Raw genomic sequence first — 72,089 nt, forward strand, 5'->3', positions numbered from 1 at the left:
AGACTCTTTTCTATTCCAAACGACCTACAGAATGTGGTATGTTGTTGTTGTGGTCTTCAGTCCTGAGACTGGTTTCATGTAGCTCTCCATGCTACCCTATCCTGTGCAAGCTTCTTCATCTCCCAGTACCTATTGCAACCTACATCCTTCTGAATCTGTTTAGTGTATTCATCTCTTTGGCTCCCTCTACGATTTTTACCCTCCACGCTGCCCTCCAATACTAAATTGGTAATCCCTTGATGCCTCAGAACATGTCCTACCAACCGATCCCTTCTTCTAGACAAGTTGTGCCACAAACTTCTCTTCTCCCCAATCCTATTCAATACCTCCTCATTAGTTATATGATCTACCCATCTAATCTTCAGCATTCTTCTGTAGCACCACATTTCGAAAGCTTCTAATCTCTTCTTGTCCAAACTAGTTATCGTCCATGTTTCACTTCCATACATGGCTACACTCCATACAAATACTTTCAGAAACGACTTCCTGACACTTAAATCTATACTCGATGTTAACAAATTTCTCTTCTTCAGAAACGCTTTCCTTGCCATTTGCCAGTCTACATTTGATATCCTCTCTACTTCGACCATCATTAGTTATTTTGCTCCCCAAATAGCAAAACTCCTTTACTACTTTAAGTGTCTCATTTCCTAATCTAATTCCCTCAGCATCACCTGATTTAATTCGACGACATGCCATTATCCTCGTTTTGCTTTTGTTGATGTTCATCTTATACCCTCCTTTTATGACACTGTCCATTCCGTTCAACTGCTCTTCCGGGCCTTTGCTGTCTCTGACAGAATTACAATGTCATCGGCAAACCTCAAAGTTTTTATTTCTTCTCCATCGATTTCAATTCCTACTCCGAATTTTTCTTTTGTTTCCTTCACTGCTTGCTCAATATACAGATTGAATAACATCGGGGAGAGGCTACAACCCTGTCTCACTCCCTTCCCAATCACTGCTTCCCTTTCATGCCCCTCGACTCTTATAACTGCCATCTGGTTTCTGTACAAATTGTAAATAGCCTTTCGCTCCCTGTATTTTACCCCTGCCACCTTCAGAATTTGAAAGAGAGTATTCCAGTCAACATTGTCAAAAGCTTTCTCTAAGTCTACAAATGCTAGAAACGTAGGTTTGCCTTTCCCTAATCTAGCTTCTAAGATAAGTCGTAGGGTCAGTATTGCCTCATTTCTACGGAATCCAAACTGATCTTCCCCGAGGTCGGATTCTGCCAGTTTTTCCATTCGTCTGTAAAGAATTCGCGTTAGTATTTTGCATCCGTGACTTCTGTCAGGTCTGGCTCTCCCAAGGCCATCAGTAGTTCTAATGGAATATTGTCTACTCCCGGGGCCTTGTTTTGACTCAGGTCTTTCAGTGCTCTGTCAAACTCTTCACGCAGTATCATATCTCCCATTTCATCTTCATCTACCTCCTGTTCCATTTCCATAATATTGTCCTCAAGTACATCGCCCTTGTATAGACCCTCTACATACTCCTTCCACCTTTCTGCTTTCCCTTCTTTGCTTAGAACTGGGTTTCCATCTGAGCTCTTGAAATTCATACAAGTGGATCTCTTTTCTCCAAAGGTCTCTTTAATTTTCCTGTAGGCAGTATCTATCTTACCCCTAGTGACATAAGCTTCTACATCCTTACATTTGTCCTCTAGCCATCCCTGCTTAGCCATTTTGCACTTCCGGTCGATCTCATTTTTGAGACGTTTGTATTCCTTTTTGCCTGCTTCATTTACTGCATTTTTATATTTTCTCCTTTCATCAATTAAATTCGATATTTCTTCTGTTACCCAAGGACTTCTACTAGCCCTCGTCTTTTTACCTACTAGATCCTCTGCTGCCTTCACTACTTCATCTCTCAAAGCTACCCATTCTTCTTCTACTGTATTTCTTTCCCCCATTCCTGTCAATTGTTCCCTTATGCTCTCCCTGAAACTCTGTACAACCTCTGGTTTAGTCAGTTTATTCAGGTCCCATCTCCTTAACTTCCCAACTTTTTGCAGTTTCTTCAGTTTTAATTTACAGTTCATAACCAATAGATTGTGGTTAGAATCCACATCTGCTCCTGGAAATGTCTTACAATTTAAAACCTGGTTCCTCAATCTCTGTCTATCTGAAACCTGTCAGTATCTCCAGGCTTCTTCCATGTATACAACCTTCTTTTATGATTCTTGAACCAAGTGTTAGCTATGATTAAGTTGTGCTCTGTGCAAAATTCTATCAGGCGGCTTCCTCTTTCATTTCTTAGCCCCAATCCATATTCACCTACTACGTTTTCTTCTCTCCCTTTTCCTACTACCGAATTCCAGTCACCCATGACTATTAAATTTTCGTCTCCCTTCACTATCTGAATAATTTCCTTTATTTCATCATACATTTCATCAATTTCTTCGTCATCTGCAGAGCTAGTTGGCATATAAACTTGTACTACTGTAGTAGGCATGGGCTTCGTGTCTATCTTGGCCACAATAATGCGTTCACTATGCTGTTTGTAGTAGCTTACCCGCACTCCTATTTTTTTATTCATTATTAAACCTAGTCCTGCATTACCCCTATTTGATTTTGTGTTTATAAAACTGTATTCACCTGACCAAAAGTCTTGTTACTTCTGCCACCGAACTTCACTAATTCCCACTATATCTAACTTCAACCTATCCATTTCCCTTTTTAAATTTTCTAACCTACCTGCCCGATTAAGGGATCTGACATTCCACGCTCCGATCCGTAGAACGCCAGTTTTCTTTCTCCTGATAACGACGTCCTCCTGAGTAGTCCCCGCCCGGAGATGCGAATGGGGGACTATTTTACCCAAGAGGACGCCATCATCATTTAACCATACAGTAAAGCCGCATGCCCTCGGGAAAAATTACGGCTGTAGGTTCCCCTTGCTTTCAGCCGTTCGCAGTACCAGCACAGCAAGGCCGTTTTGGTTAGTGTTACAAGGCCAGATCAGTCAATCATCCAGACTGTTGCCCCTGCAACTACTGAAAAGGCTGCTGCCCCTCTTCAGGAACCACACGTTTGTCTGGCCTCTCAACAGATACCCCTCCGTTGTGGTTGCACCTACGGTACGGCCATCTGTATCGCTGAGGCACGCAAGCCTCCCCACCAACGGCAAGGTCCATGGTTCTTGGGGGGGGGGGGGGGGTGCTCACAGAATGTGGTAAGCAAACGAATAAATAAATAAACGAATAGTTGTGCATAGGGTACACGGCGTTCTGGACGATTTTCAGCATACAGAACGGTTGCTTGCATTTGCCACATAATGTCTGCCATTTCCTGTGTGCAAGAATAGGCTTCAATTACACTGGTAAGTGCAAAGATTGTAAAAGCATTTCAGAAACTTGTTAAAATACAAACTGGCTTCGTTAGAACTAATGTATCTCTAAACTTACCCAGAACTGTGAATACTTTTATATTATTAAAGCTAGCGTTTACTGTGTGCTGTATCCACGGGCAATACAGAGGAATGTGTCGTCTTTGGTTGACTGCATTCTGTAGGTCGTTCGTAATAGCAACGAGTTTGCAGTAGGATTTCACAGTAGCGAAGATGAACAAGTGCTCATTAGCTGTTTTTTTCTTTTTAGTACGTCATATTCGCCATTGGCTGTAGAGATTTTCTTTTTCACAATTGCAGTTTCGGCCTTTAGGCCACTATCAATGTGTACCCTAAAAGATTTTGCTTCAAGAACACATGTAAAACTTTGAAATCCTCCGACATGTATACATGTCATCATCAGAACTGAACTTATTCACCGTAAGAATGCAACAGTGTTGAACGAGCTCGAAGTTCTGCACATCGTAAATTATGTGAACTGCATGAGCTACTGCCAATTTCAACATCCTTGACGCAAATAGCAACAAACCGATTTTCTTACACACTGTTTACATGCGAACTGAGAGAGACGGAGTTGATGGAGTGCTTATAGCTCTTAAGGTATGCATTTTAGAGCCGACGTCTACTGGATATTTTTTCTTCCTACAGCCTTTCAAAATGTGGAATTCCTTTTCCGCACGTTCTGTATATCTTGCTACATTACCGTATCTTTATATCGAGAGCTCTGGCTTCTGGTACAAGAACTTGTAAGGAAGATAGAGAGACGGAGAAAGGGAAACAAAGCAAGCACCGGTGGGGGTGGGGGCGGGCTCCCGCGGCGACTTCATTCTCCTTAAGTGTGGCGGCGGCGCCGTCCACTTATTCAAGGAGCGAACTGCCCGCCGGACGCCGGACGCGGCCAGCAGGCGTCCTGGGGGATCCGCGAGCCCCGCTATCTGCCGCCATCGCGTGGCGGCCTTTAGATACGGTCATTTTCCGACTCTCCAAATAAGAAAAGGTCCATCTTAGTTGATGACCTCTCAGCCTTGCCGGACTCTTTTAAGCTGATTGAAATCGGGACACTTGGCCGGCAGAGTTCTCTCTCTCTCTCTCTCCCCTCCCACCACCACTCCACCTCTCCTCCTCTCTCCCTCACCCCTGCTCTGCTGCTGCCATCCTTACCTCCGCCTGCCACCCCACGCAGGTCCCCACATCCCGGACCGCGCCGGACTCTCTCCGCCGCTGCCTGATGCTGACCTCTCTTGCCTCTTTTTAACACCGTCCATTTTTCTGTTCCTTCACTGCGCGCTCCTATTGTCTGTCTTATCCCTCTCTCTCTTTCTTGAGCGTACGCAATCTCGTGAGCGGGCAGGGCGAGAGGCGCCCTTACACTCGATTTACCGTCCAATAAACCGAGCAGGGCCGGGCTATTAAAAGTTCTGGCTACGGCGCGCGTGTAGCTGGCACGCGCCCATTATCATCGGCGGCATCACTCAGCCGTGGTGGCCGCCGGCCGCCCCCGGGGAAATACCCGCCCGATGCCGGCCGGACAGCCGCCCACTCACCCACCCACGACGACCAGCTGCCCGCGGAAAGCGGCGTCCGGCATCCGTACAGCGGGCAGCGGAACACTCAGGCGGAGAGGAATCGCCGACGCCAGAGACATACAGCATGCGTCGAGAGGCTGTGGTACCCTTGGAGATACAATACAGGGTCTTTCAAAATGAATATCGGTGTTTGAAGGCTATGTGACGTTTATTACAACGTAAAGTACAATCGTAAACAATAAATCAAATGTAGTAGCAACACCAACAGTTCTTCTCACACTTGTGCCGGTTGGCACGTCTTTGCCCATCGATAGGTATGTGACGGTCGATGGGCTGCGTGTCGTGCATAGCTGGGAGGAGGGCGGCGGCAGCCAGGAAAATTGTTACGTGGGGGGCCGCGCAGCGATGACAAGCAAGTGCGGGCTGTATGTGGGTCAGGACGTAATGGAACGTCTGTGTTAACAAGTAGAGCTACGGTAGTTGGTGTTCTATAAATGACGTGGAAGTCTGCAGTGGTTACTGTGTTTAAGTGAGTGAAGATTTTGAGTCACTACCTTCGGAGAGGAACGAGGCCCGTATAGCACTGACATAATGGTATGTTGCTTTTGATGGAACTTGGTAGATGGGAGTAGCTTCCTGTTCTGTAGTACACATGGGCCGAGTCAAGGCACTGTTATGTGGTACGCCTTCTGAGTAATTCCGTGGTGGTGATGACTGGGTGTTGTGTGATGTCCTTAGGTTAGTTAGGTTTAAGTAGTTCTAAGTTCTAGGGGACTGATGACCATAGATGTTAAGTCCCATAGTGCTCAGAGCCATAATTCCGTGCTGCAAGAAATTTCCTGCTCTGAACTATCATTTATTGATTGTTGTTATTGTATTTTGCAGCAAATTCGCAGGCTAGTTGGTCTTTGCCTAGAGGCCCCTCCTAAGCATTATAGAACTTACATAACGGAACTGACTTTATCGGTGATTGTTTGCCTCTCGGTTGTTTGGTTGGTTGATTTGGGGGAGGGGACAGAACAGCGAGGTCATCGGTCCCGTCGGATTAGGGAAGGATGGGGAAGGAAAACGGCCGTGCCCTTTCAAAGGAACCATCCCGCCATTTGCCTGAAACGATTTACTGAAATCACGGAAAACCAAAGTCAGGATGTCCGGACGCGTGTTTGAATCGTCGTCCTCCCGAATGCGAGTCCAGTGTGCTAAATACTGTGCCGCCTCACTCGGTTTGCCTCTCGGGTTAGCGCGTATACTGTGGTGTGAGTATAAAGTCCACAGTACGGTGTTGTGGGACCTGGGTTATAGCACATTTTTGGTATCAAACATATTCACCTAACTGTGGGGTGCTAACCGTGTTATCGGACCTCACTTGGATTTTTCTGTATCTTACTGGGCAGAATACGGTGTATCGTGTAGTATCTCTGTTTCAGATGAACCTTAGATATTGTAATTACCAGTCATCTGTGTGAACAGTAAAAAGAAAGCCCCAAACAAGTCACGGCGCTAAGATGAGTGGAAGCGTACCATGCTGATGACAAAAAACGCAAGCGCACGAGCCACTTTGCCGATATTCGCAAGTTGTGTAAAAGTTTGTTTTGTATCTTTATGTTCCAGACTAACGTGCTTTTAAATTTATTGATGAGTGAATGAGATTGTAGTTTTAGATTTTAGTAATACTGTTGTTGGATATAGACTTGAGTGAAAATTTTCAAATGAGAGTGCAAGGGTATCTCTGTACAAATTATAACATAGAGATATGTGGACATAGGACAACTGGGAATACAAGTAAGATTCACACTAAAATCTGTGTTGGAATAACTATGACCTGGGCTCGTTTTGGAGCCTTATGTGTCCTATTAGTATTACCAAGTTTTTATTATCGCTATGAAATGTGGAATAATTTCGAATTTAAATGGAGTTGAAGTGTCATGGAGTTTAATGACTTTTTCTGCGGCATCTTTTGTCCATAGACTGTTCCTAATCCAGAACCCAATTGTATTATGTTTTCTATGGAAGTTTGTTATGAGCGTTTTGGTAACATACCAGATAAATCTCCATACATCCATATTTAAATTGGATGATGGTGGGACATCAGCTGGTATAATTTTTTATTGAAGATGAAACTCCTCCAGCTGTATTTAAGATCTCATATTTATTTGGCTACTAGTTTCGACATTGCGTCAACGTCATCTTCAGGCCCGTACACTTTGATGATATCAGTTGTGTGTAGGCTGAGTACTAGAAGTCCGCATGTGGAGCACAAATTGGTCTCACCACGGACTTCCAGTACTTAGCCTACACACAACTGATATCACCAAATTGTATGGGCCTGAAACAGACGTTGATGCAACGTCGAAACTCTTCACTGGAATTGCTAATTCACGACTAGCCTTCCGAACTGATTCCGTGGGGCTACGCGTGAAAGATTCTCTCACTCATTTATCACATTTTTCTGTGACTCTTGGTCGCCACGTACTCTTTCCTTTGCAAAGACAGTCAGGGCCTCGAACTGACGATACCATCTGCGGGTGTTGGGTTGGGGTTGGGTTGTTTGGAGGAGGAGACCAGACAGCGAGGTCATCGGTCTCATCGGATTAGGGAAGGACGGGGAAGGAAGTCGGCCGTGACCTTTCTAAGGAACCATCCCGGCATTTGCCTGGAGCGATTTAGGGAAATCACGGAAAACCTAAATCAGGATGGCCGGACGCGGGATTGAACCGTCTGCGGGTATTGTTATCACTTGAAGGATTACAGTGGAACTTATGTGGAACACGTGTTGCATTGTAATAATAGATTCAGTTCTTGCAAACAGCAAAACACAAACAGCCTTTTTGTTCACTAGTTGCCATCTAGCACTTTCAAATGAAAGACGCAGGAAACAGTTCAAATGGTTCAAACGGCTCTGAGCACTATGGGACTTAACATCTTAGGTCATCAGTCCCCTAGAACCTAGAACTACTTAAACCTAACTAACCTAAGGACATCACACACATCCATGCCCGAGGCAGGATTCGAACCTGCGACCGTAGCAGTCCCGCGGTTCCGGACTGCAGCGCCTAGAACCGCAAGACCACCGCGGCCAGCAGCAGGAAACAGTGCATGCGCATTTGTAGAGGTATAGAAATAAAATGTTTGAGCTGCGCTCTCATTTTATGTATTATTTATATTTGTAAATTTAATGTAGTAAATGCTTCAAAGTCTTAAAACCCCGATGTTCGTTTTTAAACATCTGGAAAGGGGAGATGGCACTACAGAGTTACGCTATAAGTTTCTTTGAAGCTGGCGCCGCCATGTTATGCCCTAAAACATTAGCAGATTACTGTTTACGATGTAATTTCTGTCGTGCGCACGGAACAGTTGTTTTAGATAGTAAATGTTAGGGTGTGAGGAATGCATTTTCAACCGTTTTTCTTGTACTAAATGTGTATTTGATCCAGTAATACGACGGATTGGTCTCGTTAATGCAACTTTATTTTTGTTATAAGTTTCTATGTGACAAAGAAGAGAAGCGAAAAGGCTGCTTTCGTAGGTCAGTATTTTGCTTAATAAGGACTGACGAAACTGATCTTCGGTCTATATCCTCTTCCCGAAAATGAGCATACATAATGAACATTAATAAAACCGACAAACTGCAGGGACGGATATCCACTCTTAAATGGAGGAGAAAAGGTCCTATGAACAAATGTTCGGAGATACATCGTTGCCACGGTAGATGGCGCTGACGAATGACAGTTTCTCTGATCACGTGCCATGTGTTCCTTGTGTGTTGCAGGCTGTGTGTTTCACACAGAGTACTGCAAGCAGCAGAATGGTCCGGTTCTCATGTCGGGGACAATCCGAGATTATGTTTGTGTGCGGCCAAGCATATAGAAACGGTCGAGAGGCAGCATGGTGGTACCAAAATAAGTACCCTCACAAACACCAACCACATCACACAACATTTCAAGCCATTTTTGATTGTTTGTGTGATCATGGGTCCTTTCACACAGATGAACGTTTAGGGAGGCGGCAGACAGTGCGTACACCAAATCTGGGCCTTACGCTAAGTTCGTCTCACTATCCTATAGAACTCGGTCCTCAAAATCTGGTATGCGCACAATCCGCCGCATCCCTGTACGTTCCTCTGTCTGAAAAGAACATATGATCACAAAACGCCTAAAAAGGGCTTGAAATGTTGTGTGATGTGTTTATTACCTGTGAAAGTACCTGTTTTGGTATAACTGTGCTGCCTCTCGGCCTTTTCCAGCTGCTTGGCCGTACACAGACACCATCTCGGCTTGTTCCCGACGACATAAATACAGGAGCATTCTGCTGCTCACAGTACGTTGCGTCAATCACACAGTGCCGGCCGGAGTGGCCGAGCGGTTCTAGGCGCTACAGTTTGGAACCGCGCGACCGCTACGGTCGCAGGTTCGAATCCTGCCTCGGGCATGGATGTGCGTGATGTCCTTAGGTTAGTTAGGTTTAAGTGGTTCTAAGTTATAGGGAACTGATGACCTCAGAAGTTAAGTCCCATAGTGCTCAGAGCCATTTGAACCAATCACACAGCCTGCAACACACAAGGAACACATAGCACGTGGTCATAGGAACTGTCATTCGTCAGCACCATTTACCGTAGCTACAATGCGATTCCGGACACATGTCCATAGGATATTTTTTTCGTTTATTTCCAATTAGGAATCCGTCCCTGCAGTTTGTCGGCTTTATTAATGTTCACCCCGTATTCTGTTATGTTCAATCGTGATATTAGCCGCCATATTTTGTGTAGATACTATGCAGTGGTCCTGTTGGTGAGGGAGTAGGGGGTTGTCTAAGATTTTGGAAGGTACACAACTGCTGAATTTATTTTCGGAATTTCAGAATCATACCTGCCATGCGCACAGGGTATAAATGTACGCAGCTATCTCGAAAAAAGATTAAACATTGGCATATATATTTTACATATGTTCTGTAACCATGTTGTATACAGAGCGAGTCACCTAACGTCACCGCTGGATATATTTCGTAAACCACATCAAATACTGACGAACCGATTCCACAGACCGAACGTGAGGAGAGGGGCTAGTGTAATTGTTTAATACAAACCATACAAAAATGCACGGAAGTATGTTTTTTAACACAAACCTACGTTTTTTTAAATGGAACCACGTTAGTTTTGTTAGCACATCTGAACATATAAACAAATACGTAATCAGTGCCGTTTGTTGCATTGTAAAATGTTAATTACATCCGGAGATATTGTAACCTAAAGTTGACGCTTGAAACCTCCGACGTTCAGTTGCGTGTTGTAACAAACACCGGCCACGGTCGGCGAGCAGCATCTGCAGGGACATGTTTACGATGACGACCGTGTTTACGAGTGTGGCTGTAGTGCACTGTTGTGGTTTGGTCTAGCTGTCGCCGTGTCCGCATGTAGCGCTTGCTGCTATTGTTATTCTGCATTCGTCTCCGCACGCAGACCAACTGTAGTACACCGTGTTACCAGACGTCTGTGAGAGTGTAGTGTTGTAGGAACTGTGACCATGGTGTATTCGAACTCTGAAAAGGCGGAGATGATACTCATCTATGGTGAGTGTCGACGAAGTGCAGCTGAAGCCTGCAGGGTGTATGCAGAACGGTACCCGGACAGAGAGCATCCAACGTGCCGCACATTGCAAAACATCTACCGCCAACTGTATGCAACAGGTATGGTCGTAGCATGCAAACGGGTCCGTAACAGGCCCGTCACAGGAGAAGCGGGTGCATTGGGTGTGTTAGCTGCTGTTGCCATGAACCCACACATGAGTACACGGGACATTGCGAGAGCCGGTGGACTGAGTCAAAGTAGTGTCATGCGCATACTGCATCGTCACCGCTTTCACCCGTTTCATGTGTCGCTACATCAGCAATTACATGGTGATGACTTTAATCATCGAGTGCAATTCTGTCAATGGGCATTAACAGAGAATGCGTTGCAGTTCTACCCGTTTACCGATGAAGCGGCTTTCACAAACCACGGGGCAGTGAATCTACGGAACATGCATTACTGGTCCGTGGACAGACAGGTAGAGCGACAGCGACCGTGGACTGTAAATGTATGGTGCGGAATCATTGGTGACCACGTCATTGGCCCTCACTTCATTGCAGGGGCCCAAACAGCTGCAACATACATCACGTTTCTACAGAATGGTCTGCCAACGTTGCTCGAAAATGTCCCACTGGAAACGCGTCGACGTATGTGGTATCAGCATGATGGTGCACCTGCACATTCCGCAATCAACACTAGGCTGACCCTTGACAGGATGTTCGACGGGCGTTTCATAGGACGTGGAGGACGCATAAATTGGCCAGCCCGTTCTCCTGATCTTACACCTCTGGACTTCTTTCTGTGGAGTACGTTAAAGGAGAATGTGTACCGTGATGTGCCTACAGCCCCAGAGGATATGAAACAACGTATTGTGGCAGCCTGCGGCGTGTACGACATTCATTACGTCAGAGATTGCAATTGTGTGCAGCAAATGATGGCCACCACATTGAACATCTATTGGCCTGACATGTCGGGACACACTCTATTCCACTCCGTAATTGAAAACGGAAACCACGTGTGTACGTGTACCTCACCCTCATGGTAATGTACATGTACGTCAGCGAAAAAGACCAATAAAAAGGTGTTAGCATGTGGACGTAATGTGCTGTTCCAGTCTCTTCTGTACCTAAGGTCCATCACCGTTCCCTTTGGATCCCTACGTAATTCGGTGCTCTAAGATACACACGATCGAACAGCGGAGGAGTGGTACTCAAGCGTCAACTTTAGGTTACAATATCTCCGGATGTAATTAACATTTTACAATGCAACAAACAGCACTGATTACGTATTTGTTTATATGTTCAGATGTGCTAACAAAACTAACGGGGATCCATTTAAAAAAAACGTAGGTTTGTGTTCAAAAACATACTTCCGTGCATTTTTTTATGGTTTGTATTAACCAATTACACTAGTCCCTCTCCTCACGTTCGGTCTGTGGAATCGATTCGTCAGTATTTGATGTGGTTTACGAAATATATCCAGCGATAATGTTAGGTGACTCACCCTGTATAGTATGTCATTGATGTATTTTTTTCTAGTGTAGTATAGTTTGTTTTATTCAAGTTCTCCTTTACATATATCTCAAGTCACACGACAGTCCGAGAATTTCGTGATGATGGATAATCTTGACGAAACGTCAGGAACACAAGTCAGTAATTTTCGTTTTGTTTGAAAAATTAGTTTCTGCATGCGAGATACGGTGAATTACATCCTTTTTGTAGAAGTATTATACGGTAAGTTTTTCAGTTTTTGACAGTTGCTGTGGGCATTACTCCAATAATTATTTTCGTGTCTTTCTGGAAATTTTAAATGAAGTATGCCTTCACATTAGGAAACATGGATTACAGACAGAAAGACCTGTAATTTTCTGTAAGCAAATGGTTACTTGTATCAAATTGTAATAATAACCTTTTGCATACAAAGTAAAATGACGAAGTTACTCTTGGCATCCTTTTGCACATGGGTAGTCAGTTTGCAAAGTTTGGATCTGTAAAATGAGCAGATGATATACTAACACAGGAGAAAGATTGTTTAGCTAGGTAATGTTTTGAGCGTTAATTTCATAAACTTATGATCATCTATCAACTTAGTTGTGTATTCCACTGACTGTGTCGTTTGGGTTGCGATGTACCTGATCCGCGAGTCGGAGTTCCATATTTGATCCACTTAATACACAATTTATCTAACTTATCTCAAATTCAAATTTAACCATATGCTACGTACAGCTTACATACAAGCAAATTTTTACTATAATTTTTCTCTTTTAACTTCTCCGAAAGTTGTGGGTTACGCGTATCTCCAACTGATTTCTGGACAGTGACGAGTGTATTAAGGCACATGAAGACTGATCCTAAACTAAACTTCCCGGATCATGTCTGCTTGTTCTGAACGTGACGCAACAAATCGTCTGGGATTGGAGTATTTGCATGTGTTGTGTTACAGTCTTTGCTCGATGACTATGTATATCAAATGTTCGTACGTCATTATCAGGGGTAATTTCGCTTCTGCCTATAACTGTCCAGCACTAAAAGTTGGATGTTATTTCGTAGTTACTTGACATATTAACTGCCACTATCCTAAACTACACGCATTTCGTTTGATGGTATAAAACATGGTGGAGAGCTGTTCAATATGCTTCACTGGGTCGCGTATTGTCTCTCTTGGTATTCTATTTCTTTGGAAGACGCTTGAGAAAGCTCGCCTTACATTCTCAGCATTCACCGGAGTCACGAAGTGTGGATCCAAGGTAGGGGCGGGCATGAGTCATGAACACCCGTCTTCCCTCGCCCCCCCCCCTCCCCCAGCCCCGAAAAATTGGCTTAAGGCACTTATAATTTTACATACATGGTGACAATTATTGAACTACATGAAAAAAAACGTAAATTAGCTACAAACTATGGCGTGAACACACTTGCACGGTGTACCTAGCACACCACGCGGTACCTCGCTTATCACGTCACGTCGGTGTGTGCCACGCCAAAGACGCTCAAAAATGCACAAAGACTTCCATAAATTACAAGACATTTTAACACGGTATACATTAAGGTGCTTGCATGATGGCCTGCCCATGTGGATGGACTTGCCGTCTGACTGCCTGCAACAGAGACGTAACGTACGCGACAAGGGTCCACCTGCGTAGATAAAGAGCCTGGCCCCCTACAATAAAATGTATAACCTCTCAGTAACTAATATAACTTTCATTACAGCAGGTAGGAGTACAGATTTATTCAAGTGTGTTGTATAATCCCATGAAATATAAACAAAGAGATTTTTCATTCACTATTTTACAGTATTGAACAAAATTATTAGTACCGGTAAATGTTATTGAAAATTAAATACATTGTAGTAATTGACGCTCAGTATCAATAAGTATGGGCCTATACTTCTGTCTTTTGTTTGATACGCTTGTACTTATAAACCCTCACCTTACTCTCCTCGATCTCTAGTGGAACTGGAACATGCAGCGTGCTTTCTGTGATGACATCAATGGATGCAGCTCTTTCACTTTCGCTGTTTGGGGGAATATGTTCACTAAGTTTGCCTTGGGTCACACAATTCGGCAGATACGTACCAGATTTGTTGTCGGCAGGAGCTACGGTCAGCCCGTAAACAGATTCCTTTTCCAGGGTGGAACTTTCTCTGCAGTCCAGGAGCGTAAAGTTAGGTCTTGCAATGCCGTACTAAAAGGGGCCCGCAGAAAAGCACATAAAGTATTACTGTTATTGTTATTAAGATTAAAAATGCACATAAAAATTTAAATACAAGGTGAGCGCAATGTCTTGCACTGATTATAAAAATTTATTTGACTCTCCACGTTCAGAAAAAGCTTTGGGGTCTGATGAAGATCGTTTAAACTCATTAATCCACGACGATACACGTCAGTGTACTCCAGAACTGGCAAAGATGGTGAACTTTGATCATTCCACCCCCGTGTGACTTTTGAATGTAGTGGGAAAGGTTCAAAAATCGCGTGCCTAGGTACCGTATCCTCAAAGACAAAATCACATAAGTCAGAAGGTGACAGTCATATGTACATCTCTGTTTGCTCGTTATCTATTGGATCGTGAACAGCATCGACCATTCCCATCCTGTATCGTTACTGGTGACGAAAAATAGTGTCTTTATGCTAACGTAAGGAAAAGAAAGCAATGGTTGCGCCCAAACAAAGCAGCAGTTCCCCGTACAAAGACCTGCAGGCATCCACAAAAGATAATGTTATGCACCTGGTCACACAGCGACGGTTTGGTGAACTAAAAATTGTTTCCCCGAGGTGTAACCATCACTGCTGACATTTGTCAACAAAAAAGACGTCATGCAGCCGCAATCTAAGAGCAACGACGAGGATGACTGCGTGAAGTGATGTTACTCCACGATAAAGCCCGCACGCTTTCTGCTACACTTGCGGTCGGCAAACCGCGGCTCGCGAGCCACATGCAGCTCTTTGGCACCTTGAGCGTGGCTCTTCAACAAAATAGCACGTGCGGGCGCGCACGCACTGTGTGAATAAAGCTTCGTGACCTGCGCACAGAAGTGTTGTTAGGCAGTGGTGCACCTGACAGACCACTTCCACTCGCTGCCACCCGCATCGCTTTTTCTGATTCTGACAATGTCTTTGAAAGTTGGGGATAAAAAGGCTTCTATGTCCGGAGCGTGAGATAATTTTTAAAGTACTGAATTTCATGCAATGCAAAGTAGTGGAAGGAATAAGTATTCCAGTCAAGATTGTGGAGCTGTTTCTCGTGAAGTGTGAAAAAATAGGTGCGATCGGGCGAAAGAAGATAATTATATTATTAATGAATCATTTGGAAGCGATTTAATCATAACCACGAATCGTAAATAAGTTCAACAGACGATTATTGGCTCAAATAAATATGAGCTTGTGTGATAATAAAAAAATTTGTTTACATGCTTAGTTGGTGTTTGTGTCTTTATCTTTAGGAGAGTGCTGAGAAACGGTCTTATTCCAGAGAACCTGGAATCTTACCTTACATTAGCCAAACTTTCCAAGGAGATGCTAGGTCATTGCTCACATTAGTATTTGTCAGTCACTGTCGGGCTTTAAATTGTATCGTGATTAAGTATGAGAGCAAGTTTCATTCAGTGCACCTGGCGTTTAAGTAAGACTTAAAACTTTAAATAAAGTTTCTAAGTTATTTTTTGGCTGCGTTGTAGAGTGAAAGAAGATATATTGTCGAGTACTGATAAAGGTATGGGGAGACTGTTTGGACATACAGACAGGATGAACGAAAGGAGGTGGACGAACAAGTATACAAAACGAGAGTGAAGTGTGGATGGAAATGTTGGAAAGACTCGACTTTAACGAATGTACTTCACTCAGACTGAAGAGATTTTTACAAAAGCCAGTTTAGGAATATCCTAATTAAGTATATGTCTATATAGTTTTAAGTTTAAAAATTTTGGGTCTCAACAAAAATTTCCATCGTTGCACTGTTAATAAATGACTCTTTTGACTAATGAGTTTGCCGACCACTGTGCTACACTAACAAAACACAGTAGAGGAACTGGGTTGGGAAGTCATTCCGCACCCAGCTTGTTTGCCTGATCTTGCACCGTATTTGCACGCGTACTTAAAGAAATAAACATTTGCATCTGAATGCTGACCTTTTTTTGTATAGTGGTGAAACAAACCAGGTGCAGGATAAGCGCTGAAACCAATCCCCTGCCAACATTCTAAAGATGTTCCGCAGTTCCAATAACTTACGCAGCTCTTGTTTCTTACCCAATACTTGTGATTGAAATGACGCACGTAAGTATCAAAATTTCATAAAAGGGCCTTACAGAGACGTTCATGCATATCTGTGGTAGTATGTTAGTCTCATTACGCGAGGTACATAAGAACGCAACAGCTGCTTTTTATGGACCACTTTATTTTTTACAGCACCGCTTTTGAGTCCCTTTGCGCGTCTTACGCACTCCATTAACGTAAAGCTCGTGATGAAACAGAAAGCACTTGGCACATTAAAGGTATGTCCACACGATGCGTCTTTCCTCGTGCGCAATCGATGCCGTACGGGAACTAAAGGGCATGCACAAAATTTAGAAGAAAGACCCGCACGTAGACATGCGCGTTCTCATGTACAGAACAGACATTACGTCATTGTGCAAGCGGTTTGCTATGCATCTATTACTTTGCTCAGCAATTTGTGCTGCGATACCTTTGGAGGTAGAAGGTCATCGGCACGAGGGGCGCTAAGCAACAAACTCGTCAGTATTTCCCCTGTCACGTACCCTCTCCAGGCAGTGACTAAAATACTTTCCCTCTGCACCTCGTTTCGTCTCGGCCCTGCGATAGGCTCTCATAGCCAACTTCCCGTACGTTATGGAGACACACGTATACAGTTTGGCAACTATTTCTTTTTTAATTTATTTTGTTATTTTTCTTTATCCGACAAAAAGCCCCTACGTTTTGAAGAGAGTTCGGAAATGCGTCCCTACATTTTGGAAAAAAGAGCCGAAAGTCTTTACGCGTAGGGACATGTTCCTACGATTGGGTACTATGGTGTTACTCTGTCACTTTGCTCCCTAGTTCTACTCGAAACCTAACGCTACAAGTTGGTGGTCTTCGTGAGAATGACGTTAAGTTTTCAACTGCTGCCAATCCCAACATTCAAAAAGTTGCATCGTAGCTGCTTGGTGAACATGTGTCCAGTACACAGGTGTCCGCATGGACGGATGGAAGGGGGAGAAGAGGGTAGGGGGAGACATTTGCCACTTTCTAGCAATGGTTATCAGCGACTCTACCGAACAGTACGTTTACTGCTATCCCGGCGGGAAATACTGTTACTTCAGCGATCACTGTATATGTTGCATTTTTTTGTCGCGGTTGAGAACAATCGAGTAATTAGAGCTAATACAGAGGCTTATCTTCAATCAATCTTCCCAGGCGCCATTCGCCAGTGGAACAGAGAAGGGGGTCAAGTACCAAAGTTTACCCTCTGCCAGTCACTTACGAAGTATTACTGTAGATGTTCGCGGGAAATTACGACGACCATTGGCGTCCGTAGCTGTGTGTGCGATGCTCTGTACTCCAGATTCGAGGGGAAGGGGGAAGGGCAAGTGGACCCCCCCCCCCCCCCCTCACAGAATCTGAAGCAGAAAGTTTTCATTCATTGCAGAATTCTCATACACTTCTAGAAGTAATTTCTGTTATTCTGCAAAAGCTTTCGTTTAGCAAGTTGTGGCGCTATGTGGCTGATCGCAATGAGAGAACGCTATAGCAATTAAATACTGTGGCCGGTAGATGCGCAGACGGCAGGGCACGTGTGGTGAGAGCGGTAGTGGTGGGGGCCGCGGCAGGCGCTCTGGGAAATGCGAGCGCTAGAGAGGAAATGCCGTTCTAAAGCCGGCCGGGGTGGGCGAGCGGTTCTAGGCACTACAGTCTGGAACCGCGCGACCGCTACGGTCGCAGGTTCGAATCCTGCCTCAAGCATGGATGTGTGTGATGTCCTTAGGTTAGTTAGGTTTAAGTAGTTCTAAGTTCTAGGGGACTGATGACCTTAGAAGTTAAGTCCCATAGTGCTCAGAGCCATTTGAACCATTTTGAGCCGTTCTAAACTGAAGCCTACACTCACATTATATGAAATATTAAGTGGGGCCCCTCCACGACAACAACTGCATAGTGACCATTCAAAAAGATCTGTTACCTCTGCTTTGGTTAGTATCTAAAAAGTATTCCGCGGAAAATGCAGCGATTTATTTTCGCCTGGCTTGTTAACCATTTGTAAATTTCAGAAAAGTGCCATGGAGTGGCGAATTTTGAGAAAAAACTACACATTTCTCTTGTTGTCATATCAAAATTTGCTTCTTTTACCAAAACACACCGAAGTTTACAGTCTCATCTCACTAGCATGTTGTGCAGATGCAGTGCGAGAGAATTCTGAAAGAGTGGTTTACTAAGTGAGGAACTGAGGAAATGTAAGTATCTTACGAATAAGCACACCCTCAGTACAAAATAAACATGTAATGTCTTCACTTATGGTGTTCCAAAACCCATAGCAGTTCTCGCTTCACCATGGATGGCTCTTAAAACTACACTTTTTCGCCGAAAAAGGCTGTAGTTAGTCGAATGACACGGAAGATAATTAAGTTTTGCATAATAACCTTACGGCAAAATACTCTCCTCTTTGCGTGCTATCATTTGCCAACATCCCATTTCGATATCTTAAACCGTTTATGAAGTATGAGGAATATCGTGGATATTTCACTGTGGCTTTATTGCTGGCGTGGCGCGATCGCAAATGAGTGTGCTACATTAGATCAATTTTCTCGAGATCGGTGACAGACAGAGATCTCCACCCAAGTCTAAACAAAAATTCAATATGTTAGCCAAATTTCATATGCAGGAACATATTATGTAATACGCACCAAAGGCAAAATCATAGCGACCTCTCTTTTTCTTTGGAAACATTTTCGAATGCCTCACAGTGTCTTACTTCCATGTAAATATCACAATAACTATGGCCATTAACGAAATGATGGGCACGTCATAATAAACCTGACGTATAATGCTACAAGTAAAGCAAAAATGAATTTTTTTTTTTTACCAAATAGTTTCTGTTAAATCGTTTGAGAATGATTTCAGAGCGTGCCCACATCGGCCACCATATCTTGTACGGACGCTACTATATTCTCATTAGAAAACGTAACAGTAGAATTTGACTTTGGAGCACTGCTTTTATTCGTTTGTAAGTCGCTCTGCTTTACCTAACAATGAGCACACTGCAGCTCCGCAGATTAAACGAAGGCTGGAAAAAGTCGCTCTTGTGTGACATACCGAATATCTTTATTTCTTTCTTTGAAGTATTGTTGTCAAGGTGGCTATAAGACATTTCCGAACTGCTGTGGAATCAAATTCATAACATTATCAACAATAGCTAAACGCAACGATTTGTGGAGCGTTGTTTGGTTTCACAGAACAGCAAGTGCGGTACCATGTACTTTTGTTCTCTGCATTATCACTTTCGAGGAAGATCAGTCAAAGGATCTTTATGACTGGCCAATTTTGTTTATAACCAACAGTATTTTCACTTTTGATTATTTCCTACTTCAGACTTCTGACATTCAGTATCAATAAATGTAGAGAATAACAACTGTGACTTCCCTCTGCCCAAAAACTGAACCCTGGATCGAAGCCTGATAGCCACAGAAGTGTTTTGAGGAATATATACGTTTATGCTTGTTAATACTTGCAACAGGTACTCCTGTAGCTATTTCAAGAAAAATATGTATACACACTTTGAAGCGTCATAGAAAATTTATTTCCCATTCTACAATATTAAATTTCTAGAAATGGAAACCTTAAAGCCCAATTGGAAAAATAAATGTACTTTGCAAATGTGATTAATGTTCAAACTGGTAGCCTTCAGCATCAATACATTTCTGAGTACGAGTCACCACTGATTCCGTACATTGTACCAAAGTGTCCAATGAGATTTGTGTGCACATCGCCTGAATCTCATTCCAAAGTGTGTACAGGTTACGTGGTTTACGTTTGTACACCTCATCTTTTACTGTGCCCCATAAGAAGAAATCCAGTGGCGTGAAGTCTGGAGAGCGTGCAGGAAACTCGATTGGTCCCCCTGTTCGCCTGGCACATTGTGATCCAGGTATGCTCGTACGTCCCTATGATAGTGTGGCAGGGCGCCATCTTGTTGGAAATAAAACTCATCATTACCGTATAATGCACGAATGGCAGGGAATATGGAGTCAGCAAGCATTGCTAGGTACGTTTCTCCAGTAACAGTACCTTCAAAGTGGGAAGACTCAAAGACAAACCACACCACACATTTACACCAGGCAAATCCACAGCCTTTTCAACTGTAATGTGAGGATTATCTTCAGCCCAGTACACACAATTGTGCCTATTGACAGTTCCATTGAATTTGAATTGTGCTTCATCCGACCAAGTACCACTTAATTATCTGCTTCCGCACTTCAAAGCTCAAACGCACGTCCGCCAAGTTGCAGTTACTTCCTTGTCACTGCTGCCACCTGTTGAAGAAACATAACATTACTTTCTCACAGATATTTAACCTTGTAGAACGGGAAATAAATTGTCTATGACAGTTCAAAGTGTGTATACATTTTTTTGACGCACCCTGTATAATATTCAAGACTAAAGTCCATCTGCTTAGCTGAATGGTAATGCGCTCGCCCCCCACGCAAGTGGGCTCGGGTTTGGTTACCAGTCAGGATGGAGATTTTCTCTGCTCAGGGACTGGGTGTCAGGTTGTCCTCATCATCATTTCATCCTCATCACTGGCATGCAAGTAACCCAATGTAGTGTCAACTGAAACAAGACTTCCACTTGGTGGCCAAACTTCCCAGCCAACAATGCCATACACTCATTTCATTTCAAGATTAAAAACATTTCCAGTTTTGCAAATGTAATAGTAAACCCACAGCTACATTAAATATCATTTCAAAATGTCCAAGAAATCATCGTACCTCTAGTTCAAAACAATATATTGTACACTACTGACCAAAAGTGTCCAAACACTTATTAGTGGACAATAACATGGGTTGTGTCCACCCTTTGCCTTTACATAGGTTGGGGACACTTTCAATGAGGTATCTGAATGTTGAGGAGAAATCACAGCCCATTCTTCCTCAAGAGTTGAAATCAGAGAAGGTAGAGATGCATGACACTGTAATCTGGAGTAAAGTCGACTCACTACCTCATCCCAAAGCTATTTCATTGGATTCAGGCCACGCATCTCAGCAACCTATTCCAGTTCTGGTACGTTATTGTTTACCAATCATTGCCTCACAGGTGCTGATTTATGACAGACAGCATTGCTGTCCTGATTCAATCAATCATCGTCCCAAACTGTTCCTCCATTGTCCACAGCACACAAAGCATTTAGCATTTTCTGAAGCGCATTAAGGATACCACACCCCAACCAAGAAAAACATCCTTAAACTATAACACCGCCTCCTCTGTACTTCAACATTGGCACTACACATAGTGGCAGGTACCATCTCTTGGTATTCACCAAATGCAAACCTTTCCATCAGGCTGCCATGGGGTGTAGCATGATTCATCACTTCAAATCTTTGTTTCCAGTCATCTACTGTCCAGTGACATTGCTCTTTATGGCACCTCAAGTGTCACTTAGCATTGACTAAAGACACGTGTGTCTCATGAGGAGCTGATCAGCTGTTTTTGAGCAAATGAAGTAGATTGGTTGTTGAAGGTGGGGAAAAAACTACGGTATATGAAAGTAAAGTATGGTTTATTTGGCTTCATTATTTTATTTAAAAATATATTTTATTGCTTTCGACAATATGTAACAAATAATTGACATTACAAAATTTTCACAGCTTCAGTGCAGTCTTCATTTAAACTATAATAAATAAGTAATTCACTTTTATCAGATTCAGAGACAACTTTCGTCCACCAATTAAAGTTCATCACAGAAAAAACTCTCTGTGAATGCCGAAGTGGCAAGATGACAAAAGAAATGAAAATAATTTGTAAAACCATCATTTGTCTTTTTAAATATTTGTTGCCATTTTTGTGCAGTGGAAAACCTTCAGAAGTATATACTTCATCATATAATTTGTTTACTAATCCAATTGCCCCGTAAACATTATCCATATTTAAACTGAGTTCTTGCAACATTAAATATTCAACTATGTTAACAAAATGGCTAAATTCAACATTGCTTTTTAAATTTATATTGCATAGGTAAAATATCCAGTTCGTGTCACTAAAATCAAAGCATTTATTTAGGTACTCTATGGCTTCGCCAATAAATAATAAAAAAATTAAAAATCGGGGAATTTTACTAGTTAGTTCAGATGAAGGCAGCAGTTTAATTTTTTTGCTTGTAACATATATGAAGAAAAGATGTTTCCTCTCTGTTGGTCCATTTTTATGATTATCTGTGGCATTATACACACCCAAAATTATTATGGAGTTGCCTTCCAGGCATCATATAGTTTTGTTAAACAAACTCAGAATATGGGTACAAAAATGTAAATAAATTTTGATGAAGTTACAGTTAAGTGACAGTGAAAGTTAAAAAAGTGCAGTTTTTGCAGCAAAGATAAGGGGATAACCAGAAAAAATGACAGACTGGTAACAAGAAAATAAGTCAAAAACTGCTGTTGGGCTGTAACTTCTGTGGAACATGTCTGGGTAAAAGAAGAGAAAAAACTGTTTTTCTCTCCAGGTGAATCCCATCCAAAAACAAATTTAAAAGTAAAGGCTCATTACTGTTAGAGTATACTACTAGCCATAAATTACTGGCATACATAATAATCATAAATTATCTATACCTCTCCATCCAGGTATCTAAAGATTAGATTAGATTAGATTTACTTTCATTCCAATTGATTCATAGTAAGGAGGTCCTCCAGGATGTAGAACATGTCAGAAAAACAACAATGCATGACAAATATTTACAACTAAAACAAATAAGCTAATGTACCATCTTTAACAATGTCCACCTAACAAGTAATAGGAAAATCAGATATGATATCAGATTAATATATCTGAGAAGAATCCCAAGGAAATGTAATTCGTCCCTAAAATAAATGACTTTCAAAACAAACTTTCAGCTCAGTTTTGTAATTTGTTTCAGAGTTAACCCGCTTGTTGAAATAATATTCCATTTTTACAAGAACAGGACAAAGAAGAACGTGAGTAACACTATAAAGTATACGTATCTGAAAACACAACTTGGAGAACCAACTGTTTGTAAGTACAAAAAATTATTAGAATTTTCACTTTTTGAAATTTTTTTCTTCTGCATTGTCATTATGGAGGACAATAGGGAGGGGTAACAACAATAGGGAAGTTGATGATAATGGGGAAGTTAATGGAAACTTGCAAAACAGCGTAGATATTATTGATAATAATGTAGTTAATCGGGACAATGAAATCGGAGAGGATAGTGAACTCAGTAGTGTATGCTCATCCTATCGTGGATTTGAATCAAATGTATCTGCCTTAGATAGGTTAGTACAGTTAATGGAAGAACAAAAATGATCAATTGATGAACAGAAAATTTTTCTTGATTCAATCGATAAAAAATTAGACAGCCATGGAACCCAAATTTGCGAGACAAAAGAGAGTTTAGAGAGGTGTTAGGAAAAAGTAGATGAGAATACCAAAATGTGTCGACTATAGAAGGGAAAGTTGTTACCTTAAAACAGGAAAACCAAAAATTCGAAGAGAGACCAGATTCCATAGAAAACTTCGAAAAAGTTGCGACTGTAGAAGTGTTACAATTGAAAAAACTCAACAAAGATTTCGTAAATAAATTCAAAGAAACGGACCAAAATATACAAAATTTAACTAAAATTGCAAATGATAATTTCGCAGAGTTAAAAGAAGATCTAGGCATTTGTTTAGGCGAAATTTCGAATTTCAAATCTAAATTTTAAGAAATGGAAGATTCCGTTGCTGTGAAATCTTTCTGTAGTTACAGTCCATTGTGGAGTAATGTAAACATAAAAACATTTTAAGGGGAGGACAATATACATCCAATTGATTTCATGTACCAGATTAAGGATAACTTCGAAAATAAAATGAGCGATAAATTGAAAATTAAATGTTTTAAAAAGTTTTTGATTGGGGGGTGGAGGGGGGGGGGAGGCTTTGTCATGAGCGAATCAAGCAATTAAACCCGAAATGTCATTTAATGAGGTAGAATGAGCTTCATGAACAAATTCTGGGCAGAAACTAAACAAACTAGAATTAAGACAGAATTTTTGAATGGGCCAAATTTCATACCAGGTAGTGGACGCAGGAAAATCTTTTGTGAACAACAGTTAAGAACTTTAGTACATCTTTATAAACCACTTGATGAAATGATCCAAATAGATGCTTTAAAATGTAGGTTGCCGAATAGGGTAAGATGGAGTCTTGTCTACAGACCTGATGACACAATTGAACAATTTCTTAGATATATGGATAAAATGGATTTAGCATGGGAGAGAAATGACAGATGTAATGACAGACCGGATGATAGGAGGCATAACAATAACAGAGCTTTCAATGATTATTTTAATAGCAGATTCAGAAATGATGACAGAAGAAATGGGAAGAGGAATGACAGGCAGACACCTGAGAACAGGAATTTTTAACCAAGAAATAGGCAGTGGGGGAATAATCAGGGAAACAATAGTAGGACTAACAAGTTTGAAAACAGAAGAAATGGTATGGTAAACTAAGACCTGCCTCTTTCGGGCCTGGTGAAATGGGGCAAATATACATGGGAATTACAATCAGGCACACTGTAGTAATTTCAGAAGGGGAAGGGGCAGAACAAATAGAACATACCAAAATTTTTTACCCAGAATACAACCTGAAGTGAGTAGAATGAAGTTTGATAGGGAATTTTGGGAATTTTTTTTATTTAAAAACAAAGATGAACAAAAAAGTAAGAAATTTGAATTGGAAGAAAACACTTTGACAAATTTCTTTAACAGTACTAATGCAGTACTAGCTGTTAATAGTGATGAGTCCAGATCTGATGAGTATGGTTTAGTAAGAATGTTGAGTGATGGTGAAATGAGTGAAAATGCTGATACTGGTGCTGTATGTGTGGAAGCTGATGTTCATGTGCTTGGCAATGGAAAGAGAATGACAGAGTAATTCCAGATGAAATTGCAGTAGATAGTAGACAGGAAAATGAGGATGTGGTAGAACAGAGTAGTCACAGTGCTGAGGTTGTTGAAGAAGTATGTGAAGAGAAAAATGAGTTTGGTGTTGAAAATAATATTAAGTGTGATTGTGGTGTTTCTAATGAGAATGATTCAGATGATGATGATGATGATGATGATAATGATGAGTGTAGTCAATGACTATAGTAGCAAATGTCAGTATGGTGATCAAAAGTGTAAGATCTTAAGTGAAATTTGTCAAAGTGTGCACTCAGATGATAAAATTGCCATGAAAAATGTGGAACAGTCTCCTGGTGGTAATATGATTAGTAAATGTGTAGAATCTGTAATAAAAGGTAGTGATTGTGATAAAGGGGTGAATTTTCAGGACACAGAAGAGGATTTGTTATTTGAAAATGAGGTCAATGAAATGGGTAAAGAATTTGGAAGTCCATATCTTGCAGTACAGATTAATGATTGGATAGGAAACTGTCTTCTGGATACAGGCAACTTAATTACAGGAATATTGAGAAAGCTAAGAGACAGGATCAAAAATAATAAAAATTGCACAGAATTTACAGTAACAGGGGTAAGGATAAAAGGGGCAACAGGAAAAAGCAGTAACTTGATTACCAGACAAGTCTTACTTGAATTTAAGATTAATGATGTACAATTTATACAAGAATGCTTAGTAATTGATGATTTAAATGAAAACTTGATACTAGGTATGAACTGGATTGTTAAGGTTAATGTAAATTTTATCTGGGGTGATATGAAAATAGCATTTGTTGAACCAAAAAGTGGAATTTATGGAGAAACGAGTATTGTAATGGAAGATCATGGTCTAAGTAGTATGATTAGAGAGATGCAAGAGACTAACAGTGATGGTTATTGTGAGGAAGAGGAAGAATTTGGTATTGATGAGGGTAGTGTTAATTATTACAGTAAACTGGTAGCTAAAAAGGTATCTGAAAGTGAAAGACTTAATGCAGAAAACAGAAGAGAGCTTGAAATTTTTTTGTGGGATTATAATGACATATTTGATATAAAACCAGGGAGAGTAATAGGGTATCAATTTAGACTAAAATTGAAAGCTCATGACCCATTTTTCATAAAACCATATGCTATCCCTATCTGTAAGAGAAAGGAGGTAGAAAGAGAACTTCAGAAAATGGAAAGGCGGAAAATAATAGAAATAAGTTGTAGTTCTTACAACAACCCATTAGTTGTAGTTTCGAAACGAGATGGGGGTATTCATTTAGTGCTTGACTCTAGACACCGTATAGATGAATTACTAAATAAGTTTGAAAATGTAAAATATATGATTAGCCTTGACTTGACTTCGGGATTTCATCAGATTGAATTAGAAAGAGATTCTAGAAAATATGCTGCATTTTTGTTTAATGGGAAATGTTTTCAATATTGTGTTGTACCATTTGGTTTAAATGTATCTGTGGCAGAATTTATTAGGGGTTAGACTTTGTTCTGGGTAAAGAACTCTTTGAAAAGTTAATTATTTATGTGGCTTACATTTTGGTATCAAGTAAGACCTGGGAGGAACACATTCAAATTTTAAAGGAAATTGGAGAGAATATGAGACAGGGGGGTATGACTTTGATAGGAAAATGTAAGTATGCATTGAAAGAATTAAAATTTCTTGGCCATTGCATAAATGGAAAAGGGATTTTTCCTGATGGAGAAAGGATTGAGGCCATCACAAAATTTCCTAAATCTAGAAATAAAAAAGATTTAAAATCTTATTTTGGATTAGTAAACTTCTATCAAAAATATGGAAAACACAGGCACTTAATGCACCATGCTTGATCAACCTGTTAAGAAAAAATGCAGTGTGGGATTGGTCTGATGAATGCCGGATAGCTTTTGACAGAATTAAGAAATAATTGGCAGAAAGTGAAATCCTCCGTAGACCTGATTTATCTTTACCATTTTGTTTGATGACAGACAGTTGTGATTATGGACTGGGGGTACATTTATTCCAAGAGAAAGAAATTAACAGGAAAATTGAACATCATTCTATAGCATTTGCAAGCAGAACCTTAAAAAAAAAAAAAAAAAAAAAAAAAAAAAAAAAAAAAAAAACATGAGAGAAATTATATGATAACTAAAAAGGAACTTTTGGCAATTGTATGGGGATTCAAAAAATTTAAAAATAATTTGTTTGGGCATGAAGTCAAAGTTTATACAGATCACAAAGCATTAACATACTTACAAGAGTGTAAATTGTATCACGGGAGAATTACCAGGTGGTCAATGTTCTTACAGCAGTTTAAATACACAGTTAATTTTATAAAGGGCAAGGAAAATGTCATTGCTCATGCCCTGTCAAGAATGCCAGTGGGGGATGGAAATGATAATGGAAATAATAGTCAGGAGGGAAAGTTTAAAATAATGTAATTTAAAGATGTCAAAGAGGAAAGTGAAATTAGAAACATCTGTAATCAATTGAGAAGATATCAAAATGGTGATGATCATTGGAAGCTTGTTAAAAGTTATTTGGGGATGAAAGGTCATGAGAAAGTACAAATGTCTTATCAGGTCTTCAAAGGTATTCTATTTTATAGACACACCACAGATAGTGACGCTTGGAAAGTTTTCTGGCCACCAGATTCTCACATAAATACTTTGATAAAGTACACACATGAAAGCTTTGGACACTGTGGTGCATTGGAATGTATTAAAATAATACAAGATTGCATATATTTTCATAATATGTCCAGGAGAGTTAGGACCTTACTCGCCTGCTGTGATACATGTCAAAGGACAAAAGTTGTTAACAATACCAACAAGGGAGTTTTACAAAATGTGGTACCACATAAATAGTTGGATTTGGTAAGGATAGATTTGTATGGTCAACTTCCATGAGCTAAAGGGGGATTTCAGTATATTTTCATCACTGTAGATTTGTTTTCTAAATATGTGAAATTTTATCCATTAAAGAAAGCAACTAGTAAGAAGATAGCTTCTACATTTGTAAAGGACTACTTTATTAAGGTGGGTACACCTAAGGCCATTTTATCTGACAATGGGAGCCAATTTACTTCTAAATTTTGGAAAGAATTTTTAGAAGAACATAACATCAGACATATTTTAATATCATCCTATTCACCTAAAAGCAACCCAACTGAACGATACATGAGGGAAATTGGTAGATTGTGTAGAACTTACTCTCAGAAAGATCACACAAATTGGTTATGTTATGTTAAAGAATATGAAGATATTATGAATAGCCTACAGTATACTACCACAGGATACTCTCCTTATGAGATCATAGTTTCCAGCTCGTAAAAGTGTAACAGCAGCTGAAAGAGATGAGGTAGTTAGAAGAACTATGAAAGATTATTATGGAAAAAGAAAGAAATGGCATGGCAAATAGATAAAAAAAACTGGAATTCAAAGTTGGGGATCTAGTACTGACAAAAAGTTACACCAAATCTAAAGCACTAAATAGAGAAATAAAGAAATTTTTTGATATTTATATAGGACCAGTTGAAATTGTTGAAAACCCACACCCAAATGCTTATAGACTAGTATATCCTAAGTCCAAAAGATTATTTGGACTCGGGAATGTTACACAGCTGAAATTATACAAACAGTCTTCATCACTCATAAAACATCACAAGAATTGTCTTTCCTCAGGAGGTTGCAAGCTCTTTCTGCAATTTGGGGTGGCGAACCCAAGGCTCCAAGCTGGTGTGACTCTTTCCTTTTCAAGTCACATCCTCTCTTACTTATCTGTACAAACTCACCCTCTTCCACTTTCTGGTTTGGACAAATTGTTAGAGACTGGATGCCAAAAGGAACTAGTGCACGTATTTTATGCTAAACACGTTGCCTTTTTCTGGTTATCTGGATACGAGTACAAACTTTGGGCAGGTTTAATAATGTGTGGTTTAATAATACAACCAGAGTATGAATTTTGAGGAGAGTTGGTTTGATAATTACTTTTGATGTTTGTGAAGTTATAATGTAGTTTTGTCAATTTACATTTTGGATATGATACTTTCATTGTGATTATAATGTTGTACTCTCATTGTGCTGATGATTTTGTGTAAAGTTGAGAAAATGTTTAGAGTTGGTGTGAAGTTTACTTAAGATATCTGTGCTGCTATAGCAATATACTACTACCTTACAACTGAAATGTGATTACAATTAGGTCAGACTGTTTGTAGCCTTATATTTGTGTTCTCATTTGGTTGGACCTTTTACTGTACCTATTATGTGAAAGTCACTGGATAGACGTTGATTTACTATCAAGTATGAAAATACTTTGTCATGATCTTGTCCTTATCATGTGTCAGATCTAATATGTAATTGGAAAAGGAACATTTATCAGAAAGAAATTTATTATGTTTGTGCTACTTTTGTAATTCATCTGTGGAGCATAAAGAAAATGGAATTTTGTGTTGGAGAGATATAGTTATTGGGACAAAAGTGTTCTGATTCCCAGGATTTAAGATTCACACAGTTTTATTTTCATGTAGTTTTCTATAACTTCAATGGCCAAACCATTGGTAGCCATATTTAATTATTCCTTTGCCATCCCAGTACAATAAAATAGGGATAATGTTTGCTAAGTACAATAAGATAGGGATGTTTGCTACATGTCTGGTATCTGTACAAGTCATGCTTTCTCCTCAGTATAGATATGAGGTGTTCTTTGTCACAATGTATTCACAAATCTGAGCTGTTCAATACTGCTGCATGTTACAGCAAGTCAATGCTGTACAATATATACAAATGTTAGCTTACTATCTGATTATTAATGAAAACTGATTAAATTTCTCCAACATCTTATTGAAAATACTCTGATAACCACTAATGATTCATGTGTAATGAGTAGCAAAAAAAATATGATTGAGTATTTGTATTCATGGTATAGTTGTAGTTCTTGCAGATATCTACTTTCAATTGAAATCTAGTTGATTCATTAATACGTATCTGATGAGGGAATATATATTTATCGTACCTTTAGAGTGGCTGAACTAACCATTTTACTCCTAGTATTAACCCATTCATATTTAACCACTAGTGCTTTACCCTATGCCTTAACCTATGTTGGAATTTATATTGTCAGTGCCCAATTTTATTCACTGTCTGATCTGACGTTGCTACATCAAGTCTAATGTGGTGATGACCAACAAGAAATCTGTCAACTAGTTGTTGAGCAGTATGTATTTTGTAAGTAACCTGCTGGTATTTAATTTGCCAATGTAAATCTGATTCTACAGTGGCATGTGGTCATGGTGGCTCTCAGTCTCTACGAGAAGATGCCAAAAAATTTGGGATGACGACTTTCAAGCTACAAGAACAAGGTGCCTTTGACAGTTATTGTGGGTAAATCCCTTTAACCATCCTCGTAGTTTCCTGACCTGAAATGTTCATGTCAGTTCAGTTGTTATAAAGTCCGAGTTTGACTTGTAAAGAAATGAGGACGTTTGGTCCTACAAGTGGTACAGTCATTATGTCTATGTGCATTTCAACACTTGAAAACTGACATAATTTTTCCATGAAAATAGATGTCTGAAAGGCTAACAATTACTGTTTCTTATAAATTGCTTGAGAACTATCTTTCCATAATACAATGTATACAATAATCATCTGTTTAATCTGGTCTGTCTAGACTCAACACAATGATGTACTGTTACATGCAACATGGTTCTCAGTAGTCACTTATTATCAATGCTCTATTCCTTTCAAAAGAAATGCACTTACTATAATTAATCTATAACTTACAGGCACAAAATTAGAACTACTGATGTATTGACATATACTATGATGTGCTGTCACATGCAACCTAATTCTCTGTAATAATTGATTTTATTTGTAGGAAACCGCATTCTTGTGGCATGCAGCCTACCCCAGCTATTATTAACAGCAATATCATAACTATAATTGATCCTATCACTCTGCACCACATGGGAAAAATATATCTAAAAACAAAGATGATGTGACTTACCAAACGAAAGCACTGGCAGGTCGAAACACACAAAGAAACACAAACATACACACAAAATTCAAGCTTTCGCAACCAACGGTTGCTTCATCAGGAAAGAGGGAAGGAGAGGGAAAGACGAAAGGATGTGGGTTTTAAGGGAGAGGGTAAGGAGTCATTCCAATCCCGGGAGCGGAAAGACTTACCTTAGGGGGAAAAAAGGACAGGTATACACTCGCACACACACCCATATCCAACCGCACATACACAGACACAAACACAAGCAGACATTTGGCAGGACATGTTCTGAGACATCAACTGTCTGCTTGTGTCTCCCAGTACTTACTGCAGCCTACATCCTTCTGAATCTGCTTAGTGTATTCATCTCTTGGTCTCCCTCTACGATTTTTACCCTCCACCCTGCCCTCCAATACTAAACTGGTGATCCCTTGATGCCTCAGAACATGTCCTACCAACCGATCCCTTCTTCTAGTCAAGTTGTGCCACAAGCTCCTCTTCTCCCCAATTCTATTCAGTACCTCCTCATTAGTTATGTCGTCTACCCATCTAATATTCAGCATTCTTCTGTAGCACCACATTTCGAAAGCCTCTATTCTCTTCCTGTCCAAACTATTTATCGTCCATGTTTCACTTCCATACATGGCTACACTCCATACAAATACTTTCAGAAACGACTTCCTAACACTTAAATCTATACTTGAAGTTAACAAATTTCTCTTCTTGAGAAACGCTTTCCTTGCCATTGCCAGTCTACATTTTATATCCTCTCTACTTTTGACCATCATCAGTTATTTTGCTCCCCAAACAGCAAAACTCCTTCACTACTTTAAGTGTCTCATTTCCCAATCTAATTCCCTCAGCATCACCCGACATAATTTGACTACATTCCATTATCCACGTTTTGCTTTTGTTGATGTTCACCTTATATCCTCCTTTCAAGACACTGTCCATTCCGTTCAACTGCTCTTCCAAGTCCTTTGCTGTCTCTGACAGAATTACGTCATCGGCGAACCTCAAAGTTTTTATTTCTTCTCCATGGATTTTAATACCTACGCCAATTTTTTTTTTTTTTTCTTTTACTGCTTGCTCAATATACAGATTGAACAACATCGGGGAGAGGCTACAACCCTGTCTCACTCCCTTCCCGACCACTGCTTACCTTTCATGCTCCTCTACTCTTATAACTGCCATCTGGTTTCTGTACAAATTGTAAACGGCCTTTCGCTCCCTGTATTTTACACTTGCCACCTTCAGAATTTGAAAAAGAGAGTATTCCAGTCAACATTGTCAAAAGCTTTCTCTAAGTCTACAAATGCTAGAAATGTAGGTTTGCCTTTTCTTAATCTAGCCTCTAAAATAAGTCGTCGGGTCAGTATTGCCTCACGTGTTCCCATATTTCTACAGAATCCAAACTGATCTTCCCCGAGGTAGGCTTCTACCAGTTTTTCCATTCATCTGTAAAGAATTCGCATTAGTCTTTTGCAGCCGTGACTTATTAAACTGATAGTACGGTAATTTTCACATCTGTCAACGCCTGTTTTCTTTGGGATTGGAATTATAATATTCTACTTGAAGTCTGAGGGTATTTCACCTGTCTCACACATCTTGCTCACCAGATGGTATAGTTTTGTCAGGAGTGGCTCTCCTAAGGCTGTCAGTAGTTCTAATGGAATGTTGTCTACTCCCCGGGCCTTGTTTAGACTTAGGTTTTTCAGTGCTCTATCAAACTCTTCACCCATTATGATATCTCCCACTTCATCTTCATCTACATCCTCTTCCTTTTCTATAACATTGCCCTCAAGTACATCACCCTTGTATAGACCCTCTATATACTCCTTCCACCTTTCTGCTTTCCCTTCTTTGCTTAGAACTGGGTTCCCATCTGAGCTCTTGAAATTCATACAAGTGGTTCTCTTTTCTCCAAAGGTCTCTTTAATTTTCCTGTAGGCAGTATCTATCTTACCCCTAGTGAGATAAGCCTCTACATCCTTACATTTGTCCTCTAGCCATGCCTGCTTAGCCATTTTGCACTTCTGGTCGATCTCATTTTTGAGACGTTTGTATTCCTTTTTTCCTGCTTCATTTACTGCATTTTTATATTTTCTCCTTTTGTCAATTAAATTCTATATTTCTTCTGTCACCCAAGGATTTCTACTAGCCCTCGTCTTTTTACCTACTTTATCCTCTGCTGCCTTCACTACTTCATCCCTCAAAGCTACCCATTCTTCTTCTACTGTATTTCCTCCCCCCATTCTTGTCAACTGTTCCCTTATGCTCTCCCTGAAACTCTGTACAACCTCTGGTTTAGTCAGTTTATTCAGGTCCCATCTCCTTAGGTTCCCACCTTTTTGCAGATTCTTCAGTTTTAATCTGCAGTATATAACCAATAGATTGTGGTCAGAGTCCACATCTGCCCCTGGAAATGTCTTACAATTTAAAACCTGGTTCCTAAATCTCTGTCTTACCATTATATAATCTATCTGAAACCTGTCAGTATCTCCAGGCTTCTTCCATGTATACAGCCTTCTTTTATGATTAAGTTATGCTCTGTGCAAAATTCCACCAGGCGGCTTCCTCTTTCATTTCTTACCCCCAATCCATATTCACCTACTACGTTTCCTTCTCTCCCTTTTCCTACTACCGAATTCCAGTCACCCATGACTATTAAATTTTCGTCTCCCTTCACTATCTGAATAATTTCTTTTATTTCATCATACATTTCTTCAATTTCTTCGTCATCTGCAGAGCTAGTTGGCATATAGACTTGTACTACTGTCGTAGGCGTGGGCTTCGTGTCTATCTTGACCACAACAATGCGTTCGCTGTGCTGTTTGTAGTAGCTTACCCGCATTCCTATTGCTTTATTCATTATTAAACCTACTCCTGCATTACCCCTATTTGATTTTGTATTTATAACCCTGTATTCACCTGACCAAAAGTCTTGTTCCTCCTGCCACCGAACTTCACTAATTCCCACTATATCCAACTTTAACCTATCCACTTCCCTTTTTAAATTTTCTAACCTACCTGCCCGATTAAGGGATCTGACATTCCACGCTCCAATCCGTACAATGCCAGTTTTCTTTCTCCTGATAACGACGGCCTCTTGAGTAGTCCCCGCCCAGAGATCCGAATGGGGGACTATTTTACCTCCAGAATATTTTACCCCAGAGGACGCCATCATCATTTATCCATACAGTAAAGCTGCATGCCCTCAGGAAAAAATTATGGCCGTAGTTTCCCCTTGCTTTCAGCCGTTCGCAGTACCAGCACAGCAAGGCTATTTTGGTTAGTGTTACAAGGCCAGATCAGTCAATCATCCAGACCGTTGCCCCTGCAACTACTGAAAAGGCTGCTGCCCCTCTTCAGGAGCCATACATTTGTCTGGCCTCTCAACAGATACCCGTCTGCTGTGGTTACACCTACGGTACGGCTATCTGTATCGCTGAGGCACGCAAGCCTCCCCACCAACGGCAAGGTCTGTGGTTCACGGGGGGAGGGAATTTAATTATATATGCCGTAACATCTGGAATGGGAACTTCTATATCACTTGGCTGAGATTCCAGTAACTTGAATTTTGTATCTCAGACGTGCCTCTTGCTTAGTTTTGAAAATGTAACAAATATTTCTTTTGTCATTATCACACTTGACTGTGTGGTGTTTCACTAATATATTGATGCATATGAAAGTACTTCACATAATGTGAACATTGTAACACTTTGATGATCTGCCCTATGAGGCAGTTGACTTTGTTTATTTTTTTGTTACGAGAAATGCTGTAATTCGATACATTTGGCTACCTTATTTCTATATTGTTATATTTATATAATAATTTATGTTTGAGCAGCAACAGATATCAGAGAAACACAGTAATTCTGTACCTCGTTTTAGTAATTTTCATGTATATGTCTCAGATAAGTCACAGGTTTCAATTTTTTATGTTTATGTAATTGACTATGTTTGATCAAACCCAGATACTAGAGGGACTGCACAAAAGTCAGCTGGTAGGATCTAGCATTTGTTACTTGAATAACCAATACAGTATTGTATTTGTCATTTACTCTGTCCAGCAGAATGCTATTTGTTCGCCCTTCATTGATCAATCGATAGGGAGTGTTGGGGTTAATTGTCAGGGACTGGGAAGGTGAATCTGTGGCAAATCCATTCTGCAGGGGATGCCAGACACTCTTCTCCCTCCGGCGCCACAGTGAAGTACTGGAACAGTGGAGGGGTCCAGGGTAGGGAGGTTACCTGTCTTTGGGGTCTGTCGCCTTTTCTTCTTCAACTCCAGACCTTCTATTTCATTTCTTACTTCTCATTAGAGTACCAAGCTATCTTTCCCTCTGTCCACATGCAAATGCCTCTATTACTGAGACCCTTCTAATTTACCGTGTCAGCTTTATTAAGCGACTAAAACCTATTCCATAGGGGAACCTGGGGAAACTATATTATTTATATATGTCCAATTTTGTTGTATGTTGTCACCTAATTGATAAACATTTTACTTATGTATTTATTTTGCTACATACCAGCAAGCAAAGTTGTGAACACTTATTAATATTTGTAATTATCGTGAGGAATGGATCACTTATTAATATTTGTAATCATCGTGAGGCATGGCTCACACTACTTTCTATATTTATCAATGTCTAAGTGTTGTTGTATGTAATTTCTTTTTTTTTTTTATGTACCAGCACTCGAAATTGTGAACACTCACTTACATGCATGTATGCTTTGTCTCTATATTATCACGAGGAATGACTTGTGTGGTGTCACCGCCAGACACCACACTTGCTAGGTGGTAGCTTTTAAATCGGCCGCGGTCCGCTAGTATACGACGGACCCGCGTGTCGCCACTGTCAGTAATTGCAGACCGAGCGCCACCACACGGCAGGTCTAGAGAGACGTACTAGGACTCGTCCCCAGTTGTACAGCCGATGTTGCTAGCCACGGTTCACTAAGAATTACGCTCTCATTTGCCGAGACGATAGTTAGCATAGCCTTCAGCTACATTTGCTACGACCTAGCAAGGCGCCATTACCAGTATAGATATTGAGATTCTATTAATGTATCATCAAGAGCGATGTTCTACAAATGTGGATTAAAGTTAAGTATTCCAGAAGCTACGTACTTTTCTTTATAGCATTCATTACGTATCCTGTTTCAGACCTCACGCCAGCCTGCGTGAGTTTAAGCGCGTGCCTTTCGGCTTCCTCTCATTGTGTCTAGGCTGTCTTGTCTAGACACAACATATTTGGCGACGAGTCTCAAAAAGGGTCTTCTTCTTCTTTCTACTTGCTTACTTTACTTGTGTAATGGCTTCGCCACAATCTCCAGATGTACTGTCCGAATTTTATCGCTTGCAGAATCAGCAGACGCAGGCCTTATTGGATGCCCTTGGACAGCTCGTCCAGGGTCAACGTGCACTGCAAAACGATGCGGCCGCCGCCGCTTCACCGCTACAGCAGCCACAACACGCAGTTGCAAAACCCTTTCGGCCTTTTGAGGCAGCAATGGAAACCTGGACGGAGTGGTCACGCCAATTTGGATTCCGTCTCGCCGCCTACGGAATTCAAGGTAACGAGCGGCAGCCTCATCTCCTTTTTTGTGTAGGTGTGTGCACCTACCGTGTGATAGTGAAATTGTTTCCCCGACGCGACGTAGCAACTCTGTCCTACGAAGAAATTTTGTCTGCTTTTGGTGCCTATTTCAATGGTTCAGTCAATGTCGTTGCAAAAAGGTATACATTCTTTCGTACAAAACGTACGGCCGGTCAGACTAATAGGGAGTGGGTTGCAACTTTGCAAGGCCTTAGAAGGGATTGTGCTTTTGAGTGTGACTGTGGACTCCCTTATTCAGATACTATGGTACATGATGCAATTGCACAGAAAGTTTCTGACGTTCGCATAAGGGAACAGATTTTGAAACTAGTCAATCCCTCCCTTCAACAAGTGATAGACATATTGGATCGGCAAGACACACTTGACTTTGCTCAGGAATCATTTGAAACTTCGCCAGCTGTGTGTCACATTAACCGGCCCGCCGGGCGAGCTGCACGAAACTGTAAACAGCCCTCGCGCACGTCCGCCCAGCCACGTGTGCCGCGCAAGCACGCAAATGCAGTGATAAAATCATGCCCGCGGTGTGCTACTAGACATTCGCGTGAGAATTGCCCGTCACGCCAGGCTATTTGTTTTTTTTGTAATAAGAAAGGTCATGTTCAAAGTGTTTGCCAGAAAAAGCTTAGATCGGACACTCACAACCATTCCAGGCCCTTTGCTTCGCGCCGGAATCGAACCAAGAATACTCGGGCTCGTGAACCTTCGCCCATGGAAATTCATGTAGTTAATGCCACTCCGCCCAGCGCTATTCTCTCTAACAGTGCCTGTGTTTGTCCCACAAAAAGTGTGTGTCGCCATCGACGGAAATCACGTTAAGTCGCAAGTGATTCTGTACCAGTGTCAGAGCAGGACAATAAACTTTTTGTAGACTTGGAAATTAATGGCAACGTAATCTCATTCCAGCACGATACCGGAGCTGCAGTTTCACTACTCAATCACGACACGTACAAACAGCTGGGCAAACCTCCGTTGCGTGCCGCAAATGTTAAGTTACATAGTTATTCCGGACAGCATATCCCTGTGTTAGGACAGTGCAGCCTTCTTGCAACAAACAAGGGACAAACAAAACTTGTGTCATTTTACGTTCTTCGTTCTTCTTCTGCGGTGAACTTGTTTGGTTTAGATTTATTTCAGTTGTTTAACTTGTCTATAGTAAATCAGGTCCTATCAGTGAACCAGACTGTGCCTTCAGCCAGTGTTTCTCGTCTATGTGAAGAATTTGCAGACATTTTTGCACCGGGCCTTGGTTGCGCTAAGAACTATAAAGCACATTTGGAACTGAAAGTAAACGCGCAACCGAAATTTTTCAGAGCGCACAATGTTCCCCACGCATTGCGTGATGAGGTCGCAAGAACATTAACCAATTTAGAATCACAAGGTGTAATTGAGCATGTGTAGGCTTCTCTCTGGGCTTCACCCTTAGTAATTTTGCAAAAACCTTCCGGAAAATTGAGACTTTGCATGGACTTCAAGGTAACAGTGAATCCACAACTAGTGACTGCTACTTTTCCTTTACCCCGCCCGGAAGATCTTTTTGACAAACTGTGCCCGGGTAAATATTTTTCGAAGTTGGACCTAGCAGATGCGTACTTGCAAATACCGGTGGACGAAGAATCCCAGCGCGTATTGGTGGTTAACACGCATCTTGGTTTGTACCGATTCAAAAGACTGCCATTCGGGTGTGCATCCGCCCCTGCATTGTTTCAGCAATATTTACAAACTGTTTGTGCGTCGGTCCCTACTGCAGCAAACTATCTGGACGATATTGTGATCTCCGGAAAGACGGAAGACGAACATTTCGCCAACCTCCGAACATTATTTCAGGTCTTGCGACAAAATGGTCTTCGCTTGCGGAAGGACAAATGTGTGTTTTTTGCTCGTGATTTGCCAAATCTGGGACATGTACTCAATGCCAAGGCATACATCCCAGTCCAGAGCACCTTCGTGCCATACAAGACTTGCCTTCGCCGCAGAATTTGAAGCAGCTACAGAGTGTGCTGGGTAAAATAAATTATTACCATCGCTATATCCCTCATGCCTCTTCCATTTCAGCTCCGCTTCATCGCTTACGCCGTAAAGGTGTTTCGTTCGTCTGGTCGACGGAATGCGAACACACCTTTCGCCAGTTGAAATCGGCGTTGCTTTCTAATACTTGCCTTACGCCATTCGATACCCAGAAACTACTTTTGTTGATGGTAGATGCATCAGATTTCGGGATCGGTGCTGTGCTTGCGCACAAAGATGGTTCGCACGATCGCCCTATTGCCTTTGCGTCCAAATTGCTGTCGTCTGCGTAAAGAAATTATTCACAGATAGAGAAAGAAGCTTTGGCTCTCGTGTTTGGTGTTACCAAGTTTCATGATTTCTTGTATGGTCGTCACTTTACCATCATCACAGACCACAAACCTTTGACATCGCTTTTTCATCCGACCAAGCCTGTACCTCCACGTACAGCGCAGAAATTCATTCGCTGGTCTATTTTCCTCTCGCAGTACCACTACGATATCTTGTATCGGTCCACTGCTAAGCACGGAAACGCCGATGCGTTGTCCCGTTTGCCTGTTGCTGAGGATAGAGCATTCGATTCCTCCGAACTTGCTTGCATGTTCATTGATTCGGAAACCGATGACGTGGTCGAATCGTTTCCAATTGATTTTCGTCGTGTAGCTACAGCCACAACTGCTGACCCTGTCCTTGCTACCGTTTTGCGTTTTGTTGCTACTCAATGGCCCTTGTCAAAGTCATGGATCGAGGATCCGTTGGTTCGCCGATTTTTTGCTCACAAGGAGAGACTTTTTGTACGACGTGGTGTTTTGCTGTTGCATTCTGATAATGATCAGTCCAGGGTCATGGTCCCACGTCCTCTGTCTTACAGCTTCTCCACCAAGGACATTGGGATATAGTGCGAACAAAACAACTTGCTCGTCAGCACTGTACTTGGTTCGGAATCGATGCTGCAATTACGAATATGTGCTCTTCTTGCATGGCGTGTGCCGAACAACAATCCGCACCACCGCGGAAATTCTTTGCATGGCCAACAGCCACTGCCCCTTGGCAACACTTACACATCGATTTTGCTGGTCCATTCTGGAATGCTCGATGGTTGGTTGTTGTCGATTCATTCAGTAATTTTCTTTTGTTGTCCGGATGTCTTCCATGACGTCTTCTGCCACAATCCAAGCGTTGTCCACTATCTTTTGCATTTAAGGTCTTCCACAGACTATTGTTTCCGACAATGGCCCACAATTCATGTCCGCAGAATTTCAGTCATTCTGCAAGGCCAATGGTATTCAACATCTGACATCCGCGCCGTTTTCGCCTCAGTCCAACGGTGCCGCTGAACGTTTGGTCCGGACTTTCAGGTCCCAGATGTTGAAATTGAAAGGGTCGCATTCTCGGGAGGACGCATTATTGCTCTTTTTGTCTTCGTATCGCTCTCAGCACCGAGATGGTCGCTCGCCGGCTGAGTTGCTTCATGGTCGCCCTCATCGAACCTAGATGTCATTGCTGCATCTGCCGCATCAGGTTCCTGTGCAGCGGCAGACACCTGCTTTTGCTCCAGGCGACGTTGTCTATTATCGCAACTATCGCGGATCACGGCGTTGGCTCGCAAGGCGCATTCTTCGCTGCATCGGCCGTGCTATGTATCTGGTTTTGGGGGCCTCTGGCGAGGTGCGTCGGCATCTCCATCAGCTGCGCCTCTGTCGTCGCATGGGTTCTGCCGCTCCCCGTCTGCTTTCAGCGACGGTGCCGTCCGGTCAGCGCCCTGGGGACCCATCTACTGGCTCGCCTCATACCCAGGTGTTACCGACGCTGCCTTCCGTTTTGCCCCATGGCGAGGCGCCGCCTCCGCTGCCGCCGCCTGTTCTCTCGCCGGCAACGCCCGCCGTGGACGCGTCGCTGCAACCGCCGGGCGCCGCCCTGGGTCACGCGCCGCCAATCGCTTCCCGTGACCAGTTGTCCTCCGCCATGGAACTCTTGCCCGCTCCGGACCATCTGCCGTCTTTGCCAGTCGGGTGCTCCGACTCGATGGAGGTCAACCCTTCGGCCCCTCCTAACTATCTACGGGCACATACACCTCATGTTGGCGTGCACCCTGGACTAGGTTTTCAGGCGTTTCCTAGCTCCTGTCGGACCGAATGGCCGGGTGCGGGCGGCACAGCCTCGCCTGTTGTTAGGCTCCCCACCTCGTCGCATACGTCAACATGGGGTCCTCCCCACGGCGGGCGGAAGCCTTATAACACAACCATCCGCTGATTTGCGGGGGAGGAATGTGGTGTCACCGCCAGACACCACACTTGCTAGGTGGTAGCTTTTAAATCGGCCACGGTCCGCTAGTATACGAGGGACCCACGTGTCGCCACTGTCAGTAATTGCAGATCGAGCGCCACCACATGGCAGGTCTAGAGAGATGTACTAGGACTCATCCCAGTTGTACAGCCGACGTTGCTAGCCATGGTTCACTGAGAATTACGCTCTCATTTGCCGAGACGATAGTTAGCATAGCCTTCAGCTACATTTGCTACGACCTAGCAAGGCGCCATTACCAGTATAGATATTGAGATTCTATTAATGTATCATCAAGAGCGATGTTCTACAAATGTGGATTAAAGTTAAGTATTCCAGAAGCTACGTACTTTTCTTTATAGCATTCATTACGTATCCTGTTTCAGACCTCACGCCAGCCTGCGTGAGTTGAAGCGCGTGCCTTTCGGCTTCCTCTCATTGTGTCTAGGCTGTCTTGTCTAGACACAACAACTTGCCTATACTATTCTCTGCCACATAATTAATCTGTGGGGTGTATCATCTTTTCTTCTTCAACTCAAACACTTCGAATTTTCTATTTCATTTCTTACATATCATCAGAGTACAAAGCTATTCTTCCCTCTATCCACATGCATTTACATCTATTGATGAGATTATTCTAATTTACAGTATCCAACACTTGTCGTTGTTGACTAAAGCCTATTTTATAGGAGAATCTGGAAAACAAGCTAGTATTTCTGCACTATTGAAGATTATGAATTGTTGTGAATACACAATAAATGAATCATAAGTGACAGATACATTATGACAATAATATGAATAGGTTTTATACATTGGGAAGTTTGTTTGATTATATATATATCTAAAAACAAAGATGATGTGACTTACCAAACGAAAGCGCTAGCTGGTTGATAGACACACAAACAAACACAAACATACACACAAAATTCAAGCTTTCGCAACCAACGGTTGCTTCATCAGGAAAGAGGGAAGGAGAAGGAAAGATGAAAGGATGTGGGTTTTAAGTGAGAGGGTAAGGAGTCATTCCAATCCCGGGAGTGGAAAGACTTACCTTAGGGGGAAAAAAGGACAGGTATACACTCGCGCACACACACACACACACACACACACATATCCATCCGCACATACACAGACACAAGCAGACATTTGTAAAGGCAAAGAGTTTGGGCAGAGATCGATCTTTGTTTTTAGATATATTTTTCCCACATGGAAAATATGCTCAAACAAATTTACCAATGTATAAAACCCATTCATATTATTGTCATAATGTATCTGTCACTTATGATTCATTTATTGTGTATTCACACCTAAGTGGTGAACACTTACCAATGTATGATGTCTAACCATGTTTCATCATGATGTACCAATTATTTATGATTCATTTATATAAGGCCCAACCACATAGTTGCTGGTGCTGTTTCAGTTACTTATAAAACACAACCAATATGATGTATTGGTCACTTATATTGTCACTCAGAGTTATATGTAACTGCACTCTTACATATCATTCTGTTAATTAATGTTCGAATGGTTGTAAAGGTGGGAAAGTGGCATTGGAAGTGTCTTGACACAAGTGGAAAGATTGGACATTGGTCAGACATTTTATTCTATATATGTAGAGTGAATTATGTTAACTGCTGAGGAACTACACTCCAAGAATTTACTCGTACTATATTAAGATAATATATTTGTTATTCAGTACTATATGTAAATGTGAATACAAATTGCTGAGAATAGTGCTGTAGCACTTTAAAAATGCTTTGTACTAGTATGATTAAGAGATACGTTATCAAAGAACAAGTTAAAATTACAATATGAGATTTAAGACAGGAAATGTTTAAATATGAGCAGTTGGAATTTTGCTGTTTTGAACTATTCTATTCAAAACAATCAATTACACAATATATATGATGGTCATAGGGAGTGGAGTATGAGCCACATTTCAGGTTTTGCAATGAAGAACTTCCGACGAGCAGAGATCTACAGTGTACTTCAGTTCAGTGCTCTTCATTGCACATAGAGGAGACTGAACACTTTGTTATATTATGGTCAAATACTTGGTGTACTTGCCAGAGATAGGAGGTGGAAAAATACAAACTAATATAGATTTTGTGTACTGTAGTATCCAATATTAATGCTCGTTCCACAATGCATCGTCAATATTGAGAAGAAGTTATACACACCAGTGTCTCCATTGCACTGAGAAGAACCTGGAGGATCTAATGACAGACATAAATATATAGAAACAAGACCAATTCAGCTAACTTCCAATAGATAATTTTCTGATTGAAATAGATCTTCTTATTCATGTTGTAATATAAGCTGCAGATAAATTCTGCGAATTAACTTGTTCTTTCTTCGTGCTATTAATTAATATTTTGTTTAACCTAGTTAAATCTGATACAAAATAATCTATGATAATGTTACATATTTGGTTACACTTATTTTTCGCAAATTGTTTGTTCATCCAATTGATTGTAAAATCAGGACTGTTACGTAGATTTGTCAGAAAAGGTTTTGCCCAACTTTCAGTTGCACAAATCCTTTTAGGGGTTGTTGAAACATAACAGTCCAATCAAAACTAATAAAAATGTGTAAATTTTAACCATAAACAGTAGTTTCTGACATAGAGGTGTATGGAAATATGTACTTGTGAAAAAGTTACTAAGAAAATAATTACAGAATCTTAATTACACTAATGTGTAAAAGTCTGTTAATTGGTAGGAACATTTTATATGATATGAATCTTCTGTAATTAGTAAATATAACAAGTGTATCGTTAGCATTTGATACCTAAGCATTTATACATGCTTCAACTTATATAGAGATTAGAATTCACTCGTGTTTAATATATAAGAATCTAGGTAGTCATTAAAATATGTAATTTGTTTTAGGATGAGAGTTTTAATTTTTAATTAATGAAATAGTAATTTTAAACAATGCCGAGGATTGTTCGGGATTATTAAGAAAGTATAAATAGTTACTGCCATGTTGGCAAAGGGAGTCAGTCTGGTTTTGGTTTTCGAGCAGTGAGCATGTAGCTGCTCCTTTTGTATTGTAAGTATTGTTTGCCTTTGTAATCATACTTTAATTTTGTTTTGAAAGTATAATAAAAAACTATGAAACTTAATGCAAGATTAAACTACATTAACTCTAAAGTAGTTAATTTACAGTGACCGTAATAGTACTCAGGACCACGACTGCAGCAGATAAAGAGTAACTATGAACAGCCCCCTTATTATGAGTAGTTAGAAAAATGTTATAAAGGGAACCAGGAAATGAAACTAAAACATAGTGATTTCCTGTGTGCAAAAGAGTATTCAAAAAGTCATTTTCCACTCAAGAAAACTCGCACTATGCAAACACAAAGAGACAGAAAAACCAATTTGAAAGTTTCAGAATTTTTCCCTTAAGTTTGGCATTGTTTCCCCAAAATTTGGCCATCACTATACAGGGTGTTACAGAAAGGCACGGCCAAACTTTCAGGAAATATTCCTCACATACAAAGAAAGAAAATATGTTATGTGGACATGTGTCCAGAAACGCTTACTTTCCATGTTAGAGCTCATTTTATTACTTATCTTCAAATCACATTAATCATGGAATGGAAACACACAGTAACAGAACATACCAGCGTGACTTCAAACACTTTGTTACAGGAAATGTTCAAAATGTCCTCGGTTAGCGAGGATACATGCATCCACCCTCCGTCGCAAGGAATCCCTGATGCGCTGATGCAGCCCTGGAGAATGGCGTATTGTATCACAGCCATCCACAATATGAACATGAAGAGTCTCTACATTTGGTACCGGGGTTGCGTAGACAAGAGCTTTCAAATGGCCCCATAAATGAAAGTCAAGAGGGTTGAGGTCAGGAGAGCGTGGAGGCCATGGAATTGGTCCACCTCTACCAATCCATCAGTCACCGAATCTGTTGTTGAGAAGCGTACGAACACTTCGACTGAAATGTGTAGGAGCTCCATCGTGCATGAATCACATGTTGTGTCGTACTTGTAAAGGAACATGTTTTAGCAGCACAGGTAGAGTATCCCATATGAAATCATGGTAACGTGCTCCATTGAGCATAGGTGGAAGAACATGGGGTCCAATCAAGACATCACCAACAATGCCTGCCCAAACGTTCACAGAAAATCTGTGTTGATGATGTGATTGCACAATTGAATGCAGATTCTCGTCAGCCCACACATGTTAATTGTGAAAATTTACAATTTGTTCACGTTGGAATGAAGCCTCATCTGTAAAGAGAACATTTGCACTGAAATGAGGATTGACACATTGTTGGATGAACCATTCGCAGAAGTGTACCCATGGAGGTCAATCAGTCGCTGATAGTGCCTGCACACGCTGTACATGGTACGGAAACAACTGGTTCTCCCGTAGCACTCTCCATACAGTGACGTGGTCAACGTTACCTTGTACAGCAGCAACTTCTCTGACGCTGACATTAGGGTCATCGTCAACTGCACGAAGAATTGCCTCATCCATTGCAGGTGTCCTCGTCATTCTAGGTCTTCCCCAGTCGCGAGTCATAGGCTGGAATGTTCCATGCTCCCTAAGACGCTGATCAATTGCTTCGAACATCTTCCTGTCGGGACACCTTCGTTCTGGAAATCTATCTCTATATAAACGTACCGCGCCACGGTTATTGCCCCGTGCTAATCCATACATCAAATGGGCACCTGCCAACTCCGCATTTGTAAACATTGCACTGACTGCAAAACCACGTTGATGCTACGTACTGATGTGCTTGATGCTAGTACTGCAGAGCAATGAGTCGCATGTCAACACAAGCACCGAAGTCAACATTACCATCCTTCAATTGGGCCAACTGGTGGTGAATCGAGGAAGTACAGTACATACTGACAAAACTAAAATAAGCTCTAACATGAAAATTAAGCGTTTCCGGACACATGTCCACATAACATCTTTTCTTTATTTGTGTGTGAGGAATGTTACCTGAAAGTTTGGCCATACCTTTTTGTAACACCCTGCATAATTCGCTTATGCTAAAGAGATGGACCTGTCCCTACTGTTTCACATGTACACACGAAAGTGGTATCTAGAATTTTTTTCATATACTAACAGAGCTTGTCTCCCATTAGCACTTCTATTCGTGGAGAGTTAAGAGGCATGGACTGAAAAACGGAATGAAGGGAGAGAGGACTAGTCCAGGATATTTGATGGTATATGACATTTAACATTGTCTGACAGACATTAACTTTAAGGATGTGGCAGTTTGATCCAGTCATAAGTAAATATTGCTGTCAACCATAATAGTAATCACAGCACAATTTTTGCTGTTGGTTCTGCCTATATTTACTAAACTGTTTTCTTGTTCTGGTCCATACTACCACCTCTGAAATTTGTCGGTCCCCAACAACTGTACTGGTAGATGTATTTCACTGTCAGAGGTATCAGAACGATTTTCATTTATAGTTTTCGATTTTGTCACTTCTGGACCAAGTCCATTTCCTCAAATTGATACATTGACTCTTTTCCATCATCCCTGAAGGAATGTACCACCATCATGGAATTACCATACAGATAAGAGTATCAGTGGCATTGGGAAGCAGCTAAAATCATTAAAACTAAAGAAAGCTCCAGAGCCTGATGGGATCCCTGTCAGATCTGATACAGAAATTGCAGGGGAGTTAGTTTATATTTTAACCATAATACACCATAGATCCCTCAAAAAAAAAAAAAAAAAAAAAAAAAAAAACTGGAGCCAGTGATCAGAAGAAAGAAGAAACTACAGGTGACAGCCATCTCCAAGATGGGTAGTGGAAGTGAGCTACAGAATTATTGTCCAGGCTCATTGACAGTCACCTGCGCTGAATTCAGACATAATGTGGTATCTACTCCTCAATGCCCCCCACCATGGATTTTGAAAATGTCAGTTGTGTAAATCCCAACTTGCAATTTTCTGACATTACATCCTGAAAGCCATGGATCAAGGTAGCATAGTGGATGCAAAATTTCTTGACTTCTGAAAACCATTGACTTGGTACCATGCCAATATTTATTAACAAAAGTATGATTATATGGGGTATCAAATATATTTGTATTGGGCTGAGGCTTTTCTCGTAGGCAGTACACAGCATGTTATCTCGACTTAAGTGTAAGTAACTTCAGTTGTGCCATATCGAAGGGCATTGAAATCTTTGTTATTTATGTTATATATTAGTGACCTGGCACACAGAATTAATAGACTTCTTGTCGATTAAGCAATTAGATTTTTTTGTGAATTTTGATGTTTTTGTGGAAAACAATACATTTATATATGATGAATGCATCACTAATTGTCTTAAGCCAAACAAAGAATGTTTTTATTTCTTTATTTCGCACTGCCAATTTACAGTAGTATCAAACTTAATGCTTTCTACTTTGATTTAATTATATACGTGATTTAGTCCTTGTTTCTTGTAATTTGACTTCTATTCTCTTTATTTGTGAGGTAATTCTGATGGGTAGGGAATAATATCTTGTCAAATTGATGTTTTTTTACTGAAAGTATGGTAATTTGTCAAGTTACAATTTTATAATTACATCTAAAGTATTTCTTTGACAGTTATATAATAAATGATATTAATTTATGAAGCAAATATAGCTGAGGGTAAAACTTCCTGGTATGTTTAGGGATGTTGTGGAACAGTGAAAGCCTTTGCTAACTGTTGTAACATACACAATGTTCTATACATTAAAATGTAATTTTCTCATAACTGTTTATTTAAATAGTAAAATTATCTATTTAGACAGTAAGTATTTTTTCAAGTGCATAAAGATGATAAATTTATCGTTTTTGTGTTCTGTATTTGGAAACTTACTCATAAACAACCAGAATGAATGTTTCACTTCTTAACACGGTGAGATATATGCAAGAGCTGCATACACTTAAGATCATTCTAACATGTGATCTGTGCTAAAGTTCTACAATAAAGCAGGTGGCATATGTGATGGAAATACTCCAATAAGTTGTATGCACTTAATGATCATTCTATCATGTGATTTGTGCTGAAGTTCCACAATAAAGCAGGAGGGCATATGTGATGTAAATAGCCCAATCTTTCCATTTATACATCTTTCTATTGCTTTAACTGAGGTCTGTAAATACAAAAGTAGCAATAATAATGTGCATGACCTGTAGCTTTCATCACAAATATGTGCTTACAGCAACTCAGTTATATTTTTAATGGAGCAGCTAGTGTCAGCTGGCAGCAAATGTTTCAGTTTCACAATTCTAACATTTTACTTTTATCAGTCAAACTTGTAAAAGCATTTCTTTAGAATATAATTAATTAACCCTTGTCTGAAAATATCTAGCATTGTAGATGGCTTAGGCAGACAATAGCCTCTGTTCCAGCAGCAGCAGCAGTATACCACTTGTTTGTATATTATTTTATGAGCTTCTAACAAGAAGCAACATTTTTAGTTTCAACTGTGTGTTTTTGTAGTTTAATCCTTAAATTTCTTGCATGTTTGCATATTAACTACATACAGTCTTGCAATTTAGTACTTGTCTAGTGTCATGTTTCACCAACTATAAATGCTGTGTTTGAATGTGAGCTTATTGGTGGCCCTACACTCAAAGCTCCAGGTATTGCTGGCTTCGGTCATGCAGCTTGAGGCTGCTGCTATTGACCATCACCATGAGGGCTGGACACAGAAAACCAAGAGAAATCCAGCTCATTCCACCTGTCCCCCAATTGGTCCACTATAGTGCGCAGTCTGGTTATTGCTCACACTGAGGTTGACCTCTCACCCATGTCCTGGAGGTATTTTCAAGATGTGGCAGGTACCAAAGGCCTTTCTGGGAGACTGGTTGAAAGATCTCCCCAGTTTGTCTAACAAACAGCTTTCAAGAGCTATAAGTCACTGACAAAGATTCTGAGACAGATGCAATTGTTTGCACTGTTTCATAGGATGCCTCTTGGCCTGTGAGATCCGTGCATTCATATTTACATCTAAATGAATACTCTGCAAATCATATTTAAGTGCCTGGCAGAGGGATCATCGAACCACCTTCACAATTCTCTGTTATTCCAATCTCGTATAGCGTGCAGAAAGAATAAACACCTATATCTTTCCGTATGAGCTTTGAGTTTCCTTATTTTGCCGTGGTGATCATTCCACGCTATGTAGGTTGGTGTCAACAAAATATTTTCGCATTCAGTTCTTTGAATGTTTTCGATGTACTCCGCCATAGAAGGTGCAATTACTCGTAGTTGCAAGTTCCAGTGTTAAGAGCAATATGGGGCTCCTTAGGGATGTGGCTGCCAAGAAGGGAGGGGGGGGGGGGAGGGGGGCAGTACATCCCAGGAATGGAATGGCGTCTTCCAGATGCCACAAAGGGCACATGGTGCAGCCAACTGTAGGGCTATCTGTGGCTATCTGAAGAGATAGAGATTGTCAGTCTTGCTTGCAAGATAAAGGCATCATTGGCAGCACCAATTGTCCACTTCTAATACAGAGCTAACTGGAGGGTCTGAATCAGAGGTTCAGACAATTTTGCGACTGTGTAGGCTACAGATTCTTTAGCTTGCTTCATAGGGTGGAGAGATGTTGGGTTCCACTTTATAGGCCAGGGGTCCATTAGATACAGAAGGTGGCTACATGGGTAGTGGGGCTCTGTGGAGTGGACAGGGTGATTTTGTAGGCTAGAGGGTCTTGGGAAAGTACAAAAAGGTCTTCAGTCTAAAAGGCTACTGGTCAAACACAGGATGAGGGGACCTGGGAACCATCAGTATTGTAAATGAAAACTGTCGTAGCTGTACTGGGAAAGAACCAGATCTCCAAGCACCACTAAAAAGCAATGTAGCTCAAATCATTATAAGTACCTACTAAAAGCTGGTCAAAGCTAGAGATAAGTTCAGCTGAAATTTTTACAAAAGGCTTTAATGGTGTTCAGAAATGATAGAGGGAATACAGTTGTTGATGGCATGTTTGTTACTATTAGAAGTACTTTATCTTGTAGTGAAATTGAAGTACATAGTTCATGTGTGATAATATGGGTAGAGGTTATAACTGACCCTCCTCTCCCCAACACACATGATACATTTGCCAAAAGTTTCAAAGAAAGCTTGAGTTCGAAGAAAACTTGAGTCTCATTTCAAAAGGTATTCTACTCATATGATTATAGTTGGTGGTGATTTCAATGTACCCCAATATGTATCCAAAAATACATGTTTAAAGTTGGCAGTAACCATTAACTATCTGAGCCCACCTGAAGTGTAAATGCCGGCAATAACGTACTTGACCTCTTAGCAACAAATAACGTACACAAACAGGGAGCATCATAATTGATACAGGAATTACTGACCACAAGATCACTGTAGGGAGGCTCAACACTGTAGCATCCAAATCCACCAAAAATAAATGCAAAACATACCTATTTAAAAAAGTAGATAAAAATTCAATTGACAGCTTTCTAAGGGACAGTCTCCAATCCTTCCAAATTAACTATGCAGGTGTATACCAAATGTGACTTAAATTCAAAGAAATAGTATTGACGGCAGTTGAGAGATCTCCACCAAATAAATTAATAAGTGCCAAAACAGATCCTCCTCTGTATTCAAGACACATTAGAACACTGTTGCAGAGCTGACAATAAAGCATACCATGATTAAAAGAACAAAAAGCTCTAAGATTGGGGATGTTTCACAGAAGCTCGATATGTATTCTTAATGAAACTCTGTCTCGAAATCTGGCAGAAAATCCGAAGAGATTCTGATTATATCTCAAGTACACCCATGGCAAGATGCAATAAATTCCTTCACTGTGAAATAGCAATGGTTATGTTACTAATAAAGGAGACACTTAACCACAGATACTAAACATGATTTTCTGTAATTCCTCCACCAAAGCAGACAAAGTAAATATTTCAGAATTCAAATCAAGAACCGATGCCAACATGAGCAACTTTGTAGTATAGATATCCTCGATGTAGTGAAGCATCTTAAATTACTTAATAAAGGTATTTTTCCAGTCCAGATTATATAACAGTTGGGATCCTTTGAGTGTAAACAGATACAATAGCTAGAATGAGATTTTCACTCTGCAGCAGAGTGTGCGCTGATATGAAACTTCCTGGCAGATTAAAACTGTGTGCCGGACCGATACTCGAACTCAGGACCTTTGCCTTTCACCGGCAAGTGCTCTACCAACTGAGCTACCCAAGCACGACTCACGCCCCATCCTCACAGTTTTACTTCTGCCAGTACCTTGTCTCCTACCTTCCAAACTTTACAGAAGCTCTCCTGTGAACCCTGCAGAACTAGCACTCCTGAAAGAAAGGATATTGCGGAGATATGGCTTAGCCCACAGCCTGGGGGATGTTTCCAGAATGAGATTTTCACTCTGCAGCGGAGTGTGCGCTGATATGAAACTTCCTGGCAGATTAAAACTGTGTGCCGGACCGAGACTCGAACTCGGGACCTTTGCCTTTCGCGGGTAAGTGCTCTACCAACTGAGCTACCCAAGCACGACTCATGCCCCGTCCTCTCAGTTTTACTTCTGCCAGTACCTCGTCTCCTACCTTCCAAACTTTACAGAAGCTCTCCTGTGAACCCTGCAGAAGTTTCATATCAGCGCACACTCTGCTGCAGAGTGAAAATCTCATTCTGGAAACATCCCCCAGGCTGTGGCTAAGCCATGTCTCCGCAATATCCTTTCTTTCAGGAGTGCTAGTTCTGCAGGGTTCACAGGAGAGCTTCTGTAAAGTTTGGAAGGTAGGAGATGAGGTACTGGCAGAAGTAAAACTGTGAGGACGGGGCGTGACTCGTGCTTGGGTAGCTCAGTTGGTCGAGCACTTGCCCACGAAAGGCAAAGGTCCCAAATTCAAGTCTCGGTCCGGCACACAGTTTTAATCTACCAGGAAGTTTGATACAACAGCTCTACACTTAACAATCATATGAAACTACTTACTCAACAAAAGAAGCACACCTGCTTCAGGACACCATTTTCCTACCCCAACCACCGATTAGCGTCATTCAACACTGCCATCTCATGCGAGCATCATTGTAGTGTTGCAGTTTTTATGTCAATAATTTTGCTGTTGTGTGTTTCACAGTATTCAAGAAAGTCTGAAAAGTAGTTGTTAGCAACAGCTGTATAATTTATTGAACTGTACAAGGAGTGATCTTGTTTATGGAAAAACAAAAATGAGTACTACAAGGGAAGATACCAAACATTGCTTAAAAATGTCTATGGTGTGTACGAAAATGCCTGCAGTTGTGATCTACACAGGAGTAACTCGTAGTTAAAGGCTCTGAGGCTGAGTTGCCCCAAAATATATACTGAAATACAGTTATCAATCATAGGTTACAAATTTAAATTCTGAGGACTTATTTGGAATATTTCCAGCATGAATTTACATAATAACAGGCAATGCTTTTGGACCTGTTGATATCTGATATCAAGTGATGCTTTTTGAACAGACAGTAGCTAGTCATCAGGCTGCACCTTGAAACGCCACTTAGTTCTATGTAGCAGACTTAGGGGTGTGGCTTCTACAAAGCAAAGCCCTTACTGGCTGCCTGAAGGCCGTCACTTCAGTCCAGCCATCCTGTATCGTGTTACATCATGTCTATGTCACAAACCCAACTTGGGAGGTGGCATATTGAGTTTTATCTTGATCAAATGAAGTCTATAACTGTTGGTTTATGGCTTACATCCTATGAATAAATGCTGCTTCAAAACACTATCACATTGAGGAGCTCTCAGAAATGTTATAGGTCAATTTATTATACGAAAATGATGAGAAACATCATATTGGTGGTATTTCACTGTTTCATTCATTCAACCTGCTGGCACTGAGAGTATGTCATTTCAAAGTAATAGTGCAATGATGTATCAAAATTGCACTGTTCTTGGTATGATTTGTTGTAATAAAATGTCAACTAATTCACATCAGAGATTATATTATATAAGACGAGAAGAGGAAGAGAACCTGTGGGTGTTCCCAGGAAACAAAGTAAAAAAGGTCTTTAAACTGTAGCATTTCAAGCTTTTTGAGACTTAAAAAGCATATCAAAGACGCGGGAAAGATGTGCTTTATTTTGGGGATACAGACGGCTAAAATTTCTTCAAACGTCTGGGCTTCAAAGTCATTACATATGTATTTACATTTACATAATTATTAGCAGGAAAGTATCAAGTTACATAAACATTTCGTAAACACAAATACTTTATTTTAAAACAATATTAGTAAAGCTGTAAATAAATCCATAGTTCTTTTTACGTTTTCAATTTTTAAACAGTTTAGAATGATTCTAAACTGAAAAAATAGTATGAGCAATAGTCATTAAAAACTTATATAAGACATATAAAACAATAATTTTGAATATAATATGATATATTTCTGTGTATATATGTTTGTATGTATGTTAGACAGGGCACATCAGCAAGGCACACTAGAGTTAAGATAAATTCTCCATTCCTGATAGCATATAAAAGCGCCGCAGTTGTTACACTAGAGGTATCACTTGAAAAAATGTGACTATTGTGATATTTCCTCAACACACAACATGATTTTTTCAATTTTTTATAGAAATGACATTAAAGATAACTGCCTTTCTACCCATTTTGTTTCACACATAGAGACAAGTTGACTGCCTGTATGCTTAACGAGTACAGCATTTCTTTTTGGAGAGGCTGTAAAAAATGAAACAACGTCCTGAAAGATACCAATTGAGTTTCTCACTAGTTGCACACCAGAACACTTAGAAATAGATAAATTCAAAGAATGATCGAAACATGGAGATCTTTCAGCATTAATACATTCTTTCTTTATTGTGGCAACTGCTCCAACAATCTTGTAACTCATGACAGAGCAACAATCAGTTGCAATACCAGTACATTTACTAAGGTCAAGATTAAGATGTCACATAGTGTTTATCACAGTTTTACCTAAATATATTCCAGTCATTCTGGGATCTTTATCCTCTTCATCTGCTCTATCTTTGTTACATTTATTACAATCACAACCATCTTCAAAAAACTCAAGTTGATCATTTTCATCATCAGATGTTGAAGAGAAATCTTTGTTTTTATTACTTTTGGATCCAGCTTTGAAGTTTTGTTTCCACAGATTTGTCTGTGGCTTGCGTGGATTGATGAAACCTATGAAATCTTCTCTGATCACATCTTTATAAACATATCTTTTAAAAATTGACATCTAAGTTTTGTGGCTGATGTCAGTTGTCTCATGAAACTCAATACCGTAGAATTTGTTTTCTTCGATTCTATTTATTATCTGAGAAATAATTTCTTCACCACAGCATTCAATCAACTCATTTTGAACAGTTTTACTTAAAAATGTGTGTCTTTTATTACCAGAGCTATACTGTTCTAATTCAGTTTCCCTACATTCTTCACCGCGAAATTTCATCAACTCTTTAAACTTTAAAGTTGACTTTATTTAATAGTCCAGGATTGTTAGAAAAAACAGAGCCATCACCTCGATGTCCTCTAAAAAGTATGGTCTGCCTTCCAAGAAATATGACGTTTTGCAAAGGAAATGACAACAGTTTTCTTGTTTCCTTTCTTTTTTTTTTAGTCGGTAGGTAGCAACTTGATTTTCAAACAATTTATTTGGATTTTGATAAGAAACCAAAAAGTCGTTGTCATGTCCTAAAGCTTGCTGATGATATACTGTTCTGCTGTGATTTTCCAGGTCACGATCTTTACCTAATAACTTAGCAAATTTTGTCAGAGGTACAGTCACTAATGTGTTTAACTTCATTCCCACATGAGACCCACCCTTAAGAGTAGGCACAAAGAAAGGACACACTTTGCAAAATAGACCTTCTTTGGATGGAGACAAAACAAACCATGCTTTATATTTATCTAAGTGCTCTGTTTTTCAGAAACCTTCTTTCAGTCTTCCAGTCCTTATTATGAGTAGAACGTGGGTAACGGCATTCAACAGTCAGTGGTCTTGTAGTATGGTGGCAAGCACACTATCAGATGGTTTAATCCCAATATGTAGACCGATGTCGTTTTCGTGACGTACCTCTGAAACGGAAGAATTATCTGCAGGTAATGAAGTTGAAGTGCAGCTCATCTGATCACTGGATCATTCAAAGTGGCAGGCATTGGCGGTGCTGAGTCCTCAATCTCATTATGCTCATCTGATGTGGAAACTGAAAAGAATACATTGCACCAAAGTCATAAATGATATGTGTTTAACCCTCCTGCCTCACAAACTTACATGCCATACCGCAGTTAGTATGCACAAGCAGCTGTTGGCATAAATGAATGCTTGGCTGCTCACTCTGCTAATAGACTTTTGGACTAAATGCGCATCAAAGGCTTAATACTATCTACATCTACATCCATACTCTGTGTGTCACCATGTGGTGTGTGGCAGAGGGTACTCTAGGGTACCATATATTAAGGTTTCTTCCTATTCCATTCCCAGATGGAAAGAATGACTGTTGAAACGCCTTTCTGCGAGCTCTTAGTCTCTTCCTTATATAATTTTGTCTTCGCAAGACAGATGCATAGGGGGAAGGAGAATATTCATCGCTTCTGCCAAGATTTTGCGTCTGGAATTTTTCAAGATGGTTCTGGCGTGATATGTGTCTTTCTTCAGGTGTTTGCCAATTCTGACTTCTCAACATGTCACTAACGCTGTCTCACCAGTCGAACAAGCCTGCTACCATTCATGCTGGCCTTCTTTGTGTTTGCTATATGTCTCCCATTAGTCCAACCTGATAGGGGCCCAGCATATTTGCTCCATATTACTGGCCGAAATGTTTTTGTATATCGGTATGACTTGTGCCCTTTTCCACTCACTGGGGATAACTCCTTCTTCGAAAGACACATATTAAATTATGGTCAAGAAAGGGGCTAATTCGGTCGCAAATTCCATGACAGGAGTTCCGTCGGGCCCTGGATCTTTGTTGTGTTTTAGAGATTTAAGCTGCTTTTTGACATTTTTTAAATCTAGATCTTGCTGAGATCTTTAATTCTGTACTGCGTAATTATATATAGAACCTAAGGTTCACACAGCATACCACAAAAGAGTACACCAGTTAACTGGCAAATTAACTTATGACTACATTTGCACATCTGCAAATCATTTTCATATCCTTGCTGATCAGTAGATAATCATTCAGTATGTACTTTACATGAATACCTGTCCATCTCCATTTCACAGGGTAAGTATAAATCTCATACATTTCGGAATTATGCTTTGATCTAGCAACGGGTATAGAAACAATAACAGTTAATTCATCTTAAATCATTAAAGAGTGTGTGGTGTTAACTTATAGTAATCATATAAATTGTAAGAGTTAACAGGGTAAATCATAGTATAGGTTGGATCTAGCTTTCGCTCAATTGATAGTAGGATCTGTAAAAATTGTTTTGGATGTAGTAGTACACTGCTCAAACAATCATTTGAACTACTTTCTAAAGCTGTCCTTAAGTTAAGGGCATCAATTCTAGCATTTGATAAACTATCAGTAATCCTTAGCAAAAATAGTGTTTAAATCTAAGTGTGCACTCACAGCATTTAATCTTTGGAATAGTTCTTGGATATTAGCATTTGTTTCATCACGAATTACATGGAAATGTGATATAAATTGCTTTAAATCTGTTCAATGAAAACTGTGTGGTTAGTAATGGTTCTTTGCATATTCTTTAATATGATAATTTTATTAGAGAGGTTAGTTGAATCTGTACTGGACTGTTGTTCAAAAGCTAATATCTTGCCTTTAACTTTCAGTAGATCTCGACTAGTTAAAGTACCAAATACAGTGTGAAGGATACGCCCTCCAAAATCAAACCAGGGACGTTTACGCCTAATTAAAGTTTTGTGTGACAAAAGCTTTAAAAAACAGTAAATCTCTTGTTCATAATTAGCAAATGTAGACTCTACATGCATTTTGGCTGTGATCCAGTTATTATACCAAGATGTACACATTTCCAAAATTGTATCATTACCCTTAACAGAATGAATTAGATCAATTTGACATCTTGGGTTGTCGGGTGTTCTGCCGGATATCAGTGTCGTACTTGCATAATATTTCAGTAGCGTAACTCTTTACCTTCATCAGGTTGCACCAGCACCTTTCATAATTAAGGACTGTATCAAGAGCCTACTTCCACCTTTAGTTGATATTATAAATCAATCTTTCAAGCAGGGCTCATTTCCAGACTATTTAAAATATGCTAAATTACTACCTCTCTTCAAAAAAGGTGATACAGGAAAAATTGAAAACTATAGGCCAATTTCTCTACTCTCATGCTTTGCAAAAATATTAGAAAATATTATGAAAGATAGGCCAATTAATTATTTAAATAAATACGATTTACTGTCTGTTGACCAGTTTGGATTTAGAATCAGCAAGAGCACACCTCACAAAACACATTCTAGAAGCATTAGATAAAGGGAACTACACAACAGGTATATTTCTTGATCTAACTAAAGCATTTGATACAGTAGACCACAACATATTGTTAAATAAGTTAGATGAATTGGGAATAAGGGGACTTGTGAAAAAGTGCTTCCAGTCATATCTAAAAAATAGAAGACAGATAACTGAAATCTCACATACTTCAAGTTGCCAAATTATATTGTAATGTATACTTCAGACCCAAATTATGTAAATATAGGTGTTCCACAGGGTAGTGTCCTAGTCCCAATACTATTCCTGATTTACATAAATGACTTCCCACAGAGCATCAAGCATGGACAAACAATATTGTTTGCAGATGACTCAAATATTCTAATCAGTGACAAATCACCAGATGCACTGAAAGAAAAAGCCAAACAAACACTAAACAGTGTATGTGAGTGGGCATCCAATAATAAACTAACACTAAATTAAAAAAAAAAAAACACTATAACAACTTTAAGTTAAACGATGAACTATAGAATGTGTAGACTACACAAAATTTCTTGGTATGCATGTTGACAGTCAGTTAAAGTGGGAAGAACACATTAAAATACTTAGTAACAGAATCGCTATTGCATGCTATGCTCTTAGAATTCTGACTGCAGTGTGTGATACTACATGGGTCAGATCTGTATATTTTTCTTATATCCACTCTGTTATTACCTATGGAATAATATTTTGGGGAGTCAACTGTAAAAATATTCAAATAGTTTTCAAATTACAGAAAAGAGCAATTTGTATAATAACCAAGAGTGGCAGTAGCGCTCACTGCCTTGAACATTTCCAAAAGCTGGAAATCCTAACTGTCACCTGTGAATACATTTTTCAAAGTATTATGTATGTAAAAAAAAATATTGACTGCTATGATAAAAATTCTTTAGTACACAGCTATGAAACTAGAAACCAATACAATCTGCACCTAGAGAGGAAAAATAAAGTTAAAACTCAGCAGAGCTTGTTGTACAAATTATATAATACATTACCCCAAAATATAAAAGATATTGACACAATTGGAAAGTTCAAAACAAAACTAAAAAAAATTTTATTACATAAAAGTTATTACACAGTAATGGACTATCTGAATTAAAACATGTAGTGTAATTAAAGTAGCCTGCATTGTAATACACAAGAAAAAAATTATAATATGAAATCAAGAATTGTTCAGTAGGCCTACTATAAGAAAATTACATAAGGATACAAAACTAATGTAAGATACCTTAAAAATGTGTGTAAATATTAATACATTAATTTTATGTGTATAAATTGTAGGTATATTGTATTGTATATGATTTTGCTGATGAAATCCACACAATGTAAATTGTTACATAGATTAATAAAGAAATCAATCAATCAATCAAACATTCACATAAGCACATGGCTGAAATAAACACACGCATTGCACTCTCACACACTACACACATTTACGCAGATTATAGGGGTGTCTGGAACAGGATCACTCGGAACATGGCGATACCTCAGCATTGAAGTCTGGACTGCGAGCTCGCGATTCTCACTTCCTGGGTTTGAGAACAGCAGGTCTGCCTCTCAGTCGGTCCTCATCGTCCTGCAAAATTCTACAGGAAACCTGCCCAGAATTGGCTTTACACGATTGACATGAATAACAATCGAATGAAATGGCAGTTGGAGCTTGAGAGGGACAGGCGACAACACCTCCAAGATTGGATATGGTCCTTTCCAAAACTTAAACTTTTTGACTTGACTCTTCTATAACACCACGTTGCTCAGATACACAAGATCTCCAACTCGATAATGTGGTACTGCTGCTTGGCGGTTGTGTTGTCTTGCTTGCTGAGAAAGAATTGATGATTTAGCAGTTTCACTCCCCTCCAAGCTTCCTTTAGTTTGTGTGCTAGATCCCTTATGTGTTCATTGCTGATTCTGGCAGTCGATCATGCAAAATCCAAGGGTGAATGCATTCTTCTTCTGTAGACAATCTTATATGGACTTAAGCCAGTTGAGCTGTGCATTTTGGCATTTTAACGACTTACCAAGTACGGTAAACAGACATCCCAATTGTCGTGTTTGCTGCTCATGAAATAGCTAACCATTTTAATAATTGTTCTGTGGACTCGCTCGACTCTTCCATTTCCTTCAGGGTGTGCTGGTGTAGTCCTTAACTGAGTTATCTGCATGAGCATTAAGTCAGTTTAAGCAGTTCACTCATAAAATTCGCTCCTTGATCACTAATTATACTTAATGGTGATCCAAACTTAAGAATCCATTTTTTTACAAAAACTTTAGCTATAGTCTCAGCACTCCGATCAGGTATTGGTATAATGAGAAGGTATCTAGAGAAATGATCTAACACTGTCAATATGTATTTGTTTCCATCTTTAGTCTTAGGCAACGGTCCTATGACATCTAGTTCTACTCGTTCAAATGGTTCACTTGTCTCTGACAGTTCTTGCAATGGTGCTCTACTTTTTCTTACATTATTCCGTCAGTTACAGGAATCACATTCTGAGACAAACCCGAAAACGTCAGCTTTGCGGCTCGGCCACCAAAACATTTGAGCTATTTTAATGTTTGTTTCTTTTTTTACTGCAATGTCCTCATAATAAAGAATCGTGTTGTTCTCTCATGATTTGCTCTTTCATGCTTTCTGGAATAATTAGGTGGTTTCCTCTACTAGTGATTTTGTACAATAATCCATCTATTTTGACAAAACACTGATCATTTTTCCATAATTTGCATTGTGAATCTTCTTCTTGAGCTGCCTTTAACTATTTTTCTCCACTTATTGTGATACAAACATTGACTTTTTGACTCATTGCATCAGCATTCACATGTTGTTTACCAGGTCGGTGAATAACCTTAAATTGGTACTCACTCAGTCTTAAAGCCCACCTTGTTAATCTGGAACTTGGAGCCTTCAAGCTCAATAACCATTTAAGTGTGGCATGATCTGTAATAACCGTGAATTCTCTTCCTGTTCAGAAACAACTGTTATGTGTTATACCAAAAACTAAAGCACAAAGCTCCTTCTCAGTTGTAGTATAATTACATCCTGCTTCGTTTAATTGTCTGGAAGCAGATGAGACTGGATGTTCATGACAATCAACTTCTTGAAACAAGATTGCATATATGGCAAAACTGGATGCATCTGTTGAAAGAATAAAAGGTTTACTGAAATCTGGATAGGCTAACACTGGGCTTTGGTTAGAGCAGTTTTAAGTTCTTCCATTGCCTTTTGGCATTCTGTTGACCAATTAAATGTGGCTCCTTTCTTCAGCAGCTGTGTCATTGGATGTGCTATATTCAATAACCGGCTATAAATTGTCTGTAGAAAATTGACAATCCCAAGAATGATTGTGGTTCTTTCAAATTCTGTGGTTCCAGAAAATTCTTTACGTCTTCAATTAACTTTAGATCAGGTCGAACACCACTGGTTAAACATGACCAAGATAGTTAACTTTACTTTCTGCAAATTAACAGTTATCTATTGATAAAGACAGGATTGTACTTCTTATACACTCAAAAACAGCTTGTAGCCTCCCAGTATGCTGCTTCAATGTTTTCACCAAAAATTATTACATCACCAAGGTAAACAAGTGCTTGTATTGGGGTGAGCCCTCATAAAACTGAATCCATCAGGCGTTGAAATGTAGCTGGAGCATTACGAAGTCCAGATGGCATATGAAGATACCTGTATAGCCATGTTGCTGTTACAAATGAAGTTTTTGCTTGATCATCTGGATGCACTGTTATCTGTTGATAACCACTTGTTAAATCACATACTGAAAAAATTCGACATCTGCCCAAGTAATCAAAGGTCTCCACTAAATTTGGTAAGGGGTAAAAGTTGGGTGTGGTCACAGCATTCAAAGACGTAATCAACACAAAAGCGGAACTGTGGTTCTCCAGAGATTGATTTCTTCTTTACAATTACAACAGGCGAACACCATGGTGGGGTCTGAAGGATCTCTTGGTTTTATAATTCCGGCTTCTAATTGTTCTTTGATCATGTCTTCTACCAACTTTCTTTGACTGAATGGTATTCGGTAAGGTTTCTGTGTGATTGGGGCTGCGTTCCCTGTATGAATATGATGCTGAACTAAATGGGTGACAGGTAAATTTGTACGTTCTCGGAATACTCCAACAAAACAGGCGCTAAAATATTCTGTTCATAAGCTGTCAAATGTGATTTCTTCTTCCAAATCTTGCGCTTCAGTTCATTATTAACTTCGTCTCCTCATTGCAATTTTGCGGAACCGTTACAAAAATCTGTGTTTATAATGCAGTATTTGTTACCTCATCTGGAATCTGTACAACGTCACTTTTCGACAATTCAGAAACTTTCGTTACTCGTGGCAAAACAACATCCTCATTGCTCATATTTGTTATTGTAACCAGGACTTTTCCGACATTCTGTCTCACCATTGTAGCGACACCTGCACTTCTAGCAACATCACAATCCATTGTATCCAATAACTCACTTTTCTCGGATCGCTCAATTAATAACAAAGTTCCTTTCTTGCATCGGGGTGACTTAACTTCAACGTAGATTGTCTTTCCTGCTCCCTTGGGAATTTGCTGGGGCTGATCAAATTGAACATCTACTTGGATGGTTTGAACTGATGCATCGTTTGGGCGGTCCATTCCCATGACGTCAGTATTGCTGCTCCTTTGAGTACGATCTGAAGAACGATTTCCTAGGTTGTAGTTGCTACGGTCTAGTCTGATCTTTCTTCCTGCGACAAATATCTCTGCCTCGTTAGCGGACAAGAAAACAAACCCAAGTACACCGTCATAACGCGTTTCGGTATTTGAAACCACTTGCACCCTAGCTGTGTATTTATCCTTATTTTCGCCTTCATCTTGGCCTTGCTCAAGAATTAATTCTACTTCAACTTATCCATAGTTACGTAGTTTTCCTCCGTTTAACCCTTGCACTTTTAATAGCGGCGATTTCAGTTTATCCCGTTTATCTATGCCACACCACATTAATGAGGTCTCTTGTGTCAATAAGTAGTTTGAAGTTTCTCCCACGATATATAGCACCTATCACGAAATCACTTTTGGTCTCATTTTCGCTGGAACTGACAGGAATCACTGTCTGTGGCAAGGGGCGGACGGAGTGGTGGCCCGTGCGTCCCCGTACTCGTTTAAAGATCTGGCAGATTGTCTGTTGTTCGCATTACCTTTCTTCTTATTGCGACAATCTTTTGAAACATGACCCTGCATCCCGCAATGATAGCAGATTCGATTCTCTTTACAATCCTTATGCTTGTGACCCAGCTTATTGGATCTGTAGCATTGTACTGTTGTGTTGAAAACTCTGCGTTCTTGTTTCTGCATCTCATTCGGTCGTCTTAGTGCTTCAACAAAACCAACAGCTGATTCTACTGCTTCCTGAAACGTTTCACAACGTGCCAATCGAACAACTTTGCTTACTTCCTCTCCGTGCAACCCATGAATAAATGTGTCCAAGGCTCTCTGGTCGGCTTCGAACAACTGAATGCGATTTTCATTTTCATCTTCTACTAACTCGTACGTTTGAGCGTTGATGTTTCGAATTCTGTCGGCAAACTGCTCGATAGATTCGTCTCGTCGCATTCACAAACTGTAAAGCTGTTCTATGCAAAATGTGATCGCGTTTTTACGTTTAAATCTCTGAACAACAATCGTTCTAAACTCATTGTAATCTTCTGTCTTCACGCGAGTAGACTCAGCGCTAATGAAATCTTGTGCTGCTCCCTGAATTCTTAATTTGGCAACCACTAACTTACCGGAATCTGTCCAGGATCCTAACAGGGCGGCACCTTCAAGTTTACGAAAAAACATTTTCACATCATCTTCGGGTTTCCCACTAAACACTGGTACTGATGGCAATAATGAAAAATTATTTATTGTTTTGTACCTGTACTGCATAAACTATCATTTGACAAGTCTTTCGGAATGTTACGCTCGCTTCTTTCTGCTTTTAACTGCCAAATATCTTCTTACAGTTCATTAGTAACAGTTTGTAGATCGACAGCGTTACTCTGACTGGGTTGCGGCATTTCGTCTAATTTAACGATGTAAAATAAAAATCCATCACTGCCTTCCGTATTCTAGCCACACTGGAGTAGACCAACCTGAATTCCAGCGTTGGCTGTCCCCGCGTCGTCGAAAGATGTTCATGCTACTGCTGCACGAATTAAGAACTGTAGATTTTCCATAATCATCCCACTTCTGACACCACTTCTATAAGGGGGTTCTTTGTGTTGTTGCCCCCGATAATAATTAGACGAAATATTTGTCAGGATTTGTAAGCGGTGGGTCAATGAGGTACGGCAATACGCGAACACCGAGAAGTAAGTTTAAACAGTTTTATTAACTAAGGCTGCTTATAAAACACGCACACTACGCGCACCCATCATCACTGTGTCTGACATCCTAACACCGGCTAATTATGGTCATATCAAAAGGCTCCATGGTGAGCTACGAAAAATGACATATTCGCGCCTTAGGCCACGCTAGTTATGCCGCACGCTGCGTCGCACTGCGGGCCGGACAGACGTGTACTGTCACAAAGAAAATTGTCATCATTCCAGATAGGCCAGCTGGCAAGGGCGTGTTATGTACCGTACGGCTGCATGCAACCCGTAGACCCTTACAATGTTTTCGAAAAAAATAGTGATATGTTGTAATTGGGCTTACAGGTCATACATTGGATGATTTCGCATGGAAGATGAGATTTAAACGTGTCCTGACAGGCAAACTGCCATACTGACAAAGCGATGAAGCAAGAATCCAGTTCTGTTTCTTTGTAAATTTGCTACCATGAGTTGTTTCTTTTCGTTTGTTAACTACAATTTTATTTTATAGATTAATATACACTGCTGGCCATTAAAATTGCTACACCAAGAAGAAATGCAGATGATAAACGGGTATTCATTCGACAAATACATTATACTAGAACTGACATGTGATTACATGTCTTACATGATACGCCTGGGCATTGAGTCAAACAGAGCTTGGATGGCGTGTACAGATACAGCTGCCATGCAATTCAACACGATACTACAGTTCATCAAGAGTAGTGACTGGCGTATTGTTGCTCGGCCACCATTGACCAGACGTGTTCAATTGGTGAGAGATCTGGAGAATGTGCTGGCCAGGATCAGCAGTCGAACATTTTCTGTATCCAGAAAGGCTCGTACAGGCCCTGCAACATCCGGTCGTGCATTATCCTGCTGAAATGTAGGGTTTCGCAGGGATCGAATGAAGGGTAGAGCCAAGGGTCGTAGCACATCTGAAATGTAATGTCCACTGTTCAAAGTGCCGTCAATGTGAACAAGAGGTGACCGAGACATGTAACCAATGGTACCCCATACCATCACACCGGGTGATACGCAAGTATGGCGATGACGAATACACGCTTCCAATGTGCATTCACTGTTTCGCCAAACACGGATGCGACCATCATGATGCTGTAAACAGAACCTGGATTCATCCGAAAAAATGACGTTTTGCCATTCGTGCACCCAGGTTCGTCGTTGAGTACACCATCGCAGGAGCTCCTATCTGTGATGCAACGTCAAGGGTAACCGCAGCCATGGTCTCCGAGCTGATAGTCCATGCTGCTGCAAAACGTCGTCGAACTGTTCGTGCAGATGGTTGTTGTCTTGCAAACGTCGCCATCTTTTGACTCAGGGATCGAGACGTGGTTGCACGATCCGTTACAGCCATGCGGGTAAGATGCCTGTCATCTGCACTGCTAGTGATACGAGGCCCTTGGGATCCAGAACGGGGTTCTCCGTATTACCCTCCTGAACCCACCGATTCCAAATTCTGCAAACAGTCATTGCATCTCGACCAACGCGAGCAGTAATGTCGCGTAACGATAAGCCGCAATCGCGATAGGCTACAATCCGACCTTTATCAAAGTCGGAAACGTGATGGTACGCATTTCTCCTCCTTACACGAGGCATCACAACAACGTTTCACCACACAACGCCCGTCAGCTACTGCTTGTGTACGAGAAATCGGTTGCAAACTTTCCTCATGTCAGCACGATGTAGGCGTCGTCACCGGCGCCAGCCTTGTGTGAATGCTCTGAAAAGCTAATCATTTGCATATCACAGCATCTTCTTCCTGTCGGTTAAATTTCGCGTATGAAGCACGTGGTCTTCGTGGTGTAGCAATTTTTAATGGCGAGTAGTGTAGCAATTGTAGTGTATCGTATTTATATCTATCGGCAAGAAAAAAGTTAAGTAGGCAGTTCTTTGCAGGGCCTGCAACGTGGCACGCAAGCGCAATGCCAGTCGCTTGCTACTTTAGGAACGACGCGTGGAAGCAACAATCTTTTGTAATAATACATTGTTGAGACTTCATATTCAAATGTACCATCCTATGTACTCTCAGAAACGGTCAATCTGCCTGCAGATCTCAAACGAGACCGAACGCTGGCAATTTTATCATCAGAATGCCCCTTCCCCCAGCTGAATAAATAACTTCCGAGGCAAAGGTACTTCCCGTAGACGCCATTGATACCAAGTTTAACAGATCGTAAAAATACAAGGAAACAGGAAAGGTAAGGCTGTTCTTTGCAATATCGTACAATTTCCACAAAAAGACTCCTTAAAACAAGTACTTCTGCCCATGAAAATATTACTTGGCACTGTCTCGAACATAAAATTAATTTGGTTTGATTCATCAGTCACAAAGATGATGGGTCGCCAATAAAATACTTTATGCCCAATAAGTAAAGTAACATACATAGAAAAACTGTCTACTTTCCAATTTAAGTAGACAGCCGCAGCATATGAAAACAAATTAACAACTATGGAAGAAAATATACCAAACGCTTCTTCCTATAAAAATTGTAGTGTAGTCTCAAATAGCTTGACTTTAAGAACTCAATTCCAAAATTAAGAAATACATAAACATGAACAAGCAACTTTTGTCCATATAGCACCTCACGAACCATAATCTTACGCTATAATGAACTCACCTGTTGTCTTCTGTTTTTTAGAGAGAAAAGATGTTATCTTTGAAGCTCGTTTCATGGTAAACAGATGACAGAAATGAAACAGTCGACATCAGTGTAAGGAACTGTTCATATAAGATATTCAGCCCGAGATGAGATGTCTAAGAGCAAAACTCTGACACTGACAATAAGGAAGGCACGGCAGGCAGCAAGCACGGTGCGGGCTTAGCGCAGCGCTCGCCACTGGTCGAGGGCACGGAAGTCAAGAAATCCCTGCGGGCAGTTCGTAGATAAGCCGGGCAGGGTAGTCGTGCTGTGGACGGCTGGGGGTTAGAATCCCCCCATGGGCATGGATGTGGGTGTTGTCCTGTGATTCTACTTTGATTAATACAGTTGTATAGGATAAGTCACAAGCAGTACGTGGACACAAAATTTGACCTGAAATAGAACATAGACATGATCAAAAATATAGTGATTAGAGAAAAGCAGATAAGAACATCAAAGTGATACACTCTAGATCTGGCTAAAATGGGGTACCACTTAAGAGGCCAAATTTTAATTTTAAATAAAAAAATTCTCAGAGCGTACAGCAGGGCGAAATTATAACATGATGAAATTCTAATTACTCCAAGACTTACGAACTTTTTTCACTTAGGTAAAGCAGAGTAAAGGGGGGGGGGGGGGGGGGGGCGACCGCCCCCCACCCTTTAATCCGCCAGTGCGCACAAGTTAGGCATTTTGAACAATCTGTAATGAAATAATATAGATGCTTTCTGAACAAATAAAAGTAATTATCATAAGTGATATCAAACAGGCCAAATATTTCTCTATACTAGTAGACTAAGAACGCACCAATAGAAGATAAAGGAAACGCAAACTTAATGTTGATCGAGAAGCAGACACCGAAAAAGTTCTTCTGCTAGGTACGGAGAAATTGTGAATGGAAATATTTTCCCCGTACTGGACAACTTGTGCGCTGAATTAGTAAGGAGAAAGGGAAGTTATAATACGCTGTTAAGAGTCCTTCACAGTTTTCAGTAAACTTAAGAATAGTTCACCAGATGTTATTTCTGAACGCACAGCGAAATTCCAAGTGTGATACGAAACTGATTTAAAATCTTCCGTCCCAAGTGAATGTGTACATTTCACAGCACTTTTGAAATCTTGTGAGATTAGTGACGCACCATTCGAAATGGATTAATTTCTGCGGAAGGAACGGTTACAGTCAGTATTTCCGAATGTTGACATTGTTCTTAGAATGTTTCTATGTACAGTACTTACAAAATGTTCAGCAGAATGCTCGTTTTTGGCTCTTAAAAGCCTACGTCCCTTGTTTGAGGAGAGACTGAACACCTAGTCCGTTCTTCACATCGATACTGACCTAACTGGTGGTCGTCTCAACTATGAATGAGTTTGCTGCCATCGAAGCCAGATGTAAACTTTGCTGACTGGTCGGTTTTGCTTGTTTCTTCATAATAGTTTTAAAAATTTCAGGTTGTAATGAGATTTTTTTATCGTATACAGCAACCAATATATCAAACAAGAACTTCGAAATTTTACTTTTCAGAATGTGATACAAATATTAGAAAGATGACCTCCAGATGTCAAATATCACTTTGTCTCACTTGACATGGGACTGCGTCTCTAATGTGAGTATCAGATACTTTAATAGAGCTCGAGTCCGGGCTCAACAAGTACTCGAAACTTAATTTTTGTAACTCGAAAGTGATTCATGAACGGGTTTTAGTTTACAACAAGCACCATGTCCACTAAAAGTTAGTTTGATGCTGCTATATTATTTCTACATAAAATCCACTTCCAAATGCAACGTTTGTGTTCTCTCTTCTTATTGGACTCTTGGGTCAGTTCTAATCCTATAACCTGAATGATAACACCTGTGTCCATATGAATACTCTCAGCCGACATGCTGAAAAGAGTGCTACAAGAATTTTGGCTGGAGTATGTGGAAACAGTAGCACACAGCGCCATCGCCGTATTAGCCGTCATGCTACTTGCTTGGCGTCACTTTTGTTGTGTGTGGGAACCCGGCTTTCTGAATGACTTATTAACAGATAGTCAGTAGGGATTCAGAAAATATTGTTCTTTTGAAACCCAACTAGTTCTCACATAGTGTTATCGAAAGGGAATCTAAGATAGATTCCATATTCCTAGATTTGCCACTCTTCCTCATAAGTAGCTTCTTTCAAATTGTTCGTCTTGAGTGTCGTCTCAGTCGTGCGACTGCATTTGTGATTTCTTGTCTGGAAATCCCTTCCCAGTGACTGCTTCCCTTTCAAGTCTTTCGACCCTTATAATTGCAATCTGGTTTCTGTATAATAGTCCGGTAACAGCATCACAAAAAAGTCCTTTGCTTGCAAAAAATGAGGTAGATGATTTTATTTCTTTATCTTGTATATATAATTGAGAGTATGCTGAATCCAAGTTTTCGACCTCCAAAACCCCCAAAACAACTTTTTATGGCCAAAAAAACAAAAAAATGTTGGCACTTTTTTCAGGTTTTTGCCTATTACTCGGAAACTGTAGATACGTCTGAAAATGTTACTCTTACCAAATTGAAAGAGCATTAAATTTTGCGTCGAATGGCCTACTTCAATATCAAAATCGGTGCAGCCGTTTGGCCGGAATCATTTGCGAAAGTTCGTTCGTTTTTATCTGTTTAGCTAAAAAGTCAGCTCCAACGTCTGTAATTCAAGCAAGGCTACTCTAAATGAAAAATGTCAAGTTATCAAGGGTGTAGAGCATGAAATTTCACGTTACGAAGCATCCAGTTTTGGGTGCTATTGAGTGTTCATACACTTGAAAGCCAAAGTAGTATTTTTTTTTTAAGTCAATGTTATTCAATGAAATGAAATTTCCAATAAGATGACATAAATCTGCCCCACCTTCGTGTGTAGATGCATCTATAGATCTCAATCTACTGAGGTGTTTTAAACAACCGAGGCTGCCATCCACTCTATTCATTGGTCATTGTTTCCATTGTTAACCGTACCCAGTCTTCCTGTGTTGTGCGAGGAATGTATACAAAACTCTAATTTCCTTGTTTGAGCTTCTTTCGTTTTGCACGAGGCGCATTTAAAATGGGTGCTTCAGATCGTATGGAAGTGTGTTTTATATGTGATGGCAGTGTTTAAAGTGAAACAGAAACGACTGGAAACGCTACTACAGTCCAGTAAGGATAGGAACATCGCAGCACATCGTGTGTTATTAACTGGCCTGGCTTATGTTGAAGTGCACACTGTTTGTCACAAGAAGTACAGTAACTACAAACTGATTAGATCGTGTTTGGTAAAAGGCATTGCACCGCCAACATCGAATTTCGATCATACAAGAAGGTATTTGATTTTAATAAACACAGGTTTTATTGTTAGTGCATTTGGATTCGGATCTCCATATACTGAAGATTTCTTATTCGAGACGTCCTCGATTGCAAGACGTGAGCATCCTAGCATAACCAGTGAAGGATTCAGCCAGCTCATCTCTGGTAACGCCGATTTTAGCATCTGCATGATTTTTAGGTTGAATAACTTCCATTCCGTGGGAGAAATCAAGACAATCACTCCCTACACAACTACGGAGTGTGACAAGTGCATTGATCAGGAAAGAAGATGTTCAACTTCTGAATTTTTGTCTACTCAATTGATGCTTCTCAAAACGGAATAATATCTTCTGAAAGATTTCATAGTTTAAAGACACCAGGTTCTTCATCAAATATCATTTTCGATTAAGGTACAAATGCTGCAGTCTCACAGGAGAAACCATTTGATTTTTATGCTCACAGGGAAATTTGGGCATGGAGGTATTCAAGTGCTCAAGCAGGAGAAGATGTGGATTCATTAATTGTGGAAACAGCTATTTCCCAAACTGCTGAGTCTGACAGTATGGCAATCGTAAGTGCAGACATTAGCGTGCCTGTCCTCCTAACGGGTCGAAGAAACAAGTACAATTAACTTTTACTTCCAAGATCTGGGAAGAGCGAAATCTGCAGAAGTGTGGTACTCCAGTAATTCTTTCAATTTCGATCACACATTTACTCTTTTCAACCATCCCTTTATAGGATGTGATATCACACCCTCTTTTTTTGGCCAAGGAAAAGGGAATTTACTAAACCTTATGGAGCAACAGCCACGCCCCCAAGCGCAAGCTGCTGAATTTGTTAAACCCTTAGTTTCTCAAAACGTAGGAGCACAGATAGGAAAGCACCCGATGTTAGCACTGCATGGGAATTCCAACTTTGGACAGCTCAGGCACGAGCTTTTTCTAAGGTATGCTCTGAGAAAATCTTTCAAACGTGAAAGGCTATAGTCAACATCAGATGCAGCAAGGTGGCACTCATTGCGATCCTACCATCAAGTGCAGTCTTTGCAGGAAAGAAAACTTATCCATGCCACTGGGGCTGGAAGAAAAATTTATCACACTTGTTTCCCGTGACAATGACGAAAGATTTGGCACCACCCAAACTACTGAAGATGGTTTCCTGCACATGCAAAACAGAATGCACAGCAGTATGTGGATGTCAGAAATCTGGACTGAACTGCTCCTCGATGTGCAAACACTGTTGTGGTTTACCTTGCGAGAACGTCTTCCAGGACAAGCAATTTGGTGAAGCTGTCACAATGGATCCTGAAGATCTGAGGATGGGCAGGGCCTGCCGCCGTCTCTCAAACGACCTCGATGGAACGTAATCTGATAAAATGTTGATCTCTGATATTTAAATTTCTTTGTAATGTTGTCATACACATGAATGAAGAAAATTAAAGATATATACACAGATAACACGTATGTACTCACAAGACAGAGGTCTTCCTACTGGACATTTCATTTCACCATGCAACTTTGGTTTCAAAGAAAGAAAACAAAATGGAATTACTTTGGCTTTCAAGCGTATGAACGCTTCATAGTGCCTAAAACTGAAAAGCTAGATGATTCTGTAACATGAAATTTCATGCTCTGCAACTTTGATAACTGGACATTGTTCATTTGCATATATATAGCCAAGTTGGTAAAAAGAATGAACTTTGACAACTGCTTACGTCCAGACAGCTGCACCAACTGAGACATTAAAGTAGGTAATTCGAAGCAATATTTAATGCTCTTTCAATTACATTTTCAGTAGAATCCATAGTTTCCGAGTTATAGGTGAAAACCTGAAAAAATTACAAAAATTTCTTGAGTTTTTGGCAATAAAAAGGTGTCAGTCCCTTGATCCAGGGGTCCATTATATAGTCAAGGCATTAAAGAATACTCACTATTCAGCAGAGTATAACCCCTAAAATGGAAAACAGAGTGGCAGAAAAGGAGACACAGTCAATGCATTAAAGCACACTCGCTGTTCAACAGGGTACTACCCCTAAAGAGGAAAATAGGGTGTGGCAGAAAAAGGAGGCAAACCACATCTAAAAGCAATTAAATGGAGTAACAGAGGAAGGAAAAAATGAACTGATAAACAAGGTGGGGGTTGGGCATTCCCCAAACCCAATGGACGACCCACCTCAAACTTGCACTCCCCCCCCCCCCCCCCCCAAAAAAAAGGTAGCTTAGAAGCTTGCATCTGAGAATTAAAACCGTTTTCACAGGGAATCATTTCAACAATCTGTCAATATTAGAAGCAAAGAATTCTGAAGACCACGCTTAGCATGGAGGGCCAAAAAGAGGGGTCATTCTGCCAAGATATGTTCTATTGCCTGTAAGGTTCCACAATCAGAACGTGACGCAGCTCCTTACACAAAATAAAACTACGGGTTAGTGTGGTATGACCAA

The 72,089-nt window shown here is 40.3% G+C and overlaps 1 long non-coding RNA gene across 1 annotated transcript; it reads right to left on the minus strand.

The window, feature by feature from the left end:
- Positions 1–19,770: 19,770 nt before the first annotated feature.
- LOC126191550 (uncharacterized) lies at positions 19,771–57,035 on the minus strand. The gene is made up of 3 exons (XR_007538369.1): positions 54,985–57,035; positions 20,558–20,749; positions 19,771–20,451 (listed from the first exon to the last, which is right to left on the minus strand). It is a non-coding gene; the product is annotated as an uncharacterized LOC126191550 (long non-coding RNA).
- Between the last annotated feature and the right edge of the window lie 15,054 nt (positions 57,036–72,089).

This window comes from Schistocerca cancellata, chromosome 6 (assembly GCF_023864275.1).
Source record: "Schistocerca cancellata isolate TAMUIC-IGC-003103 chromosome 6, iqSchCanc2.1, whole genome shotgun sequence".
Lineage (NCBI taxonomy): Eukaryota > Metazoa > Arthropoda > Insecta > Orthoptera > Acrididae > Schistocerca > Schistocerca cancellata.